The following is a 72,089-nucleotide window of genomic DNA, read 5'->3' on the forward strand; positions in this document are numbered from 1 at the left end:
AGTATGGTCAATTGAGCATCTTGGGCCTGTCTTCAGAAATATTTGTGAAGCACAACAGAGACATAAATAAATTCCAACATAACATTGGTCAAGCAATTATATCTCCTGTGTAATAATCCTAATTCTGAAATAATCATTTACATAAAATTTGATGTATTCATTATTCAGCAACCCAGTATAGAAAAATAATTATAATAGCTGACATTTCTAACATAAAAGAGTATTAATTAATCTATGATAAATATCCTGTATGTTTTTAGACATATGTTACTGTTTCTAGAAAACTCATCTCTGAATACTAGTTAATTTTTCTTTGTCTAGCTCCTAGCAGCATACTTATGTCTAATAAAGATTTAACAAATGCTTTTTGATGTCATAAAAATGTTTACATTGCAAAGCAATATAAATATCTTCACAAAATTTAATCACATGTTTAATGTGACCATATATATAAAACAAAAAGTCTCACCACAAAAATATACATGAAAATAATTTGAAATGCACACAGACACACAAGGATTTTGCCAGTGAATGATTAGAATGTGTTGAATATTTATTATTCTTATAATTGTTTTCCAAATATTTTATAATGAACAGAAATCATTTTGTTATGAAAATAAAAGTACAGTCAAATTTTTACCATGTAATAAGAGAAAACTAACCAATACCACAATTTTGCCTACAATCTTCAGAAGAATTTGTAAAAGGATTAATTTTTATCACGTACAAAGAAGAGAAAGACAAATTTTCTTAGATACCCTCAAACTCTAAGTTCAAATATAAATTTTTTGGAAAATTTGCATTTTTCTTCTAAGTGTTTTACTTGGGCTATGGTATATGACTCCCAAAAAGTCTTAAAATCACATGCCAGAAAGAGCATAATAGTTTCCATGAAACACTTAAAGTCTAGTCAAGTTTGTCTAACCTACAACCCTCAGGCTGCATGGAATGCAGACCAACACAAATTCGTAAACTTACTTAAAACTTTCTGAGAATTTTTTGAGATTTTCTTTTTGCTCATCAGCTATCATTAGTGTTAGTGTATTTTATGTGTGACCCACCACTCCCCTCAAATTTTTTTGTCTTCCATTGTGGCCCAGGGAAGCCAAAAGATTGGACACCCTTTGTCAAAAAACGCTTGGAGGGCTGGGCGTGGTGGCTCACACCTATAATCCCAGCACTTTAGGAGGCCAAGGAGGGTGGATTGCTTAAGCCCAGGAGTTTGAGATCAGCTTCCGCAACATAGGGAAACCCATCTCTACCAAAAAATATAAAAAATAGCCTTGTGTGGCAGTGCAAGTTTGTAGTCCCAGCTACTTGGGAGGGTGAGGTGGGAGGGTGAGGTGGGATGGTTGCTTGAGCCCAGGAGGCAGAGGTTTCAGTGAGCCAAGGTCATGCTACTGCACCGCAGCCTAGGTGACAGAGTGACTCTGTCTCAAAAAATAAAAAGAAAAGAAAAGCTTAGAGAGAATATTTTAAGTTTCCACTCTATACTGCCTCTGCAATTCAAAGTACAAGCTTTAGTAGTATTCTACCTTTAGTGACATGCAAGAAGGTAAAGGAAAGTATTAAATCTTAATGAAGGTAAATAACTCCCAAAACTTCCACTTATTCATTTCTTTCCTTCCATTCTTACTTCTATTCTCATATATGCTTCTACTTATGTTATACACAATTTTTTTTTAGTAAAAGGGATTGCAGTAGACACACTCTAAGGTGATCCCCAATAAGCCACATCGTTGTATAATTCTCTGTCTTTGAATATAATATAAAGATATAAAGTATAAAATATACAAAATATACTTTTAAAAAAAGGCAGAACCTACTGATTACTTCTAACTAATGGAATATGGCACAAATAAAAAGATTTGCAGATGTAATTAAGTCATTCATCAGTTGAATTTGAGTTCATCAAAAGGAAGATTGCTTTGAGTGGGCCTGAACTAATCAGGTTATCCCTTTAGAAGAGACTGCAGTCCTTTCCTGTAGTTAGATAATTGACGTATCAGAAGCTTTCTCTCTTTATTAATATATTTTAAGAAGCCAACTGCTATGAATTCTACAGCCACAGACTTATGACCTCTGTCAAAAACCTGAGGAGCTGAGAAGAAAATCCTTCCCTAGTCAAGCCTCCAGATGAGACCACAGCTCAGCCAAAACTTTGATTTCAGCCTGTGAGATCTTAAGCCAAGAACTCAGTTTAGCCATGGCCAGACCCTTAGCCTATAGAAAGGATGTGATAATAAATGAGTTAGTTTCAAATCACTAAGTTTGGTGATTTGTTACACAGCAAAGAACACTAATGCAAGGATGAATTCATTATAGGTTCTATTAAATTTTAATAATATATTAAATTATATATTAAAATTAATTATATACAAAACTTATTTTAGTTAATGTTTTGAAAGCTACACTAATACTTTTATTCCACAAATATTATAAAGGCATTTTGTATACATTCAATATATTTAATTCTTACAACAATCCTTTTGGGTATACATATTAGTACATTTTGCTCTTTGCTCCTTTATTTGAGGTAACTGACATTTACTGAGTTTAGACACATAGCTTCAGAGGTAGGGGCTGATCTAGGATTAGGACCCTACCTCTTATTTTCAAGTCTTATTTTCAAGCCTATTTCATGCATATTGTCCTCCACTGATGTTCATTCAATGACTGTTACAGGGAACACAATGCTATTGCATCTGGAGAGAAAATTAATTACACAATTAAGGAAAATCTGGTAAATGTATTTATTTTGCTTTGTCTTCTGCTTTGGATTTTAGTACCATTGTGCATTTCAAAAGGAAAATTCTAGGTTTATTTAGAATGGAAGAAAATAAACTCATAATGACAAAATGTTACTTATCTAAACATTTTGGGGACAGAATAAGACAAATATTGTTGCAGGTCCAGTTTATCAGGCAAGAATGTTTGCATTTGAGCTGGCAGTATGCCTTTCAGAGTCTGAATTGCTAAAAATAGTGCAAAACTGGGACACTGCTTAGAATACAGTGCAGAAGAAATATTCCATTAGTTATCACCAGCAAAATCACTATTTCTAATGATAAAAAAAATCAGTTGGGATGACCCAAATAAGTTATCTGAGAAAAGGTCTACGCCTTAACTGTGCTACTGTGATTAATGATTCTTGCTTTATTCTACCATAGCTCTCTCCTTAAAGAGATGAACAAGAGGTAAGTTAGAATTATGTAAGGTAAAATATAGAAAACAGTTTATTTCTCATCAGTTTTTAGAGTTTGCAAATCACTATTCAAGTCACATAACTCTTCAAAACTAAAACAGGAATATGAGGTGTGTTATGGCAGAGTAATATATCCTGAACATATTGTGATTCATCCTGTGGAAATCATCACAGAAGAAAAGGAACTGAATTGAGGTAGAGGTATTGTTACTAAATGGATTCAAGGCAATAAATACATAGATTTGATCTTGGATTTTGTTAGTCAAATGGTGCCAGGATAAAATAGTAACCAAGTTGGATTTATATGAGCTACCTTTACTACTGTCTATGAATTTAGTGATGTTGAAATAAGATTGTGTAAATTAAAACATTTTAAGCAGTATAAAGCACTATATAAGTGCAAGAAATTATTATCATCAAATTAGACCTTCAGCATACTGTTGTTTTCTTCCCCCCAGATAGATTCAGAATTATATAAATCACTTATTTCCTTTAATTGGAATTGTAACCATAATTTTTTGCTTTCAGTAGCTCTCTACAGTACATTATGGCTAAAACCCCTTCTGGAAGCTACAGTGTCACTAAAATCTGAAAATTCATAAAAGTACAATTTACATCGTAACATATAATTGCCTGTATGAGACTTAAATATATGTAGTTGTTATTTCCAATTTGAAATCATAGAAAACTAAAGTACTAAAAATTTTATGTTCTGAAAGTTCAATAAAAAAGTGACCAATCCTGTTAAAGGTGATGATTCCTGAGGAACTAAGTAGATGAAACAAGTAATGACCTAAAAACGGGCATCATAATAATATGCTCTAAAGAGAATTAGCAATAGCAAGTGATAAAAAGTTACAACTATAAAAGCCTTTTTTGCTTTTGTCATTATTCCCTGTGAGATCTACTGCTAGTCTGCTATTGCGTCCACATTACGTTCTCAAAAAGCTAAATAGAAAAATCACTATCTACCCATTATTAAAATCATTAAAACAGAACCAATGATACACCAGACAATAAAGACAATAACCAACGTACTTTTTTCCAAACACAAATCACCTTTCCTGTCCCTTGTCTTGACAATACACAGCATCAAATCCTCTCACATCCCTACTCTATATTTTAATTTACTAAAAATAAGTAGTGAGCATTTTTTACCTGACCCAAAGCAGGCTTTTCCTGACGAACTTTATCTGCCTTTTCGTTCATCTTTTGTAAACTGTGTTTTCATCCTGCTGATTTCATGAATAACTTCACATAGAACAAATTTTTACATTTTAACACGTGACCCCTGTCTTCCCTGCCTCTATTTGAAAGGCCCAGAGGATATTAACTAGAAATGAAAGGAAACCTTCGGCAATGCACATAGTGGGCATTTTAACCTGTCACAGTGTGTTAGTGTGTGTTTGTATTTTCTGGACATTTGGTCAGAATTACAGAAAATTAGCATTAACTCTGCAAGAAAACATCCAGGCCTAGCTACAGTGATTGCCTGCTGGAAGACGAAATTAGGTCATAAACTTTTCTGAAATTTGAAAATCTGATTTCCTACCAACACAAAAGTACATGTCAAACAGGACCAATAACAAAGCACAAGCAAGAATTAAATCCCCAATATATCACATTTATCATGCCTTTTCCCAACTGTCAATTTTTTAATGTAACATTTAATATGCTTTGGCCACAGGCCTCTTCAAGTAACACAACCACTGCCCATAGGCCCTTAGTTGTGTTACTTCCTAAATTTTAGCCCCTCCCCCCTTATCCAAACACCTGTGTTGTCTTCTGTTTTACCTCTGAAAATATAGAAAGCTAGCAATAAGCCAAGCATCTCTAAAACAACACTTTAAAAATAGTAGTCATTAAAAATATGTAAATTCCATCCATTTCTATTGGCTCTTGCTGATTTTAAGGTGTTTACCTCTTGCATAAATTTTAAAATCTATACTAGCCTACACCTCTTGAATGTATTTTGCCTAAGCTAAGTTAAAAGCTGTTGCTTATAAATGAGCCAACATGACCTTCTCTGTCTCTCTAGCATAATTCATGCTTCTCATTCTTCTTAGTGTAAAATATACTTTATATTAGGAAATGCAGGTAGTGGAAAAGCCTGGATCAATAGTTATGACAAAGAGGGTAATTGTTGGCTTTCTTTTTCTTTTCTTTTTCGAGACTGAGTTTTACTCTTTTTGCCCATGCTGGAGTGCATTGGTGCAATCTCGGCTCACTGTAATCTCCACCTCCCAGTTTCAAGCAATTATCCTGCCTCAGCCTTCCAAGTAGCTGCGATTACAGGCATATACCAACATTTCTGGCTAATATTTTGTATTTAGTAGAGACGGGGTTTCTCCATGTTAGGCTGGTCTTGAACTCCTGACTTCAGGTGATCCACCCGCCTCAGCTTCCCAAAGTGCTAGGATTAGAGGCATGAGCCACCATGCTTGGCCATTATTGGCTTTCTTAATCACTAGTATAAATATAGGAGCTCTTTAGAAGAGATATTTAGTTGCTCAAAATATTTGCAATCTCAAGGTTTTCCTTCTTATTTTTTTACTATACTATACTTGGTATAAGAGCTTTTTCCTCCAGTGATATATTAGGTTCACAAAATGCCTACAACAGTTCCAGGAGATGAACACAGTAAATGATTTCACCTATTCCTTATATCTCCTTGTATTAGTCTATTCTCATGCTACTAATAAAGACATACCTGAGACTGAGAATTTATAATGGAAAGAGGTTCAATTGACTCACAGTTCCACAGGGCTGGGGAGGCCTCAGGAAACTTACAATTATGGCAGAAGGGAAGCAAACACATCCTTATTCACATGGTGGCAGGAGAGAGAAATACAGTGTAGGCTGGGAGAACCCCTTATAAAACCATCAGATCTTATGAGAACTAACTCACCATCAAGAAAACAGTATGGAGGTAACTGCCCTCATGGAGGGACCCACTGGGTCCCTCCCATGACACATGGGGATTATGGAAACTACCATTCAAAATGAAATTTGGGTAGGAACACAGGCAAACCATATCATTTCATCTTGGCCCCTCCCAAATCTCATGTCCTCACACTTTAAAACACACTCATGCCTTCCCAAGTGTCCTAGAAAGTCTTAACTCATTTCAGCATTAACTCAAAAGTCCAAGTCCAAATCCAAAGTCTATACACCCATTCCAAATGGGAGAAATTGGCCACAACAAAGGGGATATAGGCTCCATCCAAGTCCAATCCAGCGGGGCAGTCAAATCTCAAAGCTCCAAAATGATCTCCTTTGACTCCATGTCTCACACTCAGGCCTCGCTATTGCAAGAGGTGGGCTCCCATGGCCTTGGACAGTTCCACCCTTGTATCTTTGCAGGGTACAGCCCCCCTCCTGGCTGCTTTCATGGCTGGCATTGAGTGTCTGTGGCTTTTCCAGGTGCATGGTGCAAGCAGTGGGTGGATCTAACATTCTGGGGTCTGGGGGATGGTGGCCCTTTTATCACAGCTACACTAGGCAGTGCCCCAGTGGGGACTCTGTGTGTGGGCTCCAACACCACATTTTCCTTCCTCACTGCCATAGCAGAGGTTTTCCATTAAGGCTCCACCCTGTAGCATACTTCTGCCTGGACATTCAGGCATTTCCCTACATTCTTTGAAATCCAGGTAGAGGTTCCCAAACTTAAATTCTTGTCTTCTGTGCACCTGCAGGACCAACACCACTCGGAAGCTGCCAAGGCTTGGGGCTTGCACCCTCTGAAGCAATAGCGTGAGCTGTACATTGGACCCTGTTAACCATGGCCGAAGTGGCTGAGACACAGGGTACCAAGTCCCAAGGCGGGACCCAGACCAGGAAACCATTTTTACCTCCTAGGCCTCCATGTCTGTGATGGGAAGGGCTGCTGTGAAGGTCTCTGACAAGTTCTGGAAACATTTTCCCCATTGTCTTTGTGATTAACATTTGCTGCCTTGTTACTTAAGCAAATTTCTGTAGCAGGCTTGAATCTCTCCCCAGAAAATGGGGGTTTCTTTTCTATAACATTGTCAGGCTGCAAATTTTCTAAACTTTTCTGCTCTGCTTCCTCTTGAACAGTTTGCCTCTTAGAAATTTCTTTCACCTGATACCCTAAATAATCTCTCACAAGTTCAAACTTCCACAGATCTCTAGATAGGGGCAAAATGCTTCCAGTCTCTTTATTAAAGCATAACAAGAGTCACCTTTGTTCCAGTTTCCAACAAATTCCTCATCTCCATCTGAGACCACCTCAGCCTGGATTTTATTGTCCATATAACTATCAGCATTTTGGTCAAAGTCATTCAACAAGACTATAGGAAGTTCCAAACTTTTCCACATCTTCCTGTCTTCTGAGCCCTCCAAGTCTCTAGGAAGTTCCAAACTTTTCAACATTTCTTTTTCTTCTTCTGAGCCCTCCAACCTCTGCCTGTTATCCAGTTCCAAAGTCGCTTCCACATTTTCAGGCATCTTTACAGCAATGCCACATTCCTGGTACCAATATACTGTATTAATCCATTCTCATGCTGCTAATAAAGACATACTTGAGACTGCATTATTTTAAAAAGAAAGAGGTTTAATTAACTTATGGTTCCACAGGGCTGGGGAGGTCTCAGGAAACTTACAATTATGGCAGAAAGGGAAGCGAACATGTCTTTCTTCTCATGGTGGCAGGAGAGAGAAATGCAGAGCAAAGTGGTCAGGTGGCAGGGAGTCCTCTTATAAAACCATCAGATCTTGTGAGAACTCACTCACTATGATGAGAACAACATGGGAGTAACCACTCCTATGATTCAATTACCTTGCACTGGGTCCCTCCCATAACACTTGGGGATTATGGGAACTACAGTTCAAGATGAGATTTAAGTGGGGGCACAGCCAAATCATAGCACTCCTTTTTCTTAATTAAATGTGAAGAGGCTTCAAAGATTATGTATATTCTTCTAGCATGTTACTGGTCAGATTACATCATATGGCCATCATTAAATCAAGTTATAGCAAAAGAAATGGAACACTTTGATTGGCTTAGAATAGCCAAGACTCATATCTTTTGGTTTGTAGTGGGTTTCCTTGGATGAGAATGGACACTTAGACAGCATTGGGGTTTGTTTTGGAGAAAGGGTTGGGGAGGATGGACATTGAGCTGACCAACAATGCCTCACTCTCCATTAATCAAAATTGTATTTCAAACAAACACACATGGCTGTATGAAAACCTCTCTACCTGAGAACTCTGAAAAGTAATAATCTGTACTACTTATATGAAGGTTAATTTATCATGCATTTGCATTGTATTTTTAGTTTTAATTTAATATGCACACACTGTCTCTCAAAATAGATATGAGCTCTCTGAAGACAAGAATGTTTTCTCTTAATAATTTTCTTTCAACCTAAGATAATATTCCATACAGAAAAATTAAAAAGCAAATGCACTAATTAATTGATTGAATTTAAGAGGTGTTTTATTTACATTTATTTCATATTTTAAAATTACATTTCTGGCCCGGCGCAGTGGCTCACACTTGTAATCCCAGCACTTTGGGAGGCCGAGGCTGGCGGATCACGAGGTCAGGAGATTGAGACCACGGTGAAACCCCATCTCTACTAAAAATACAAAAAATTAGCCGGGCATGGTGGCGGGCACCTGTAGTCCCAGCTACTCGGAGAGGCTGAGGCAGGAGAATGGCGTGAACCCGGGAGGCGGAGCTTGCAATGAGCTGAGATTGCGCCACTGCACTCCAGCCTGGGCAACAGAGCAAGACTCCATCTCAAAAAAAAAAAAAAATTACTTTTCCATATTTCACTGACATTTCAGGAACTTAAGGTTTTAGCATGAACAAAAGTAAACTGAATTGAAGAGGATAAATGGATACCTGAGAAGAAGCTATCTAAAAGTCATACTACTCTAGGAAAAAAAAAAAAAAGGTTTATTTTAAATATAGGAACATCAAAGAAATGTACAATAGGAAATATTTATTCACAGATAGTTCTGCAATATGTTACTAATTAACACAACCAGCTGCTCCAAGATTTGTCAAATCATATTATTTAATAATTATAGAAACCCACTCAAATTTTAAAACACAATTAATAGTGATGTTTTTTCTGTGATGCTTTCAGGAGAGCAACCAAAGAATTAGAACCATCTCAGCTTGTAATAATCCCTTTAGGTGATCTTCTAAATGCTGCCTTCGCAAAAATACATATATCTTTCACCTTTTTAAAAATAATTTCAGAACTAGCAAAACTTTTCTTATTCATTTTTCTCTAGTGAATATACCTGCCAAGGTAATCAGGAATAAATTGACCAACTAAATCAAAATACAAAGCTTTGGTGTGATTTTGGCTCACTGCTGCCTCTGCCTCCTGGATTCAAGCAACTCTCCTACCTCAAACTCCCAAGTAGCTGTGATTACAGGTACCCACCACCATTCCTGGATAATTATTGCTTTTTTAGTAGAGATGGTATTTTTGCCATTTTGGTCAGGCTGGTCTAGAACTCCTGACCTCAAGTGATCCATCCGCCTCAGCCTCCCAAAGTGCTGGGATCACAGATGAGAAAATTTTGTGAACTATGGGAAAATGGAGAACCAAGAGGAACATGGTTAGTTTTAGAGAAAATCTGAAATGAGCAGTGGGTAAAACAAGAACCAGATATTTACGTATTGAATATTTAATGTCCAAGAGAAACTTTCCCTGATGCATTAGGGCAATGGTTATAAAATATGTTTGGACATAACTCTTTCAAATGAAAACCTATACTGATGACACACACACAATGCTGATAAAAGAAGAAATATTAAGCTTAATGTTAGGCTATGATCCTAGAATTTGTATGTTTAATTACCCACTTGCTTCTTCTCTTCATTAAAGTACCTCCTAAGAACTTCTGAGGATCTCCTGACACATGGAATAGAGCAGTTTGCAAAGTATGTGAATTCCAGTGAAGCAGGAAGACTACTGAGATAAAATAAAATCAGTTATAAAAAAAATATAGGTAATTTTGGCAGAAACATAAATCACAAAAGACTACTAGAATTGGAAAGAAAACTAAAATATTATCAATAAAAGTTAAATGAAAATTCAATAAATATCTCCTAATTTGTGTTTCACATATCAATAAAATTATGTCACTTGTATTTAAATAATTTTCTCTGATATAAATGCATTAAAGCAAATGTCACATGGGGAAAAAAATCCCAGGGGTAAAATCCATAACGTGATTTTGCGTGCATATCAACCAAGTTTCCCTGAAATTTTTCATTATTTCTGAAGAACTAGTGCTATTCAAGTCTGAAAAGGAGCTGAGAGGACTGAGTCTCCCAAGTTAGGAAGAGTTAAGGAATTTGTTTGCACTTTTATACTGTTTTCAATGAATATAAAATAATTAAAAGGCTACTCATGTGTACTTTCTAGTGTTATATTTTTCAGGCCAGAAATAAAAATGTGAATAAAACTATTCACATGTATGTACAACAAACTTATAATTTGCAGTGTGTGATTTAGATTTGTGTTAAAGCCAGCATTGTAGAAAAAATGGGCAAAAATATATGGACCAAATTAGAAGTAAATACTGGGTACAGCAGTGTACAAAAAAATTAGAATGATGAAAGGTTTACTGAACTATTGAATAGAAAAAAAAAACAACTGAAATAAAAAGAGGATTATTCAAGGGAGAAATTAGAAAGGTATTTAAAAGAAGCTGAGAATTACCCATAAACCTAGGTTGAAAGGACAAATTAGAGCATTTATCTTAAATAGCTAATTTTCTCAGAAAGAATAAAACTTTTACTTTCTCCTGTTAAATTTGCTTCCTGGTCATGAGTCCGCACCTTGGAAAGAAATTCAACTGCCTTCAAAATAAAACTAAGCATAGAATGGTAATTCTATAGAACAAGGGAATTTAAAACTGTGTGTGAATTGGAAAGCTTATGAGGAAAAGGTACACTTATCTGCCAAAATCTCAGTGTTGTGTTAAATCCCTAACATTCAGCACTGGAGATCTCAGCGGACTGTTGTAGACTTTAATCAAAAGAACATTTTGCAGTTTGGTTTAAAAGGTCAAATTTACTAACTTATCCTTATGTGATGGTAGTTTAGTAATGGTCTAGCAACTTGGCTTGTGGTTTGTCATGACCTGGATCACTCTGTGGTAATAGGAAATTGATGTGAATACTTTTAGCCTTACTCAACCATTAAAAGAGCATTAGCCAGGCTTTTGTGTCAAACACAGTATAGCTACTCAAAGAAAGAAAGTCTAAGAAGTTGCAAACAGAAGAGATCCAAGAATATTAAAGCTTTTTTCCCCATAAACATTTGAATGTAACACAAAAATGTAAACATCAGTTTGCTTCACATAGAATGAAAAAAGTTGAGAACAAAAGGCAGAAGGGTGTTGGTGCATTTGGCTACTATGAGTGTCTGTATCCCTGTCAGTCCTGAATATTTGCTCCAATATGGAAGATAAGGAGAAGTGACCTCTCACACCTCCACTATTTGTACTTCTAAAATGAATGTTCCACAGATACTTAAGGCAGGAATGGATAGTAAATGAGTTATCCAATTATACAGGTAATTAATGAAAACGTTGGCACCAGAAAACTAGGGGAAATTATCTATTACTTTAAAGAACAATGTTCTCAAAAATTGAGGTGGGAAACGAGAAGTATTGGCTCAGATACTTCTTGATTCAATGCACATAGGAATATAGTTAACATAACATCTGAGTTCTTTATATCTGTGGGTCATCGGACAGATAGTGCTAATAAATGAGCTAGCACAAAGTTTATTAGATAATCAGGACATTGCTGAATTCAGGTTGTTTTAATTCCTTGCGGTACTATATGTGAAAGCAATGTACTGGTTTTGGTTTCATTTTCTTTTGACTTTTTAAAAATCATATTTTTTAAATTGACACAAATTATAATTGTACATATTCATGGAGTACATAGTGATATTTCCAAACGTATGATGTATAGTGATCAGATCAGAGTAATTAGCATATCAATCATCTCAAACTTATATTACTTGTTTGTGTTGGGAATGTTCATTGTCATCCTATAGCTATTGCAAACTATATATTACTGTTAACTGTAGTCATCTTATAGTGCTATAGAACACTGAAACTTATTCCTTCGGTCTAGCTTTGACTTTGCATTCTATAACAAATCTCTCATTTTGTAGGTTTTAGTAACAGTGCTTACATAATTTTATTATTTTTTATAAATATATAGAATATACAGGTGAATAAATTCTTCAGATCAATACATCATGGTAGTTTTAAAGATATGTCCACAGACTGTCAGATACTTCTTTCCTCAAGACATGGAACTTAACTCGTTTCCACTTGAGGGTAGGCTGGTTTCAGTGACTTACTCTAAAGAGAATATCGTCATATTCTAATGATGGGATCCTAAAAATACCATAGCTTCCCATGATGATTTCTCTCTCTCTTCCTTTCTCGATGTCTGGCTCTGGGGGAAGCCAGCTGCCATCGTGTGAAGATCCTCAGGCAGCTTACAGAGAGGCAAGGTAAGGAAATGGGGCTTGTCAGGATTTGTGTGGCCTTGGAAGCAGGTCTTGCCCCAGACAAGCCATGAAAAGATTGCAGTTCTGACCAACAGCTTGATTTCAAGTTCATGAGAGCCCATGAGCAAGAACTTCCCAGTTTAACTGCTCTTGAATTCCTGATCCCCAGAAACTATGAGACAATAAACGTGTGCTATTTTAAGTCACTGATTTCAAGTAATGTGCTATGCAGGAATAGGTAATTTGTGTGTATACAAAATGCAATTAGGTTAAAACTAATACTGCATATGTATGCATATTTTTATAATTTCCAAAGACTGTACCTATGTGAATAAGGAGGAAAAATATTCAAAGACACTGATAAGGCCAGGTGCGGTGGCTCACGCCTGTAATCCCAGCACTTTGAGAGGCTGAGGTGGGTGAATCATGAGGTCAGGAGATGGAGACAATCCTGGCCAACATGGTAAAACCTCGTCTCTACTAAAAATACAAAAATTAGCTGGACGTGGTGGCACGCACCTGTAATCCCAGCAACTTGGGAGGCTGAGGCAGGAGAATCGCTTGAACCCGGGAGGCAGAGCTTGCAGTGAGCTGAGATCACACCACTGCACTCCAGCCTGGTGACAGAGCAAGACTCCATCTCAAAAACAAAAACAAAACAAAGACAATGATAAAATATTCTTAATTTTCACATTAAGCAAAGGAAGAGTTTACCTGATTTTCATTTATGGAAGAACATTCCATGCTCATGGGTTGGAAGAATCAATATCGTGAAAATGGCCATACTGCCCAAGGTGATTTATAGATTCAATGCCATCCCCATCAAGCTACCAATGACTTTCTTCACAGAATTGGAAAAAACTACTTTAAAGTTCATATGGAACCAAAAAAGAGCCCGCATCGCCAAGTCAATCCTAAGCCAAAGGAACAAAGCTGGAGGCATCATGCTACCTGACTTCAAACTATACTGCAAGGCTACAGTAACCAAAACAGCATGGTACTGGTACCACAACAGAGACATAGATCAATGGAACAGAACAGAGCCCTCAGAAATAATGCCGCATATCTACAACTATCTGATCTTTGACAAACCTGACAAAAAAAAGAAATGGGGAAAGGATTCCCTATTTAATAAATGGTGCTGGGAAAACTGGCTAGCCATGTGTAGAAAGCTGAAACTGGATCCCTTCCTTACACCTTATACAAAGATTAATTCAAGATGGATTAAAGACTTAAATGTTAGACCTAAGACCATTAAAATCCTACAAGAAAACCTAGGCAATACCGTTCAGGACATAGGCGTGAGCAAGGACTTCATGTCTAAAACACCAAAAGCAATGGCAACAAAAACCAAAATTGATGAATGGGATCTAATTAAACTAAATAGCTTCTGCACAGCAAAAGAAACTACCATCAGAGTGAACAGACAACCTACAGAATGGGAGAAAACTTTTGCAACCTACTCATCTGACAAAGGGCTAATATCCAGAATCTACAATGAACTCAAACAAATTTACAAGAAAAAAACAAACAACCCCATCAAAAACGGGGCAAAGGACATGAACAGACACTTCTCAAAAGAAGACATTTATGCACCCAAAAAACATATGCAAAAATGCTCACCATCACTGGCCATCAGAGAAATGCAAATCAAAACCACAATGAGATACCATCTCACACCAGTTAGAATGGCCATCATTAAAAAGTCAGGAAACAACAGGTGCTGGAGAGGATCTGGAGAAATAGGAACACTTTTACACTGTTGGTGGGACTGTAAACTAGTTCAACCATTGTGGAAGTGAGTGTGGCGATTCCTCCGGGATCTAGAACTAGAAATACCATTTGACCCAGCCATCCCATTACTGGGTATATACCCAAAGGACTATAAATCATGCTGCTATAAAGACACATGCACATGTATGTTTATTGCGGCACTATTCACAATAGCAAAGACTTGGAACCAACCCAAATGTCCAACAACGATAGACTGGATCAAGAAAATGTGGCACATATAATACCATGGAATACTATGCAGCCATAAAAAATGATGAGTTCATGTCCTTTGTAGGGACATGGATGAAGCTGGAAACCATCATTCTCAGTAAACTATCACAAAGACAAAAAACCAAACACCGCATGTTCTCACTCATAGGTGGGAACTGAACAATGAGAACTCATGGACACAGGAAGGGGAACATCACACTTCGGGGACTGTTGTGCGGTGGAGGGAGGGGGGAGGGACAGCATTAGGAGATATACCTAATGCTAAATGACGAGTTAATGGGTGCAGCAAAACAACATGGCACATGGATACATATGTAACAAACCTGCACATTGTGCACATGTACCCTAAAACCTAAAGTATAATAATAATAAAAAAAAGAAAATTAATGAGGCTTTGGATTTTAAAGGGATATTTTAATTTGCTGGACACTGAAGGCTGACCCAGTTTTAAGTAGGAGAATGATATCAGAATGGTAGCCAGTAAAGTGAATAGTTTGCTTTAGTCTCCTTTTTTTTTTTTGCACATATTTAACTAGGCCATCAGGGTTAAAAGCAAATGTTTCAATAACAAGAGCAAAACAAAGGAAAAAAGTCGATCTAAACATATTTAAAAACGTGCTTTTATATGACTGCTCTCAATGCATATACTTCGTTTCAATTTTTTTTACCTTTACTTCACTAATTTTTTACAGAGCTATACAAGATCATGAACGACCCATACCAAGGTAAACAATTTTAATTGCATGAATATATCACTGGCAATCTAGGCACTGGCCTGCTGAGCAATCTGGGGAGAAAGAAGAAGACAGAAAGCAGAGACTGAAGAAGCTTCTCTCCTTGCTTCTGCCATTTTCTTCCTTCATTTCCTTCCAGAAGCCTGTCACATAAAGTGACCACAATTACATCTTGGAGAGGAGACCTCCATTTATCTCTGTGACACAAACAGGACACTTTTGATTGAATAGAAACAAAAGCCAAGCATGTGATTGAAGTAATCATTTCTAGTAATAGAGGCATTTGCTAGGATGAACACCATCTAAAACAACCATCTATGATATTGAGTTTCAAAACATAATATTAAGTTTTAGAAAATCCTTTTATAACCTCTCCATCTCTCTCAATCTATTAAATATCACATTCTTTAAAAAAAATAATAGCAGCTCCTCTTGTCAGGCACATGCTAGTTCTTTGGTGCAAACTGCATTATTTACTCATTACAAAAACTCCTATGAGATTGATATGGTTTGGCTCTGTGTCCCCACACAAATCTCATCTCAAATGGTAATCCCCTCTTGTGTAGGAAAGGACCCATAATCCCCATGTGTTGATGGAGGGTGGTGACTGGGTCATGGGAGTGGTTTCCCCATGCTGTTCTTGTGACAGTGAGTGCGTTCTCACAAGATCTGATGGTTTTATAAGCGTTTGACATTTCTCCTTCACTGGCTCTTGCTCTCCTGCTGCCTTGTGAAGAAGGTGCCTGCTTCCCCTTCCACCATGATTATAAGTTTCCTGAGGCATCCCCAGCCATGTGGAACTGTGAGTCAATTAAACTTCCTTTGTCTATAACTTACCCAGTCTCAGGTGGTATATATGTAGTGGTGTGAAAACACACTAATACAGAAATAGAAATTATAAAACTTTTTAAAGAAAAACCCAAAACTTAAAAAATCAGGCAAGATGAGGCCAGGCGTGGTGGCTCACGCCTGTAATCCCAACACTTTGGAAGGCCATGGCGGGCAGATCACCTGAGGTCAGGAGTTTGAGAACAGCCTGACCAACACGGAGAAACCCCTCTCTACTAAAAATACAAAATTAGCTGGGCATGGTGGCGCATGCCTATAGTCCCAGCTACTCGGGAGGCTGAGGCAGGAGAATCGCTTGAACTCAGGAGGCGGAAGTTGTGGTGAGCTGAGATTGCACCATTGCACTCCAGCCTGGGCAACAAGAGTGAAACTCCGTCACAAAAAAAAAAAAAAAAAAAAAAAAAATAGGGCAAGCAAAGGGTTTTATTTCTTGCCTGTGCATCCAGAGTCTATGTTTGTTCTAAGATTCTACACTGTCTCACACACTCAATCAAGGGAAAGCACAGAATGTGGATTACCAAATCTGGGTTCTATTTATTGTTCATCCACTAGGTACCTTGCTGTTTCAAGTAAACCACTGAACAGGTGTAGGACTCCACTAATTCCTTGAAGTGCTTGTGTTTGCTTTAATTTTTAAGAAGGACTGGTCAATTAAAATAATCAATTCCAACATTTTCCAATCGGATTTTTGTCATGTAATGGATCTAGAAAGGACCCCATGAAATAAATTGCTCATGCCTCTGTATAAAGTGCTATGTGAAAAATTTCTTGCAGAATATAGAGCCCTCCAAAAAATATGTTTTTTGTAACGTGCACAAGAAAACATGGCTACAGTTTTTAAAATAAAACCATGAAACAGTGAAAAGTTTTGAGTGCAATATTTAGAAGCCAATGTGATTTAATCACATATTCACCCCTCTTACAACTCTATAATTTCCATTAGATTTTTCTGTCGTGATTGATAATTTTATTTAATATATTTTATAAAACTGTTTTATATAGTTTATGTAAAAATGTATAATGCGTATATATCTTTATAATAATTTATTGCTTCAGCTAATATGTTTAATGTATAATACCTAAAAATCGTTTGTAAAATGAAGTGAAAATGAAAACAGGTTGTTTCTTCCCACTTCTTAACTTACGTCATCAACACAACCTCAGACCCAGTCATCTTAACTGTATTTAGCAATATTACCAAACAATAGCTCAATTAATCAGCAATACTAGGAGAATCATAATAATTCAATCAGAGTGGTTATTTTTAATTATACAAGTTAAGAAACATTTCTAAATTTTTCATTTTTGAAACACATTGTTTAGTCTAAGGCTGTGATAACACCTTTAGTAACTTGTGAAGTTAAAGCACATATACACACACATACATTCACAAAGCATATATTTATATCTGTTTACATAAGCCTTTTAAATTAAGTGGAACACAAATCCATGAAAGCAGCTACCTGGCACAGTACAATCAAAACAGCTGGCTGATTGATTAGGTTTTGCCATCTGTAATTAACTATTGTATATGTATAGCTTCAAAATTAAAATGCTCAAAGAATATAAAACAGATGCAAACTGTATGCTCTCATTTGGTAAACAACTTTAATTTCATGCCTTTTTGCTGCATTGTTTGGAAGTTCTTTAAAGAGCATGTATTATTCAAAAACTGCATTTCAGTCTGTTGCTTCAGCTATGTGGAGAATGCATGTAACAAAATATACAAACGTATGCAAGTTATTACTGTGTTCTAATTTATAGAAAATCGCTCTCTGGCATACTTTTTTCTGCCCTCTGCATGTCCTTAGATGTAGAGTATAATATATACAATTAGTATTCATCCATGAAAAATAAAATTTAAAAATAATAATAAATCAAATCTTAATATTTACTTCAAACATTTTGGTTTTATTTTTGATGGAAAAATACTAATTGTACATATTTGGAATACAATATGATGTTTTCATACATGTATATATTTTGTAATGATCAAATCATGGCAATTATCATATTTGTCACTTCAAACATTTATCATTTCTTTATAGTGAGAACATTCAAAATCCTCTCCTATAGCTATTCTGAAATAAACAATTCATGATTTTTACCTGTCACTCTTCTTTGCCATTGAACGCCAGATCTATTCCTCCTATTTAATTGTAACTTTGTACTCATTAACTATCATCTCCCCTTTGCCCTTCCACCCAGAGTCCCAGCTTCTGGTAATCACCATTCTACTCTCTACTTGTATGAGTTCAGTTTTGTTTAGATTTCACATATGAGTGAGATCACACAGTATTTGTCTTTCTGTGCCAAGCTTCTTTCATTTAACACAATGTCCTCCAGGTTTATTGTTATTGTCACAAATGACAGAATTTCTTGTTTTTGTAAGACTATATAATTATTTTATTGCGTCTATATACATTTTAAAAATATATTCATCCATGGATAGACACTTAGATTATTTCCAAATATCAGCAATTGTGAATAATGCTGCAAGGAAGATGAAAGCACAGACATCTCTTGACCATATTGATTTTAACTCCTTTGAATATATACTCAGTAGTGACTTTGCTGGAACATATGGTAATTCTATTTTTAGTTTTTTGAGGTGCCTCCCTACTGTTTTCCAAAATGGATAAAGATATACATAATTAACACATAATTGTTACAGTATTATTCTGAATCTGACTGAGTACTTACTGTTACAAGTAAGTTTTATAGTTTTTAATTTTTTTTAAATCAATAGGATTCTTTTATTTCAGCTCGAAGAACTATCTTTATCATTTCTTGTAACACAGTTCTAACGATGATAAACTAAACTCTGTTAGATTTTGTTTTTCTATAAAAATCTTTACTTTGCTTTATTTCTAAAAAAATAAAAAAATTTGTTGGATGAAGTATTCTTAGTTCAGAAGTTTCCTTCAGCACTTTGAATATATCATCCCACTCTCTCCTAGCCTGTAGGATTTCTGCTGAGAATTCTGCTGATACTTATGTTGAGACCTTCTTGTATCTGATATGGTTCTTATCTCTTGCTGCATTCAGAATTTTTTATTTGTCTTGGATTTTTTAATAGTTTGATTATTATGTCTTGGTGTACTTCTCTTTCGGGTGGATTTTATTGGAGATCACTGTGCTTCCTATACCTTAATGTTGGCACCTACTCTCAGATTAAAGAAGTGTTTGGCCATTATTCCTTCACGTGTGCTTTCTGGCCCGTTTTCTCTTTGTTCTCATTCTACAAATTCGATTATGCAAAAGTTTAGTCTGTTGATTGTGTCCCATAATTCCCATAGGCTTTCTTCATTATTTTTCTTTATTTTGTCTTTTTTCTCCAGTGACTGGATGTTCCGTCCAGCTCACTGTTTCTTCTGACTCATCAACCGAGTCTTCTCTTGAAGTTTTCTGTTGAAATTTTTAGTTCAGTCATTGTGTTTTTCGTCTCTAGAATTCCTACTTTGCTCTTTTTATTGTTTCTATTTTTTGTTGGTTTTCTATCTTTTCTTTGTTTGCCAAATTTTATTAAATTTTATATCTGCATATTCTTGTCATTCACTGAACTACTTTATGAGTATTATTCTGATTCCTTTCAGTTATTTCACAAATCTACATTTCTTTGGGGTTCATGATTGGAGTCTATTCATTTTTTATTGAAGTGTCATGATTCCCTGATTCTTTGTAATCCTTGTGTTTTTATGTTGTTGTCTGCACATTTTAGGAGATAGCTTTGTTTTCTGGTCTTTACAGGAGTTCTTTGGCAGGAACAAAGCATCACTATTTTGTTATTTTCATTTTTGAGACAGAGTCTTGCTATGACATCCAGGCTGAAGTACAGTGTCAATCACATCTCACTGCAGCCTCAAACTTCTGGGACTCAAGCAATCTACTCTCCTAAGCCTCCTGAGTAGCTGGGACTACAAGTGCACACTACCGTGTCTGGCTAATTTTTTTTCTTTTTTTTTTTTTTGTAGAGACAGAGTCTTATCTTATTGCCCAGGCTTGTCTTAAACTCATGGCTTCAAGCAATTCTCCCACCTCTGCCTCCAAAAGGGCAAGGATTATAGGCATGATCCACCACACCCAGCCCAGAGCTTCACATATTTAGTCTAGCCTGTGATTCTGGAAGGGCTAGATAGTGAAAACCCCAGGCAGGTAGAAATTGCTGTGAGTTCTCTAGTTGGCCGATCCAGTGCCTTTGCTCTGATGTCAGAATGGGCTATTGATTGGTTTTACTGACCAATGAGACCACTGTCTGGGCTTTTCTGTCAGATGAAACTACTGGCTGGATAATACAATGGCTTCTGGTCAATTCAGTCGTAAGATGTATTCCTAGCTGGAAAATTCTGCTATCTGAAATCTACAGTTAGACAGGACTGCAAGTTAGACTCTGAAGTTAGGCAGGGTCACAACCCTGGACAGGTAAGACCTGAGGCTGCAATACACTACTTATATAAAACTGAAGATTTTTCTCCCAATCTGGGTGGAGCCATGGAGTGGGCTTCCAACTGAGTTTAGTGTCTTAATGACTTCCTGAATAATGTAAGACTAGCCCTTGTTGTGTTTCTCCAAAATATAGAGAGGTGGAAATATTCCTTCCTGGTTGGAGTGATTGTGTGGGCTTTTTGGCTGTGTGGAGCTGCTACTTGTCCTCCCTGGTCAGGCCCAGTCTACCTCTTCTCTTCTCACAATAGGTGAAACTGTGTTTCCCCGACTGGGCAGAGTTGTTCATGTGGGTTCTAAGGCTGAGCCGAGAGACTACCAGTCTAACGCCTCAAGTTAAATTGTACTTCCCACTGTGCTTCTAAAGGGAACCAGCTTAACTTTGTGGTTGTGCTATGAGGTTGGCTAATATCCCTGATCGAGCAGCACAGCTGTCAGGAAAACAGAGGTACCACCAAGATCTGTGCATCAGTAATTTTCTTTGTTTCTACCTGACCCTAGGGCAGTCAAGCCATGCCATTTCCCCTAGTATTCCCCATGAGGTGAAACCAGAGTGGACTTCCTGAGTAGCATCTTAGAACATTAGGGAAACTGAATGACTGCCTCTTATTCTCTTTTTTCCTGGTAGAAACTGTGAGTGCAGGGAAACCATCTCCATCTGCTGTGCCAACTTGGGGAAAGGAAAGGGGGAAGCCCAGGTGGAGTGAGACCATTCTTCTTACCATTCTGATTCAGATTTCATTCAATTCTACATCCCTTGCTGATAGGCTGGTTTCCAGGTGTAGGGGTTTTCAAAGGATGTTCCAGTTTGTGGATAGTTGCCAGTTAAACTTTCTGTGGGCCAAGTAGAGCCTGATGCTTCCTGTTTGGCTATCTTTCTGACATCACTACTAAGATCTACTTTTTGATAGTTTAGACTGCTGAACTGTGTTCATCTTCTAAATTTTCATTTTAAATTACTTGATTGATGTTAAACTAAGAAACAATACAGAATTATAATGCATGGTCACTCTTCAAAATATAACAATGACTTTGTTAGTCTTTGCAATTGTTGAAGTGATAAAGGATTTTTTTAATAGAATGTTAGTTATGTAGAAGAGATAAAGGTTTTACTTATCCTGAAACATCTATCTTTGTATAAGTGTTTCATAAGAAGCTCTGTGGGATCAGAAGTAAACCTCAAGTAGTCCCTCCACTGAAAGCACTTTATAAGGATCATTTTGCCTCAAAGCCCTCCTACAGGCAAGAGGAGCTTACTGTGACTTCCTAGAAGAAAATGTTGTTGTGGCATGAGGCACTTCTCTGTTCACAGCACTGCTGTTCTAAAGGTATATTCTACATGTACTTTTTGGGAAGAAATTGATGGTTATTTCACTAGTGTTTATTTTTGATACAAAGGACCAAGTAAATCTCTGAAGACTAAGGTCTATTTTCTTATAAAGAAAAAAATATCAACTATTCAGACTGATGCAAAGTTACTTTCTTAGCATAAATTCTAGGGTTATAGTTAATACCTTGCCTGGAATACTTGGGCCAAAGTCCAGCCATCTTTGTCGGGCTACTTATTCTGTAAAACTACAGTTTTTTCTTCTATGTCATTCCACCATATTTTGCTGGTCATTGTGAGAATGAAATTAAAATAAGCATGAAAAGCATTTTACACAACAGGTAATACTTACTAAATGGTCAATAAATAATTAGAATTTAAATTTTTGTGCAGCTCGCTTTTATAAATAAAATCCTAACATTTTCTACTAGTAATTAAGCAAACGTCTTCACATATCAGGCCTCTGTTAATATCTCAGCTTTTACTCTCATGGCACAAAGTAACTTAAGTACTTACATTGTTATACCATCATTTTGCTATTTTTGGAATCACCTTTCTGAACTGTATATTGATAATCGCAATAAAAAAACTAGACAACACAGCACAAGGGATCTCAGACCATACATTTAAAAGAAAAAAATGTATATAATTTAACCCAACAGCTGAACATAAATTATCCTAGAACAATAAGAGCAAAAAAAAAGTTAAAGAATAGAAAGTAAAATTGTGGGCTAATCTCCATTACTTCACTAGACGACAAACAGTGCTTTCATAATCTTGATCAAAGATTTTTCTTCTCAACTTATTTTGGATGCTGTTGCTTAAATATGTATGATTTACTTAGGCTAGAAGAAAGAAATATATCAATTTGGTACCTACTAAAGCAATATTTACTTGAATTAGATTTAGCAAAGTATTTCAATGTTATAAGATGGGTAAAATGTTCAGACAGATTCTTTCTGGGGGAAAATGTATTTATAATTATTGCTTTTAGAAATTATTAAAATATAGTTAGTTGTGAAACAATGTTAGTAATGCTGGACTGTGCTTCAGATCTGATGCATATCTGAAAGACAAGGTTTAAGAGCTTTATTTTCTACATTCTTCAAATTAAAATATAGCATTTTTTCTGATGTATTAAAACACTGTAAAAATAATGGTAATATCTTTGAAAAAATTTAGCTGGGTGTTTTAATACCAACAGACTTGAATTATGAGAATTCATGGAGAAGGGATTACTAGCTCAAATGACTATAAAATACTGTCATTACTGAGTTAATTCTGACTAGAAATTCTCTCTGAATGTTTATGGCAGTCCTATTTTTGATCAATGAGTTAGAGACTTGAACCAAATTATCTGTCTTCTGTTTCTCTTTCTTCTTCTCTCTTTGTCTGGCTTTCTCTGTCTTGCAAATGGAAAACATTATTATGTATACACACAATATAATTTGAAGCTTCAAAGTTTTTATGTGATCAGAAAATCATGCCCATTTCTAGTCATATATGTGTGTAATCAATATTCACAAGAATGTCTATTGCCACACATTTTATAGTGTGTTGGATATAATATTGTCCTTATTAATATAACAGAAATGCCGATTATTCATTAAAGGAAATGTATGACACGAGAAATTTTAGACTTATACTCATATCTCTTATGTTTTTTACAAGTGAAATGTTTTTCTGACCTTGTAATGAAAAATAATGGGTTACTGAAATATAAATGATGTTCAAATTAATTTTATAAAATAGGCAATTATACAACTTCTAATATGATTCTATGATTATTTATCTTACAACACACAGTTGTGCCCTAGGTATAGGATGTATTTGGTGTTGAGGAGTTTGGACAGTACAGCAGCAGCTGCTCTAGGTAAGATAATCAGGGCAGTCCATTCTGAGAAGATTACATAGTATACACACATAGAAAGCTATAAATAATTTAAAGGCACAGTCTTATTTTTGTATGATGTGCTTGTTTGTCACAGTAGGAATAATTGTCTTCATCATTTCTTGGTCATTTTCTTGCTTAGTAATGTTGATCCTGAAGATCAACTACATTTTCAAAAATGCTTTAGCATGGAGTAAGAGAAAAATGTAGATTGTTCTCTCTCTCCCTCTCTTTCTTTCTCTCTCTCTTTTTTCTCTCTGTCTCCCTCTCTCTCTCTGTCACACACACACACACACTTTGACTCTCTATCTCTACACACACACACACACACACACACACACACATCAACATTGTGAATGCCACATAAAAAATTTCTGAGACCTTTCATTTCTATGACTTGATTTATGGACAATAATCTTGGGTCATGTAATAAAATGTAACTTAGTTTATGCATGGAGAATATAGCTTAGAAAATCACCATCTGTATACTAAAAATAAGTTGACGAATACAGATAACAGGGGATACAGTACAATACAGTTACAGAAACAGTACTCTCATAAGTGGTAAGCAAATTGGACTTCGAGTATAGATAACACATATTTGTTATTGTTTTTCAAGTTATTTATGATTTTATTTTCTCCAAATCTCTATTCTCTGATTAGTCTATTTATTTCCAGATGGCATAATTATGTTTCCAAATTTCTAAGATTCTGCCCTTATGGTTTAACTTGTTTTATTTATACCAGAACAGCTGACTTCAACAGCTGTATTTTCCTGAAATAGATTTTAGTCAATAGTTTGCCATTTCCATCAATTCAGATCATCTGATTTACTATAGTAGAATATTTCTATGGAGTATTTTAGGAGTTTTCCTTGTACTTGAAATGAAAATTTAACATTAGATTTTCAAGTTGTTTGGCCAGTATCTCCCTGAAACTTTCTAATGGACCAAAATAGTACATACTCATTTGGCATTGATATTACCAATTGAATAATATGGATCACTAATTGCTCTTATGATAGGTAATCATCCATATCTTTGCCACTTTTTATTAAATTCAGATGTCTTATGTTTCTTACATGTCAATGATAAGTTCTGTTGGAATATTTTCCCATTTATGCTATTTACGGTTTTTAATTTAAAATTTAAATTAAATTGCTTTAAATATCAAAAGATTCAATACACTTAAAATTTATAAATACACATTTAAAAAGGAAGTTAAGTTAAAATAATAAAGTACAGATGCTCCTCAACTTTTGATGGGGTTGTGACCTGATAAACCCATTCTAAGTCAAAAATAGAAGCTGCAAACGCATTTAACACCTTGATAAAACTATCATAAAGTCAGAAAAAGTTATAAAGTCAGAAACCTGTAAGCCAAACAATTGCAAGTCAAGAATTCTCTGCAATACAAATTTCACATCATTTTTTACATAATTTTTTAAATTGTTTTTTAAATATTTTGATAATGTTCAACCATAGAGGGAAGCAAGGTTAATTAATGAGTGCAGATACTGAATTCAGATGGAAGCTTAATGGTATTCAGAAGGAAATTTATGCTTTACTTGCTTTTATAAAACAAAATGAATAATAATTTCATATTTTACAAAAACAATGTTCAAGGAATGCATGATCCAACAGAAATAATGTGTAAAAAATTCATGAAGAAAAATATGAAATTGATTGAAAGATCTTTGAAAGGCCTAAGTCAAGGAATAGTTCACCATGTTTCTCTTTAGGATGATACACTGTGAAAAAGGTGCATGCCAATTATACCTACGTCAACCTATAAAGGTAATGCATTCTCTTTTTTTTTTTTTTTTTTGAGACGGAGTCTTGCTCTGTTGCCAGGCTGGAGTGGGGTGGTATGATCTTGGCTCACTGCAACCTCTGCCTCCTGGATTCAAGGGATTCTCCTGCCTCAGCCTCCGAAGTAGCTGGGACTATAGGTGCGCACCACCACGCCCAGCTAATTTTTGTATTTTTAGTAGAGATGGGCTTTCACCATGTTGGCCAGGATGGTCTTGATTTCCTGACCTCATGATCCATCTGCCTCGGCCTTCCAAAGTGCTGGGATTACAGGTGTGAGCCACCACTCCCTGCCAAGGCAATGCATTTTCAATCAAAATGCCCCTGTTTTATATTTAACCCATTTGGTATGAGTAAACAATTAATATTAGATTGTATATTAAAATGAAAAGCCAAGAACAAAGGTGTCAATTTTGAAGCAGAAAGAAATGAAAATTCCACATAATAAATATCGTGGCTTACTATAAAATTATATATTATAGCATTGGTGAAAATTGTCCCATAACACAAATGCAAAGACTGAGGCCTGTGTTTTCTTGTTGGCTCTAGTAATCAGTTCAGAAACATTCTTAGCTTCTAGAGGACTTTCTCTAGCCCTTGAGCATAGCGCCCACATCTCAGAACCAGAAACTGGCATCATGTGGTTCTCATATCACATCTCTTGGGGCTGCTTCCACAGTCACCTATCTCTCTGACCACAGCCAGGAAAGTTATTCCACTTTAAAGGACCCATGTGATTAGACTGGGCTCACAGAGATAACCCAAAATAATCTCCCATTCTCAAAGTTCATAACCTTAATCACATTTGCCAAGTCTTCCCTCCTCTTTTTGGCGTAAGATAACATATTCACAGGTTTTGAGGATTAAGACCTGGATTTCCTTAGGGCTCATATTTTTCATTCAATCCCACAAACTAATGATGAGATAGGCAAGTTGATAGACTGGATATGTGCAGATCAGATATAATATATACAAGAGCAATTTTAGCTTACTGTCTGATACTTTTTAAGACTAGAAAGATATTTATTGAAAAATATTCTGTTGTGCTCATACATGTTCTCTTGATATTGAGTCCAGTTATTTTTAGTACTTGGTGCACGGATAAAACAGTAGATACATTGACCTTGACTAGCTTCCATCTATCTAGAGTGTCGAATCTGTTATATCTGAAGCAGAAACATGTTTTCATTGACATTTTTACACATAATTTGCATCTAGAAAAAATGTAGGGACAGAGTTGCTCCGTCGTCAGATCTGCTGAAGGAAAATGTCACCCTCCCCAGTCAAAACCAACTATTCATGGATCAACTGCTTTATTTGACACAAGGAAGAAATTTTGGTGAGAGCAGGAAACATTCCTCTGCTTAAACTGAAAGACGGGGACAATATTATCTGTAGCTATCATTCATTGATTTCTAGATATTCACTCTCAGAATCACAAGTTATCTCTATTACTTGTATATCTATTTATCAAGCATAAAACATCACAATAATATTAATCTACAATGCCTAGTTTTTAAACTCATATGTGTTTTCCATTGCCCCATTGTCTAAGATAGTGGTTCTTAAATTTGAGTGTGCTTCAGAAGCACCTGAAGGACATATCAAAACACAAATTGTTGGGAGCCACCTCCAGAGTTTCTAATTTATGTGTACAATATACAGCCATACACATTTGTGCATATGTACACACAGGCATGATACCTGCTTACAAATAAAAGAGTAGAAACATAACAGTAAAAACATATAAAACAGAGCACTATTATCTTTCTCCTTCACTAAGAGATCATCAACATTAGCTGAAGATGTTTCTTTCCTTGTAATTTCTTGAAGGTAAAGATCTTTTATAGTGCTCTTAGGTTAAAAAATAATAATAAAGTCAGAAATAGGTCTCTAATCTAGCCAATGAACAATCATTTGGTATCCCTGTTCTCAGATATAAGGAGCAAACCTAGCTCAATAATCTCAACTGAAATAGTCATAAGGGTGAAGCCTGGGATCTCTGCAGAACCCAGAAGGGTAAAAGAATGGAGGGGAGGTCCAAGAATAAGGGGATTTAAGGAATCCACTAAAATGAGGCTGTGTGTAGACTTAAAGGTGACAGGAGGGCAAAGGAAAGAAATGCTTTGCCCACACTCTGGGCTCTAGATTATCAGGATCAGCCATGAATAATCATAAGTCTTCCCGCCAATGGCTTGTCTGTGCCTGTGTGCCCTGCCAGATGCCATGGCCATGATGGAAAGGCTATGCTTTTGTGCACTATCACCCAGAGTTGTTGAACTGTGATGCAATAATCAACAGCCTCACTTGTAAGCTTGCCATTAAATTGAGCAAAGAACACTACACCATTACATCCAAACTGTTAGTGGAGGGGTGCCAGGGAGTGAAAGCAGATTCAGCAAACTCAGTCATGGTGCCAAGAGTAGGCACTCAGTGAGAAAATGATGCCATGTAGACCACTGGGTAACGTGAGATTCAAGACTAAGTGGGCCAATGAGAAAGCAAGGAGCACACTCTAGAGTGTCTGTTCTTCTGGAAGTTTCCACTGAATTTTTCTTTAGAAGTTGTTAAGGCAAGAGAGGTAGCTAAAGGGCAGCTGGATAGAGTGCGATTGATTGCAGTTGTCATCCTCCTAAGTATATGTGCAACTTATTAAAGAAAGCTTCCTTGAGAGCCCTTTTTACCAAATGCCACTGCCTTACCCTTTCATACAGGTGCCACTGAGAAAAAGGGAGAAAAAGTAGCTATTCCATATGGCTGTACTCTTCAATATTATTCTGCAGCAGCGGGTTAACTCAGCAGGTCTAGCTTGCCCAAACTGCAGATTCCAAGGTCTTCAGGACCAGCCCTTGATCAGCTCCTGGGAGATAACCTCTGAACTCTTGGAGTCTTTTGGAATACAAAGAAGATTTGAGACCTTGGGAATGCCAGACAGTTTATGCTAACAATGTGATTAATGGTAGATGCTTGTTTTCTATTCCTGGAGCTTTGGGTCACACTGTACCAGTTTGAATTCTGGGGGTTCTGGGTCTGAGAAGCTCAAGTGAATCAAATGAGAGCCACATGCCTATATGATTTACCTTTAAGTCATATAGGTAAAAAATCTATAAGTCATATAAGTCAAAAACGCTGGGAACCGTGGTTCAGGTGAACTTCTCTGATTGGCACCATTTTACATGTGCTGTCACACATCGGTGCTTGGAGAATTAAGCACTATTTCAGTGCTTCCAGTGAGAGAGGACAACTAGAAGCTTGTTCCTGGTCTCTCTTGGACCACCTGCCATAAGTGTCTTTTATCTTGCTAATTTTATGCTGTATCCTTTACCTGTAATAAACTACTACCATGAGTGTGACAGCTTTGCTGATTTCAGTGAGTCGTTCTGGTGAATCTTTGAACCTGACAGTGGTCCTGGGCATCTCTGACACAATTACTCAAAAAGCTAACTGTTCCTCCATAGTGACAGAAATACGTATCATGAGCGTTTTTGGCAAAACCAATGAGATAACTCAGTGTATTCAGAATATGACAATATACTACACATGTACACGCACACACACAGACCAAATCAGGACTCTGTGCTGGAGGGCTTCAGGTAAACAAGAGATAAAATTCATACAATTCAATGTAAACTGCATACAAATTATTTTATTTACATAATTGTTTCTATATTTTTGGTATTTATGATTCATGGGCTTGTTTTTATATTTGGTTATAGGTGACTCCCACTCGAAATATTTTGTTATATGAAGAAAAGGCTAAGCATGAGGAGGTAGAGCCTATCTTTTAAAGAGTAGTAATAGATAACCTGTATGACATAGGTATTGGAATAGCAGGAGACAGGGCAAAAGGTCTCTCTTTTTTCATGAATAAAATAATAGAAGAAGATGAGGGGATTGAGGAAGACAGTAGCAAAAGAGGAAATCACCTTCATACTTCTTTGAAACTAGTGATGCTGTTCTTAAAACCTCAGCTGACCCGAATGTCACCTCTAAAATAATTAGAATGTCACCCCATTTTACGAATAATTTACTACCATTAGCCAAGAACTGTCATAATAAATACTCAGGTCTATGAGACTGTGATGGGAATGTCATCCCCAAGGTGCAGTCAGTGGCTCCGGCTGCTTGGCTCCTCGAACAAAGCTTTGGTTGATTTTTTTAATGTCCAAATCCACCCAACAAATAGTTATCAGAGTTCAATTCAAGTTCAGGGAACATTGCATTTGAGTCTTGGTTTTACTACCAGAGTTTTATTTCTTCTCAGAGGTATCGGGTGTGAATGATTAGCATAGGTTATTTTACAAACTCTATGGACATGACTGGCATCCAAGCTCAAAATCTTCATAAACTTCAATTAATTGTAAAGTCTAACTTTGTGATATTGATTAGGGTCAGTAATTGTCTGATCTTTGCTTAGCAATTATGGATAATTGCAATGGCATGCGAATTAATAGAAACATATGGCACTTAAGCGTATTTATTTATTAATTTTTACTGAGCTGATTTTTGTGCTAATTAATATGAGTGTACTCTAGAGGGCAATAAACAATAACCTCACAGGTACACATCTTGGCTTAGAAATATCTGGTTCAAGGAAGGTTTGTTTCCTGGATGGAATGCAGTAAATTTTTTAAAAATATTATATATGCTTGGTTCTGTGCCATTTTAGATTTTATGATAAATTTTAATTTTAACTTTTGTATTATTTTAGTTTTTGCATTATAGGAGTAAATGATTTAATTTCACTTTTAAGATTAAATTATTTATGCATCTATTCATTTTCTCTTATGCCTATTCCCTACTTATGTTCCCTGCTATCCTGAGTGCTTAGAATATATATATTTTTTGTTTTAAGTTCAGGGTTATATGTGCAGGTTTGTTGCATAGGTAAACTTTGCATCATGAGGGCTTTTTGTACAGATTATTTTGTCAGCCAGGTTTTAAGCCTTGTACCCAATAGAATGTATCTTTAAATTTTATTTATTCTTTTAAAATATGTAGATTGTGTGTGTGTTTGACTAACATAAATGGCATTTTGCTACAGATATTTCCTGTCATAATTTTTTACTCAGCATTGTTTAAAAACCTATTCACACTGCTTACCATACAAGTAGCTTTTTTGGCTTTTGACTCCTGAGAATATTTCACTGTTTGTATTTTATCCATCCCTCAATAATGTGCCCCTACACTGCCTTCTACTCTTTACCACCAAGTACCATTGCAATTAAAATCTCACTCTTGGCTTGTTTGGGAAATTTATAAGAATCTTTCTAGGATTTTTGAGCCATGAATGATCATACTTAAATTATCTAATACTGCCAGTAGGGTTGCACCTGTATAAATTACTTCAGGAAAGGCAAATGGTTTTCTGTTTTCAGAAAACTTGTCAGTTTCAACTTTACTAACTTTTTGCCACATCGATATGTAGAGTAGTACCTTACTAATGTTTCACTTATTCTACACACTAAAGAAGTTGACTGTCTCTTTAATTGTTAGTGATTTACTTTTGCTTTCCTACAATTTGACTTTGCCCATTTTTCTATTGTTTCTTTTGCTTGTCAATTTTAATTAGGTCTTCTTTTGTATCACAGATACTCTTTCACCATTGATTTTATGTTTTGCAAACATATTGTAATATGTTACATCTCTGTTAAATTTGCACAAGTTGGTTTTTATTGAACAGAAACTCTAGACTTAGTGAAACTTTAGTATGATTAACTCAAATTTATTATTTATTCCTGTATGATTTGTGATTTATTTTGGCATGTTTAGTGTAGTGCTTACTCATTCCTAAGACATAAAAATACTTTGCATATTTCTATATATCATGTTTTTTAATTTGCTTTTATACAAGTTATACATTAATCCTAGGTCAGACATTTTAAACAGTATAATTTTAGTTTTACTCTTTCATGTAACAAACCCATTTTCCTAACACTACATTATACATAGTTAAACTCTTCACCCTTTGACTTGTGAGACCATATATTTCCCATATAAAACACTTATAAATGTCTCCAAATTGTCTATGTCTTTGTCTGATTGTCTGTTCCTAATCCATTTATCATACTGCCCTTATCATAATGTCTTTATAACACACATGCTAAAGCCTAACAAAGAAAGGACTTCACTGTGACCCTGATTTTTTCAAAGTTAATTTAGTTCTGTGTGGTCCTTTATTTTTAATTTTAAAAGGTTTCAAGACTCTTTAAATTGTAAAGTCTGATAATATGATGACTACTACTCCAAAACTCATTTTGGGTTTTTAAAAAATTATCATTGTATTTAATTTCATAGGTAAAATCTTCCATGCTATTATTGACATTTTGATTGTTTAAGGATTTAGATTATTACAAATAATGTTACTGTGAACATTTTTTCCTGGTACATATATTTATGATTTTTTTAAACAGATACACCAATGCCTAAGATTTGGTCTTTGTATCCATATATGCTCAATTTTAGTGTTTAATGTTTAGTATTTAGTATTTATTATCAATTTTAGTAAAATTGTATTTGATGTGATCTAGTAGAATATGCAATTTTAGTAAAATTGTATCTGATGTGATCTAATAGAATATAATAGTTGTACCAAATATTATACTCAGTAGTAATGTATGAATATCCCCTTTGCTACAAATTTTGCCACTTTCATATTGTCAAACATTTAAACATTTTGCCAACATACTGTGTTTGAAATGTTGTTCTACCCTGGAGTTTTAACTTGCATTTTCTAGGTTACTATTAGTATTGAGCATCCGACTAGGTTCCTTGAGGCCCCCAAGAAGGGCTGCCAGATTTATCTGACTGGCTGCCTTTCTGTGGGACTCTAACTTACATAAGAGAAAAATAAACCACATAATATTGGAATTTCTTTGTATGCACAATTAAGTCTAAACTCTCACTAATACAGATAACTTGGAGGGTGCCTGATATTTTCTGTTTGGGTCAAACCTCATTTTTACAATAGACAAATTGTAAATAGTTTAGATTTAACAGAAAATTTGCTGAGATAGTACAGAAAATCTCCATACACTCTGCACCCACCTTCCCTTATTATTATCTTATATTTGCATGACCCATTATTGCAATGAATGAAAGAATACTGATACCTATCTTAGTTCGTTTGGGTTTCCATAACAAAATACCATAGACTGGATAATTCATAAACAACAGAAATTTATTATTCACAGTTCTGGAAACTGCAAAGTCCAAGATCAAGGCGCCAGCAGATTTGGTGTTTGGGGAGGGCCCTTCCTCGTAGATGGTGCCTTCTTGCTGCATTTTCATATAACAGAAGAGGAAGGTATGTTTCTGGGGCCTCGTTTCTAGGGGCATTTATTGCATTCGTGAGGCTTGAGCCCTATGACCTAACCACCTCCCCTAATACCATTACTTTGTTGGTTAGGTTTCAATTTGTGCATTGTTGGGGGACACAAACATTCAGACCATACCAATACCTTTCATTTTATTAAAGTCCATAGAATATTCAGACCCTCTTGGTTTTAATCTAATATCCCTTTCCTGTCCCAGGATGCAATCACATTAGTTGCCATGCCTTTTAGGTTCCTCTTGGCAATGACAGTCATTAAGACTTACCTTGTTTTTGATGATCTTGACATTTTGAGAAGTACTACTGTAGGATGCGCTTTATAGGAATTTGTTTGATGTTTTCCTCAGGAGTATATTGGGATATGGGACTGATAAGTTGGATTCCATTCAAATTAAAAATATTTGCTCTGTGAAAGACACTGTCTAGAGAATAAGAAGACAAGCCACAAATGGAGAAAGAATATTTGGAAAGAAATCTTTAATAAAATACTGTTGTTTTTAATATTCAAACAACTCTTAAAACTCAACAATAAGAAAATGAACAAACAAGATGTGGCTGTAGTCCCAGCTACTCAGTAAGTTGAGGTAGGAGTATTGCTTAACCCCAGGAATTCAAGACCAGCCTGGGCGACTCTACCTCCAAAAATTAAATAAATAAATAAAATAAGGTAAATAAAACAAGAAAATAAAAACTTCTTTAAAAATGGGCAAAATATCTGAACAGACACTTCACCAAAGAAGGTATGCATATGGTAAATAAGCATATACAAAGATGATCAACATCATATGTCATTTAGGAATTGCAAATTGAAACAATAAGATACCACTAGCTATTTAATAGAATGACTAAAGTCTCAAACACTGGCAACATCAAATTCTGATGAGGATTTTGAGGCAGTAAGATTTTGGTAAAAATGCAAAATGACACTGCCACTTTGGAAAACATTCTAGCAGTTTCTTACAAAACCAAACATTCTCTAACTAAATGACCCACAAATTAATCTTCTTGCCATTTACCTAAGTTCATTGAAAACTTATGTCCACACACAAAAAAATGCACATGGATGTTTACAACAGTTTTCTTCATAATTGACAAAACCATGATGCCCTTCACTACTTGAATTGATAAGTAAACTGTGGTACATTCTGAAAATGGAATATTATTCACTACTAAAAAGAACTGAGCTACCAAGCAATGAAAACATACGGAGAAAACTGAAATGCATACTACTAGGTGAAATAAGCCAACCTAAAATAAAATACATACTATATGATTCCAAGTATATGACATCCTAGAGAAGTCAAAACAATGAATAAAAGAAAATGATTAGTGATTGCTGGGGTAATGAGGGAGAGGATGATGAATAGGTGAAGCACAGGGTATTTTTAGGACAAGGAAACGCTTCCATGTGATACAATCATCAAAAAGTGGGCAAAGGACATGAACAGACACTTCTCAAAAGACATTTATGCAGCCAAAAAACATATGCAAAAATGCTCATCATCACTGGCCATCAGAGAAATGCAAATCAAAACCACAATGAGATACCATCTCACACCAGTTAGAATGGCCATCATTAAAAAGTCAGGAAACAACAGGTGCTGGAGAGGATGTGGAGAAATAGGAACACTTTTACACTGTTGGTGGGACTGTAAACTAGTTCAACCATTGTGGAAGTCAGTGTGGCGATTCCTCTGGGATCTAGAACTAGAAATACCATTTGACCCAGCCATCCCATTACTGGGTATATACCCAAAGGACTATAAATCATGCTGCTATAAAGACACATGCACACGTATGTTTACTGTGGCACTATTCACAATAGCAAAGACTTGGAACCAACCCAAATGTCCAACAACGATAGACTGGATTAAGAAAATGTGGCACATATACACCATGGAATACTATGCAGCCATAAAAAATGACGAATTCATGTCCTTTGTAGGGACATGGATGAAACTGGAAACTATCATTCTCAGTAAACTATCGCAAGGACAAAAAACCAAACACCACATGTTCTCACTCATAGGTGGGAATTGAACAATGAGAACACATGGACACAGGAAGGGGAACATCACACTCCGGGGACTGTTGTGGGGTGGGGGGAGGGGGGAGGGACAGCATTAGGAGATATACCTAATGCTAAATGACGAGTTGATGGGTGCAGCACACCAACATGGCACATGGATACATATGTAACAAACCTGCACATTGTGCACATGTACCCTAAAACTTAAAAGTATAATAATAATAAATAAATAAATATATATATAAAAATAAATCTCTCATATAAATTCCTGAACCCAAAAAAAAAAAGAGCTACTAGAACTAATAAATGAGTTCAGCAAGGTTGCGGAATAAAAGAGCAATAGACAAAATCAATTGCATTTTGAACACTAGTAATGAGCAATTAAAAATTGAGATGAAAATGTTTACTACGGGATCAAAATATGAAATACTTAAGGATAAATCTGACAAACACGTGAAAGACCTGTACTTTGATGAGAGAAATTAAAGGAGCTCCATCTAAATGAAAAGCATCCAATGAGCATTAATCAGAGAAGTAATACTGTTAAAATGGCAATAAACCTCAAATTTATCTACAGGTTGATACAATTCCTATCAAAATCCCACTTAGCATGTTTTCAGAAACTTGTAATATGATCATAAAATCCATATGGAAATGCAAAAGACCTAGGACATTCAAAACAATCTTGAAAATGATTGTAGTTGAAGAACTAACAATACTTGATTTCAAGTTTTGGCATAAAAATACATAAATAGGTCCATGGAACAAAATAGACTTTAGATAGAAGCTAGAGTTGACCTATATAAACAACAGATTTTTGACAAAGGGCCAAAAGCAATTCAAAGGAGAAAGTATAGGCTTTTCATAAATTATGTTGGAGCAATTGTATATCCATATGTTGTTTTCCATTTTTGTTTTTTTAAGAATATTTTTTATACTTCATAACCATATTAGAATATTAACCCAACCTTGATCATAGGCACAAATGTGAAACATAAAACTATAAAACTCCTAGAAGAAAACATAAGATAAAACCATCATCACTTCAAATGAAACAATTTCTTAGATACAACACCAAAACCAAAATCTATCAAAGAAAAAAAAGATACACTTCTTTCATCAAAATGAAAGCTTCTAGTCTTTGACATATATTGCTAAGACCAAATACAAAATATGTACTGTATGAAATAAACATTTACAAATCATATACATCATAAAATACTAGAATCCAAAATATAAAATAACTTTCAAGGCCCATAATTTAGAAACCAGCAATCCAATTTACAAAACGAGCAGGTGATTAGAACAGATAATTCATCAAGAATGACATAGATAATAAGCATGTGAAATAGGCACATGAAAAGATGCTCAGTATGATTAGTCATTCATAAAATGCAAGTTAAAAGCACATCTCAATGCTACTGCATACATATTAGAATGGCTAAAAGCAAAAAGACTGACCATACCAAATTTTGGTAAGCATATGGACGAACAGGAATTCTCATACACTAATGATGGGAATGTAAAATGATATAACCATTTTGGACCACAGGTTGGCAGCTTCCTAAAAATTTAAACATACATGGACTATACTGAGTGGATACATGATTACGTATTTAAGAGAAATGAAATTTATGTCTCTACAATGACTTGTACATGAATGTTCATAATAGCTTTATTTGTTATTACTCAAAACTAGAAATAACTCAAATGTCCATTAATTAGTAAATAGATGAGCACACTGTGGTATGTCCATACAATGGAAGGCACTCTTCACCAGCTCCAGCCCCAGTAAGGAACTCTCAATCTCATTATATCTCAGCTTGCACATTACTTCCTATGAAAGCTATTTTTTTCTTCTAAATAGGATAGATGCCCTCTTATCAACTATATTTCTACCGCATGAGGAATATCCACTATGATCCTTACATTAAATTACAAATATGTATATAGCCCTCCCTCTAAATAGGGACAGAAAATGTTATTTATATTTACATTCCAAAATTTGGAAGTATTGATATTATAAAGAATTATTTGGAAATGAATATATTACTATGGTTAAGCTGGTCATTATATTCTTACAGATCTATCCTAAAATTAGAACAAGCTGAATAAGCTGGAAATCAGATTTTTAGAACTTATTATAGATCTGAGGATACAAAAGAGGTTTAAATCATCTAAATTCAATAAAGAAAATGACAAGCATTCCTAGGAAGAAAAGACTTGTGGCTACTTACAACCTTGTCTAAATGTCTTGGTTCTGCACTAATTCTAATGTGATTCGTGTACCCAGATAGGAACAGCACTTTTCATATCTATTTTCAAATCCTTTACTGATTACACCTGTTTTAACTATTCCTATTACTTCTATAATATCAGTAAGATAAAAAAAGATAAGCATAAACTCAATCACAAAATAAAAGCCTCTGAATACAACCACTCTAAATTCTAAATTTGTGTGGTAAGATTTAGAGTTGACCTTGCCAATGAGATGAAATTTAAACTTTGTTTTCAATGAAAGCATCAGATAGGTAACATTACTCTTAAGAAGGCTTGTAATTCTCTTTTTGAAATGCAAATCTAAAACTTAGGCATTTCACAGAGATATAATATGGGATGTATATAACAGGAAGATACATGTTTCATATATCCTGCAATAAAATGGGAATCAGTGAATGAGCCACCTTAATCTCTTGCCTATTTTAAAAGCTGAGCGCACACTTTCCAGTAAAGAAAATCAATACAAAGGGAGACAAAAAATTTAAGAAAGAGAACTACAAGTCTGAATTAGAAACACATGTGATTAATACCTCAACTCTGCTACGCTATTAGGCAGTTTTAAATACTTAAAAGTTTAGCAGGAGGCTGAAAGGATTATAGTATGTTTGCAGATACAACAATACATGCGTTATGTTAAGAAAGCAGACTAATCAATAAATCACTCTTCAATGTACTATGACTCATCAATTCTTGAATGTATTTTACAATTATTAGACGTATATGAGGTTTCCTTCAAGGATGTTGCCTGGAAATAAAAGAGATGTGGAACTTTGAAAAGAATTACTTGACAGATACCTTGTATATATACATTAAGATAATCATTTTGGAAGACCTAAAGATAAATGCTAGGAAACTAGCTTTCAACTTACATACATCATTTGATCGCATTGCACCAGATTACTCTTAGAAGGAGACGGTCTGCTCAACCCGATAAACACACTCTGACTGGGAAACTGTAAGATAGAAACAAACTTAGCATACCAGATGATGGGTCCAATGTTTGTCTGAAAGAACCAATTTACTCTGTCATATCTTTCTACATAAAATGAGAGTAACAGAAGCACTTTTTAAATAGTTATATGAGGCTTACATTACGTATTATTTGTAAAATAGCATAGTGATAGTATACATTAGATACTCTTTTTATATATAAATAAAATTAATAAACCAATGATGGTGAATCCAGAATTGAAGGTACAGTTTAAAATATATACCAAAACAATATTAAAAATGATAACTGAAAGTAGTAAAAGACTGTTGGATAGTTTTGTTTCTGATAATCTAATGATTAATAATTACAATTTGAAAATTAAGAAAATAGATTTTTAACAAGTACCAAAATCTATTTCCCTTGAGATTAATTATTTCTGGGAAGCTATTGATGAGAGTCCCTTGGGCAAGTCATATATTTTCTGGCTTCACGATTAAATGAGGGCCTTAAAATGAAGAAAATCTTAAATCTTTTCCAAATCTTGACTGCTATGATTTTGATTTTAACATGTAATAAATATTTGATTTACGGGCTTAGTTTTAAGGTATTAGAATATATTTCCTAAAAAAAACTTTGTAATTTATAATATTCATTTATCAATAATATTTTGATAAAAATGATTTTCCAATACAGCTAGTGGTCATTGATAAAACAGAGAAATCATTGAGAAAGTTTGGTAATTATAATAATTAAACAATAAGAATTGCTAACATTTACTCATCATGCTTTGTTTATCAGCCACAGTGCTATGGGTTTTATTTAAATGGCTTTATTTAATGTCTCCTAAATCACATCAGGTAAGTAGTTTTCCTCATTTGACCAGAGGTTGAGAGAATTAGGTAATACAGCACAAAGGCTGGAAATGCAGTCATCCAAGTTTAGATATTAAAAAGAAGAAATACAAAGATGAGGAATTGATGTTTATGGAGAAAGATTACTACCTTGAAAATGAAAGTAAACTTAAGGCCAGTAAGTGTTTCTAGAATATGGAGTTTGACTTGTCTAGCATAGTGGTGGTTGAAGTCAGAGGTTTGGGTTGTCTAATGAGGGTCCTTGTCTTCCTTCAGTTGTATTAAACAGAGCATAAGCAGATGGTAAATGTTCAACTTGATTAAATTGACCAGATGGAATTGGATAACAAACTCGAAATAGTTTGAGAAAAAAGGTAATGTAGATTTGAGGACATAGACCAACATGTTACCAGAGATCACCAAGGCAGACATAACTAAACAAAAGAGGGAAAAGATCTATAAGAACAGCAGTGATTTCTCTTATTGGAGGATTAGATAATTAAAGAACGTCAGCTACAATTTAATTGAATTAAAGATGTATAAAAATGATAAAACATAAGTGTATATATATATCTATATATATATATATCTCATGATAGTTTGCCATAATTTAAAGAAATGGGTTTGTATTCCCAGCTAAATTTTTAAGAGAAGCATAATTCCCTTTAAAAAACCTGAAAAATAATATCTATGAAGTCATATGTATTATTTGAATTTTTACAAAACTGAGGAATATAACACTGGAGGTATTCTACTTTAATTACCATAAAAATTAGTTAAAACTATGAAAAAAATCAGAGTATAGCTGACAATTTGAAAAGACCTTAAGATAAAGTCTTTAATAAAATCATGACAAATCTAAAATCTTATAAAAATGTCAGAAATTATTACAAAGAACTTCTAATTTTTACAAGTATTACCAGAAGTGACAAATGAGAAAGATCACTATAAAATTTTCTGTTTGTCATTTTGTTTTGAAATTTCTGGCTAAAGCCAAACCATGTGAAAATTAGAAAGAGGTAAAAAGAATTATTGGAAAGGTTTAGATAAATTTATCATGTCTTGTGACTTATATATGGTTACATAAGACAATATGACATAACAAGAAAATCTAAGAAAACAAATTAAATATATCTATTAGATAAATTTTCTTCTAATTAAAAGTAGAGGATGATGATACTATTGTTTTTAAGGCATCTGGTAGCATTTACCACTCCAAATTCATAAATATTAATACCATGTAGATATCATGAATTTGTCTTCCAGTATTTAAATAAGATTGTTTTTGGTATTTTTAAAAGGATAATCCTTTTGTGTAGAACATCATGAACACTTCAGGCTGTTTACCAGTTCTGCTGTGCTCAAAATTAAGTGCACGTGCCAACCTCAATCACTGAGACTTTCAGGAAAGCTGCTTCCTATTTCCAAACCTGTGCAGAGTGGAGAAGGGGAGGGCAGGAAAAGAGATCTACCGTGCTCTTTTGATCAACAGTGATCCGGAGGGAGCATACGTCTTTATGATAGATTTTTTTTTAATATATAATATTCATCTTGTATCCGCAAAAAGTTTTAAGTGGCTCCAATAAATGCTTTCTAAAGTACATGCATTCTTTTTTGTTTGTTTGTTTTGAGAAGGAGTCTCGCTCTGTCGCCCAGGCTGGAGTGGAGTGCAGTGGCGCGAATTCGGCTCGCTGCAACCTCCGCCTCCCGGGTTCAAGCAATTCTCAGCCTCAGCCTCCTGAATGGCTGGGATTTCAAGCGCCCGCCACCACGCCCGGCTAATTTTTGTATTTTTAGTGGAGACGGGGTTTCACCATCTTGGCCAGGCTGGTCTTGGGGCGGGCTCACGCCTGTAATCCCAGCACTTTGGGAGGCCGAGGCAAGTGGATCACGAGGTCAGGAGTTTAAAGTACATGCATTCTAAAGCTATTTTCTATCTTAGAAAGGTGAGCCATTATGTAAAAGTACCTCAATATAAGCAGGGCTAATATTAGAGAACTAAGAAGAAAGTTTCTGTCCTAATCTCCATTCATTTATAAATCGATTTTAATATTATAACTATGTATTAATAGAAGTAGGTTCTAATTCACTTATCATTTGTAATCAGAAAAAGATAAGTAGCCTAAAATATGAAAATAGTTTAATAAAATACATTAAAATGATTAAATAAAATTCAGTCAGGAATATAAATTGGGTAGTTACTTTGTAATAGGCAATGTGAAAAACTGCTGAAAACGACAACTACATTGTGCTAATATATATCATCACAAATAATTACATATATAAGATATATGGTATATATATTGCTTATCTAATTTCATCTCTGTGACATCCCTAAATTTAGACATTTTCTCTGTTTACAAATGGGAAATTTGAAGCCCTAAGAAACAAATAGCTATTTCAAAATCACATTAGTATTCTGCAGAAATGATGTTTTTATATATAGGTCTAAGTCCAATACTGGGAAATTAATTATTTTAATTAGCCATGTAGATAAGTTCAATCAATAAAATTAATCAGTTATTTTAGTTAAGTATCCAAAATAGTTTAAATATTTAGAACATAATATTAAAAAGTATGTAGAATTATCTTAAATGCATATATGAGATTGTATGTGTGTCCATATCTATAAAAGATTTATGTAAACAAGAAAATATGTGAATATGAAAAAATGTTCACTCTGCTTTTTTCTAAAACTAAAGGGTGACTCTACGTTATTACAATATTGCTTCTGTATTTGTCATATTTCTTAAAATCAATTGTGCTCAATGATACTTACAAACTTCCTGGAAAATATAATCTAGTAACAAAATTTTATTTGTTAATGTAATGGTCATGAATGAAGAATGAATAGATTTTTTTCAGAAAAAGTACAATCAGTGTTATAGGTAATTTATTAAGAATATGAAAAATATAATATTTGATGCAAAAGTATAAAATGTCTAGACTTTTAATTTTTTAAATGTCACAAAAATAATTCAATAATAACTCAATGGGATGAATGGCAAAAAATGCTTTAGTCTCTGTTTAAATGAAGTAAAGACACTGGTTACCTGCTTTGGTGTGGCATAAAAATATTATTTTAACCAGTAGACTTTCAAGAAAGTTTGTATTTGTTTAGAAAAATAACCAAATAGGCTTTTTAGAGGATAGAAGTTTTCATGTCAACGCCGTGGATGGAAGAAGATACTCATGTCCTAAGTTAATTCCTCAGCAGAATAATAAGAACTCATCTGACAAAGGGCTAATATCCAGAATCTACAATGAACTCAAACAAATTTACAAGAAAAAAACAAACAACCCCATCAAAAAGTGGGCAAAGGACATGAACAGACACTTCTAAAAAGAAGACATTTATGCAGCCAGAAAACACATGAAGAAATGCTCATCATCACTGGCCACCAGAGAAATGCAAATCAAAACCACAGTGAGATACCATCTCACACCAGTTAGAATGGCCATCATTAAAAAATCAGGAAACAACAGGTGCTGGAGAGGATGTGGAGAAATAGGAACACTTTTACACTGTTGGTGGGACTGTAAACTAGTTCAACCATTGTGGAAGTCAGTGTGGCGATTCCTCAGGGATCTAGAACTAGAAATACCATTTGACCCAGCCATCCCATTACTGGGTATATACCCAAAGGAGTATAAATCATGCTGCTATAAAGACACATGCACACGTATGTTTATTGCGGCACTATTCACAATAGCAAAGACTTGGAACCAGCCCAAACGTCCAACAACAATAGACTAGATTAAGAAAATGTGGCACATATACACCATGGAATACTATGCAGCCATAAAAAATGATGAGTTCGTGTCCTTTGTAGGGACATGGATGAAACTGGAAAACATCATTCTCAGTAAACTATCACAAGGACAAAAAACCAAACACCACATGTTCTCACTCAGAGGTGGGAATTGAACAATGAGAACTCATGGACACAGGAAGGGGAACATCACATTCCGGGTACTGTTGTGGGGTGGGGGGTGGGGGGGGCGGGGACAGCATTAGGAGATATACCTAACGCTAAATGACGAGCTAATGGGTGCAGGAAATCAACATGGCACATGGATACATATGTAACAAACCTGCACATTGTGCACATGTACCCTAAAACCTAAAGTATAATAAAAAAAAAAAAAAAAGAAATGCAAAGGAAGTTAGAGAAGGGGCAGTAGAGAGAGAAGAGAAAAGTGAACCCACTTGTTGAGTGGACTAAAGCTCAAGTTATTGGAAGGGAGTGAAGGAAGGAAAATGAGTCTTAAAAACATTTTTTATTTATCATTATTACAGATAAATATTTATTTACCTACCTATTTATTTCAAATCATGTTTCAAAGTAATTGTTTGCCAAACATGATGATGCATAAAAGTGAAATTTTAAAGATCCACACTGTCATGTTTGTAATTTGTGATGGGGGTAGGGGAGAAGGCTTGACAGTAAGAAGTAGAAAAATAGATGAAAATATATACTCAGGATGAGAAAGGCAATATAAAATAAGCAATAAAGGTAACCATGAGTTGAGCAGCTGAAATGCAGAACCTTCAGAGGAGTGAACAGAGCTAGCCTGTCTGAGTTGGTAATATTTGCAGTGAAGGCTAAATGATGGGAAGTAAAGCTCTCTAGGAGAAGAGGACCTCAGGCCCTTGTTTGGAAAGGTCTAAGGTCTGTGTTTGGAAAAATTTTGGCAAACTTTAGCAACTGTGTCACTGTTTGTGGGGAGATTTATAAAGATATAGCTAGAGAGAGAGTTAACAGCATTTCCAGTGATAAGTTTGGATTTTATTTCAAGTACTAATGGAAGAAAATGATAATTTTAATCAAGAGTGGCTTAACTATTAGTTAATGCTCTCAAATCTCCAAAAAACAGATAAAAAACAAAGAAACACAAAATACAGAAAAACTTTATTATATAAAATGTAAGTTTAGTGTGAGAGTTATTTGGTAGAGTGGGAAGAAAATTGCTTGTCATTAAGAAGGGGTTGTGCAGCCCATTTAGCTCCACTGCAATCTCAAAAGAAAAAAAAAATTGTAAGGCAAAGAAAAAGGAAAAAAAAATAGATACTAAAAATTTTACCCAGAACTGTTATGAAGGTGTGTGGTCATATTTTCTACATATTGACAGATGGTATATGTAATACAACACATATATTGATTTTCTTTCCAGAGGGTCATGAAGTATGGTGAAGATACACATAAGCAATTAAAACATTGCCTTAAATTTCTTATATTTCAAATATGAATTTTAAGAAGAGACAAAATGTCTAATTAACTAATACCCTGCACCTGAGATCTTTAGGCCTAAATTGGGCTGAAAAACAAATAGCTGACACCTTTTTCTGAAATAAATACTATTGATAATGTTTCAAAGATGTGGGCATGGCCATTGACACTAAGTCTATTTCTAGGAGGGTATCAGGATACATTTGGCTCAAGTAAGGAAATATCAACTGAGTGTCTTACTGAGGGAGGTGGTACTGTAGGTGGTTTTATGAGTCAAAATTATCACACAGACCCAATCCTTGGCTCTTTTCATTTCTCCATCTGCATTCTCGTCATGCTACTTCTTCCTTTATAATCATAAGATAGCTGCCAAAACTGCAGTGATTATATCTCCCCACATTTATTAAGAAGGGAAGAAGAAAGCCAAGAAGATTCCCTTTCACTTCTCTCTGTTATTGTCAAGAAACTAAATATTGCTCCATGACATTGCAGATGACATCTTTTCTCTCTAGTTGAGTAGAACAGAGTAGCCCAAGTTCTACTATGCCTGTCAGAGGAAAAAATGGAAACAGATTGTTGCAATTACATAAATTCTTACTCTGGGACCACTTTTACATCTAAGAAAAATCAGGAATCCGTTGGTGAATAAATGAGAATGACAGGAAAGTGACAAACAGTGTCTGCCACAATAAGGAAAATATATATGCTAAGAAGGAAATTGTTACAGTGTTTAGAAAAAGATAAAATCTAATTACCCAAGGAAGGAATGGGAGTGTATTTTCAATAAAGAGGATAATTTAATTGAACACAATGTGAGGAAAAGCACAATTATTGCTCTGTTCAGGGGAAGGAGCAATAAGGAGATTAAGAACATCCAAAGAAAATAAATCACTGTGAAATTCTTTGGGCAAATCACTGTAATATTTGATGTGTTCATAAAATATCACCTATTTTATGATTAGATATTATCTATGGACACACATTTATGAAGGACAAATGAAAATATCAAGAAAAATAACAGCAAGACATCTGAAAAACAACATAATTAAATATAGATGACAAGAGTAGAATGGCTAAAATCCAAAGCACTAATAATACCAAATGCTGCATCAGCATCTCTCATTCATTACTGCTGAGAACGCAAAACAGAACAGCTAATTTGGAAGATATTTTCAGTTTCTTACAAAACCAAATATACTCTTACCATATGACTCAGCAATTTTATCTTGATCTTATTGATATCTACCCAAATCTGCTAAAAATGTATGTCCACACAAATACCTGCACATTGATGTTTAGTTTTCTTCAAAATTGCCAAAACCTGGAAGCAACCAAGATGTCTTTCAATAGGTTAATGAATAATGAATGAAACAATGGTCCATGAATACAATGATTTAATTATTATTCACTGCAAAGAAAAATGAGCTCTCATGCCAAGAAAAGATAAGGGAAAACCTTAAATGCATGTTACTAAATGAACAAAGCAAATCTGAATAGAATCTCTATATGATTCCAACTCTGGCATTCTGGAAAAGGCATAACTATGGAAACAGTAAAAAGATCAGTGGTTAACAGGGGGTAAGGGAGGAGGGAAGAATAAATAGGTGGGGAACAGATCATTTTTAGGGCAGTGAAGGTATTCTGTAAGGTATTACAACAGTAGATACATATCCTTATACATTTCTCAAAAGCCATAAAACATGCAACACCGAGAGTGACTCTAATGTAAATGATGGACTTTTAGTGATAATGATGTCTCAATGCTAGTTCATTATTTGTAAAAAGTGAACCACTATCACCTGCCTAAGTTCTCAGGCCAGTAGCAGCTCTGCACTTCCCTGGGATGAGACTCCCAGAAGGAGAGGCAGGTGGCCATTTTTGCTGCTTCACAGCTCTCACTACTGTTGCCATCAGGGTAAGAGGGTGTGCGGTGATTAGGGACTAATCCAGAGCCCCAGCACAGTGCAGCTGTTTGCCATGTGGGCCCACACCCCCGCTACTCCACTCTAGGCACGGCCTCCAGACCCAGCACTCCAGCCACTTCCTGCCTTGGCTCTCGGGCCAGCAGCAGCCCTGCATTTCCCTAGGATGGAGCTCCCAAAGGAAGTAGGCAGGCCACTATTTCTGTTGCTTTGCAGCCCTTGCTCCTGTTGCCCTCAGATATGGGAGGGAGCACAGTGATTGGCTACTGATGAAGATCCTGGGCACAGTGCAACAGCCTTATGGAAAAGTGGCCAGACTGTTTGCCACACAGGTCCCCACCTCCACTACTCTTCACTGGGCAGTGTTTCTCCACCTTGACCCCCAGTACAACTACATTTCCCCCATCTGGACACTTCAATCAGTGGCAACTCTGCATTTTTCTGAGGAGGGAATCCTAGAAACAGCCTACAGCCCCTCTCCCATTGCAACCGCAGTGGTAATGACCTTACTGCCCTCAGTCAGGGAAGTGAACGAAGGGCCTGATCACTACACTGAACCACCAGGACACCACAGCCACTATACAGAAAGGAGTCCAGTCTCTCTTCCCTGTGAGCCCCCACCCTCACTCTTCACCAGTCAGGGCCCCCAGCTTGGGAACACAGAGCAGCTGTCTTCTACCCACAGCGAAGCATTTCCACTGCCAGTGGCTCTGTGTTTTCCTGAGAATGGCTCCCAGAAGGAGAAAAAGGCTCTCTGTCCTTGCAGCAGTTCTGTCCCTGCTGCCCTCAGACTGGAGAAGAAACGAAGAGCCTGTGGGCTTTACTCATTTCCAACACAACACAGTCACCATCTGGAAAGTTGCCCACCCTCTCCTAACTGTGAGCCCTCAACCACCAGCTTTTCATCAAGTGGGGCCAACAGCTGGGCCAGCAGTGCAGCAGCCCCAGACCCTTGTTGACCATTTCCAGTAGCAGTGGCTCTGTGTTTTTCCGAGGTGGAGATCCCAGAGGCAACTGAAAGTCTGTCTACTACTGCCACTGCTCATCACCAGGTAAAGTGCCCTGGTTTTGGTCCAGAACACAGCTGCCCCACCACAGGCTAATCACACTATTGGAAAGCCACTTTGCATCTCTCTCTGGGGTGGAGCCCCAAGAGACAAGTAAAAGGTCCTCTGCCTCAGGCACTGTCATGGTCCCTCCTCCTACTGCCTCCTAGCTGGGAAGGGAACATAAAGCCTGAGCTTGCCCCAGTGCTGCAGTGTGAGGCCCAGGAATGCCAAGCTGAGAACTGTAGCCAGCACTCAAGTGGGACAGAAGCACACACTTTCAGAGCATTGAGCGGTAGCATGGCAGCAATCATGAGGAAATACAGAGGAGTCACATGGCTGAGCAAAAGCCTATCTACACATTCTTTGCTTACATGCCATCTGTTGGATCAAAGCCCAAACTTCAATACCAAAAATACTAACATACCCTCCTGTGAAACCATGGATGAGAATTCAGCTACAGATGAAGACTTGCACAAAGCCTTGGCCTTCTGGAAAAATATAGAAAAGAAGTCAACTGATGGTACTCAAATTACACCACAGTTAAAGGAGCACCAACCCATACAGATGAAAAAGAACCAGCACAAGAACTCTGGTAACTCAAAAAGCCAGAGTTTCTTCTTACCTCCAAATGACCAGACTACTTCACCAGCAAGAGTTCTTAACCAGAATGAAGTAGCTAAAATGATAGAAATCGAATTCAGAATATGGATAGGAATGAAGATCATCTAGATTCAGGGGTAAAATGAAACCCAATTCAAGGAAATTAAGGTTTACAACAAAACAATATGGGAGCTAGTAAACAAGATGACCATTATAAAAAGAACCAAACTGATCTGAAAGAGCTGAAAAACCCACTACACGATTTTCATAATGCAATCACAAATATTAACAGCAGAATAGACCAAGCTGAGGAAAGAATCTCAGAATTTGAAGACTGGCCATCTAAACTAACTCAGTCAGACAAAAATTTTTAAAAAAAGAATAGAACATAACCTCCAAGAAACATGGAATTATGTACAGAGACCATGTCTACAACTCACTGGCATCCCTGGAAGACAGGGAGAGAAAGAAAGCAATTTGGAAAACACATTTTAGGATATGGTTCATGAAAGTTTCCCTAACCTCACTAGAGAGGCCAACATTCAAGTTCAGGAAAAGCAGAGAATCCCTATGAGATACTACACAAGAAGACCATCCCCAAGATACATACTCATCAGATTCTCCAAGCTTGAAGTGAAAGAAAAAAATGTTAAAGACAGCTAGAGAGAAAGGGCATGTAAGAAATATTTCAGCAGAAACCCTACAAGGCAGAAGAGATTGAAGGCCTATATTCAGCATTCTTAAAGAAAAGAACCTCCAAGCAAGAATTTCATATCCAGCTAAACTAAGCTTCATAAGCAAAGGAGAAATAAGATTATTTTAGAAAAGCAAATGTTAGAGGAATTTGTTACTACCAGACCTGTCATAAGAGAGGCCCTGAAAGAAGTGCTAAATATGGAAAGACTATAACCAACCACTACAAAAACAAACTTAAGTACATAGATCATTGATACTATAAAACAACCACACAAACACATCTGCATAATAACCAGCTGATAATATAATGACAGGATCAAATCTGCACATATCAACATTAGCCTTGACTGTAAACAAAATTAATGCCCCAATTAAAAGGCAAACAGTGGCAGGCTGGATAAAGAAGCAAGACCTGATGGTATGCTGTCTTCAGGAGACCCATCTCACGTGCAATGACACCCATAGACTCAAAGTAAAGGAATAGATAAAAATCTACCAACCAAATGGGAAATATAAAAAAGCAGTGGTTACTATTCTAATTTCAGACACAACAAACTTTAAATGAACAAAGATTAAAAAAAAAGTTTGGGAGGCCGAGGCAGGCAGATCATGAGGTCAGGAGATCGAGACCACGGTGAAACCCTGTCTCTACTAAAAATACAATAAAATTAGCTGGGCATGGTGGCGGGCGCCTGTAGTCCCAGCTACTCGGAGAGGCTGAGGCAGGAGAATGGCGTGAACCCGGGAGGCAGAGCTTGCAGTGAGCTGAGATCGTGCCACTGCACTCCAGCCTGGGTGACAGAGCAAGACTCCGTCTCAAAAAAAAAAAAAAAAAACTTCAGCATTATATAATGGTAGAGTTCAACTCAACAAGAAGACAACAAACAAGAATATATACATACACACAACACAGGAGCATTCAATTCATAAAACAAGCTCTTAGAGACCTATGAAGAGGCTTAGATTTCCACACAATAATAGTAGGAAACTTCAACACCCCACTGACAGTATTAGACAGACCACTGAGGCAGAAAACTAAACAAAGACATTCAGAATCCGAACTTGACATTTGACCAAATGGACCTAGTAGACATCTACACAACTCTCCACCCCAAAACAACAAAATATACATTCTTCCCATCTGCACATGACACATACTCTAAAATTGATCACATAAGCATACATAAAACAATACTCAGCAAAAGCAAAATAACTGTCAGAGTTTTGTTTACCAAACACACTCTCAGAGCACAGCATAATAAAAATACTAATCAATACTAAGAAAACCACACAAAACCATACCATTACATAGAAATTAACCAACCTGCTCCTGAATGACCTTTTGGTAAGCAATAAAATTAAGGCAGAAATCAAGAAATGTATTGAAATTAATGAGAACAAAGACAGCATACTAGAATCTCTGGGACACAGCAAAAACAGTGTTAAGAGGAAAATTTATAGTGCTAAACACCCACATTGAAAAGTAAGATAGATCTCAAATCAGCAATCTAGCCTCATACTGAGAGGTACTGGAGATACAAGGACAAATCAACCCCAAAGCTAGGAGAAGACAAGGAAAACAAAAACAAAAACAAAAAACAAAATCAGAGCTGAATTGGAGGAAATTGAGACATGAAAAACCACACAAAAGATTAACAAATCCAGGAGCTGGTTCTTTGAAAGAATCAATAAGATAGACAACTAGATAGGCTAATAAAGAAAAAAAGAGAGAATATTCAAATAAACACAATCAGAAATGACAAAGGGGATATTAACACTGACCATACAGAAATACAAAAAGCCCTCAGAGATTACTAGGAACACTTCAGTGCATACAAGTTAGAAAACCTAGAAGAAATGGATAAATTCCTGGAAACATACGACCACCAAGATTAAACATGAATAAATTAAATCCCTGAACAAATTATTAATGAGTCCTGAAATTGAATCAGTAGTAGTAAGCCTCACAACCAGAAAAAGCCCAGGACCAGATAGCTGAATTCTACCAGATGTATAAAGAAGAGCTGGTACCATTCTGAAAGTATCTCGAAAAAACTAAAGAATATGAATTCCTCCTTAGTTCATTCTATGAGATCACCATTATACTGATACCAAAACCTGGGAAAGACATGGCAGAAAAAGAAAATGTCAGACCAATATCCTTGATGAACATAGATGCAAAATCCTCAATAGAATACTAATAAGCTGAATCTACCTGCACATCAAAAATATAATCCCTTATGATCAAGTATGCTTTATCCTTGGGATGCAAAGTTGATTCAACATATACAAATCAATAAATGTAAAAAAAAAAAGAATCAATAAATGTGATTCTTCACATAAACAGAACTAAAAACAAGAGCCATATAATTATTTCAATAGATGAAGAAAAGACTTTTGATAAAATTCAACATCCCTTCATGTTAAAAACCCTCAACGAAATAGGCATGGAAGAAACATATTTCAAAATAATAGGAACCATCTATGACAAGCCCATAGCCATCATATTAATAGGCAAAAGCAAGAAGCATTCTCTTTAAAAACGAGATCAAGACAAGGATGCCACCTCTCACCATTCCTATTCACCATAGTACTAGAAGTTCTTGAAAGATCTATCTGGCAAGGGAAAGAAATGAAAGGCATCCAAATAGGAAGAGAGGAAGTCAAAGTATCTCTGTTTTCAGACAATATGATTCTATACCTAGAAAAACCCATAGTCTGCCCAAAAGTTCCTTAAGCAGATAAACAACTTCAGCAAAGTTTCAGGACACAAAATCAATGTACGAAAATTAGTAACACCTTTATACACCAACAACATACAAGCTGACAGCCAAATCAAGAATGCAGTGCCATTCACAATAGCCATAATAAGAATAAAATATCCAGGAATACAACTAACCCAACGAGGTGAAAGTCCTCTACATTGAGAATTATGAAACACTATTCAAAGAAATCAGAGATGACACAAACAAATGGTAAACCATTTCATGCTCAATAATAGGAAGAATCAATATGGTTAAAATGGCCATGATGCCCAAAGCAATGTACAAATTCAGTGCCACTCTTACCAAACTACCAATGACATTCTTCATAGAATTAGAAAACAAACTATTTTAAACTTCACTTGGAACCAAAAAAGAGCATAAATAGCCAAGAGAATTCTAAGCAAAACCAACAAAGCTATGTTACAAGGTTATAGTAACCAAAACAGCATGGTAGTGGTAAAAAAAAAAAAAAAAAAAAAAAAGACACATAGATCACTAGAATAGAATACAGAGCCCAAAAATAATTCTGTACACCTACAATCATCTAATATTCAATGAAGTCAAGAAAAACAAGCCATGAGGAAAGGATTCTCTATTTAATAAATGGTGCTGGAATAACTGACTAGCCATATGCAGAAGACTGCAACTGGACTATATACCTCCTTATACCATATTAAAAAAGTCAACTCAAGATGGATTAAAGACTAATGTAAAACCTAAAACTACAAAAACCCTGGAGATTTCTTCTTGGCCTTTTGGCTAACATTAAGTGTAAAAACCCTGAAAAATAACCTAAGAAATATAATCCTGGACATAGGACCTAACAAAGATTTCATGACAAAGATGCCCAAAGTAATTGCAACAAAAACAAAATTGACAAATAGGGCCTAATTAAACTAAAAAGCTTCTGCACAACAAAAGAAACTATCAACAGAGTCAACAGACAACCTACAGAACGGGATAAAATAGAATGGGATCCTATAGAATCGGAGGAATATTAAGCCAAGCTTGGACAGTATATAAGAACTAAGGTCATACCAGAGGAACTGTGATCAAATGATGTCACTACTGCTATCTTGGCACTCTGGTAGCTGAAATTGTCACAGACATAAATTGCAAATTATCCAACTTTATGTGCTTCTATCACTTAATCTAGATTTAAAATGTTGGACAAAAATCCAAATTAAAATAATTAAATAAAGACATTTTGATTCCCAGATTAGTATATGAGGAAAACAGAGGTAACTCTACAAAAGAAAGAATGGAGGGAGTGGCACATCGTAACAAATTAGAAGACAGAGGGCAAACCAACAGCCTCATTCAATAGCTTATTTCTCACAAGGTTAAAGTTTTCTTAAGTTTTAACATATCACAATGAGCAACTTTAATAAAATTACATTTTAAAAAGAACAAGTATTGTCCATAATTCATTATCATTTGACAATCAACAATATAGATAAACAAGTTTATTCCAAATTGAAAAGATTATATTAAGCTAGAAGTATAATTATCTGCATGGCCTGTTTTACTAGATTCAATGCATTTTTAAGAATTCTAGGGCAATTTGGAGTTGCCTCAGAAGCCTCAAGGGATGGCTTGGGAGGCAGAGGGAGCAGAGCTCCGGAGAATTCTGTTTTAATTACAGCAGTTTTTAAAACATTTGCTACATTGGAGGTTTGCATAAAAGTATTATTTTGAAAGGGTTTTGAGCTCCCCAAATTTGAAAACCAGTAAATTATAAAATGACAGCTTCTACCCACACTATAAAGGAACAATTCTGTATATAAATGAATTTGGTTGTTTAAAGAAAATGATTTATTCGTTTCACAAGTGAACTACGTTTTATCAAGTGTTTACTACAAAGCAGATACTTTTCTAGAATTTTCAATAAGCTATTGAATTTACATAAGTTTTATAGAAGGATAGGGATGTAGTGTTTGGTAGCACAATTAGGGAAATATAGTTAACAGTAATGTATTTTATATTTCAAAATAGCTAGAAAAGATTTCAAATGCCCCATCATAAATAAATGACCAATGTTTGAGATAATGAATCTTCCAAATACCCAGATTTGATCATTATACTTTATAGGCTTGTATCAAAATATCATACGTACATTATAAATATTTACAACTACTGTGTTCCTAAAAATTAACAATAAAATTAAAAGTTACATATCTTTACAGTTTTGCCATTGGATGTAAACAAAAAAAAAAGTTAGACATATGTACAATCATTTCAAAACACAGTTAGTTTTATGTACTTAGAATCTCTTGGCACGTTTTGGTGTTGCCAATTAATTTTCACTCAGTCAAACATTCTGGTCTACCCTACTCCATATAAGCCTTGTTACAGTTGGGTTGAAACACCAGGAGGTTTAATGGGTTAATGAGACTAATGTGATATCCCTCTACTGTATTTACACAAGTGGAATCTCTTCATTATATTAATAGAATCCTGTAGCAAGCCTATGCTGTCTTCAAATGCACTTGCATAGACCGTACAATACCTAAGGTGAATCCTAATGCAAACGATGAACTTTGGGTGATTATCATATGTCAATGTAGGTTTATCAGTTGCAACATGTGTACCACTCTGTTGCAGAATGTTGATAATGGGGGAGGGTATACATGTGTAACAACAGAGAAGAGATAAGAAATCTCTGTGCCTCTCTCTTATTTTTGCTGTGAATCTAAAACTGCTCTAAAAACATCCAGTACTAAAATTAAAAAGTGCACTTGAATATACTTGAATGCCACATAGTATCTGAAAATATTGTAAATCTAAAATGCTCCAGCCAAGAGGAAAATAAACTTTTACAGTAATCCTCTTATTGGCAAAAATTATAACTTCCTTTTAAACAGCTGTTAATCACCCACACTTAATCTCCAGTTTCTAACCACAAAAGGAAACTAGAAGGTATATATAGTATAAAGAATATCTTCCTATATATAGAGAGAAAACTTTAAAATATGTATTCGTATACGCTTTTCATATAATAACATTTGCCTTGTCTCTTACTTCTAGTTTGTTAGAATTGACAGAGCTATTAAATGAATTTGTATCTTTTGACTATTGCCTTTCTTCTTTTCTTCATCTTCCACATTGGAGCACAGGTATGATGCCTAGAGATGTAAAAGCCATTTTGCAAGAATGAGAATGAGTACTACATGCTAAGGAAGGTGGATTGGAAAGCTGAGAACAGTTAAGGTAACTGAGGACATAATGGAACTGCCATGGACCTATACATGGACCTATACATGTCAATTTATAACATAAATTGACAAATAAAAAGAATCTATTTAAAAACCATTTAAATAGCTACACCCTTATAGGCTTTTCCATTTACAAATTACATGTTTATGTAAGAATTGTAGACAAAGATTTGTTCATATTAATTAATTAGAAGTCATATATGAGGCTGGGTGCGATGGCTCACGCCTGTAATCCCAGTACTTTGGGAGGCTGAGGTGGGTGGATCATTTGGGGTCAGGAGTTTGAGACCAGCCTGGCCAACATGGTGAAACCCCGTCTCTACTAGAAATACAAAAATTAGCCAGGCCTGGTGGTGAGCGCCTGTAGTCCCAGCTACTCAGGAGACTGAGGTAGGAGAATTTCTTGAACCTGGGAGGCAGAGGTTGCAGTGAGCCAAGGTCACACCGCTGCACTCCATCTTGGGAGACAGAGTGAGACTTAGTTTCAAGAAAAAAAAGAAGTCATCATATGAAACAAGTTCATAAACCACAGTTTAATGCACAGTTTAAATACTAAATAAGATGCCTGGCCACACTTGCCTTTCTTCCCAAAGTGAACTTTGGTTTATTTGACACAATTTAGTAGACATTTTCTTTAATGCCTCTTTTATAACCACTGAAAAGGAAAATTTTGACATAATATTTGAAATTGTTCAGGGGCTTATGACTGTATTTTTTCTCTTTATCAGATTGTTTCTCTAATGTATTCATAATTTTTAATTTCACAATATATTTGGTCAAATTTAGACACATGCAAACACATATATACATTGTATTTATACATATTCTCATTTTTCTTTTTATGTATGAATATCAATTCCTCAACATAATGTTAAGATATTTCCAACATTGATATGGTAAATATTGCTCAATGCATTCACAATTCAGTAAAAATTTATATAAATCTTAGAAGCATATTAAATCTTTTGTATTCACTCTTAATTCAAGAAGTCACTACAGGAGATAACATTTTCATGTAAAATAAAAATTTACACAAAATTGTACATAAGAATTAAATTTCAAAAGGAATTTGATAATGCTTATACTGTTGTGCTCATTTTTTCCTATTTTAGCATAAATTACCACAAGTTTTCTAAGGTAAAAACACAGACAGTCAAAGGGAGATATAGTAGTGAAATAATACTTACAGTTAATCAAATAGTTTCTAGTATATTAACAAATATTGATGGATTGATTATATTGAAATGTTTCCAAAAATAAGGCACTTATAAAGGTAGCATTCAATGTACAGATTAAACAAACTTCAGAAAGCATTCAATTTAAACCTACGTGATCTGCGTATTATTTTGATTGAATATACTGTGTGAAAAGTAAAAAACACGCATACAAAGAAAAATGAACAAATTATCATGATATGCTAACAGTAATCACAGAGATATAGTAGCAGAGGACACAGTAAAAGATTGAAGTGATGCTGAGTTTTCACTGATGTATGTTCTGTCACAGAAAGTTTAGGCCACTAGTAACAGAGTATATAATAAAAGATTAAAGAGATACTGAGTTTTCACTGATGTATTTTCTGTCATAGGAAGTTTAGGCTACTGTTTTCCCAACACCTCAAGTGGGAAAATAAATACCTTCTAGGCAAATAGAAAGTTTGTGTAGGCCAAGGTAATTTAGTATCTGTTCTGGTAGATGACATATGGAATTTTTTATCCTCCCTGAGACCACCTGAAGAGCTGTCCTTGTGTGCCTAAGTGGTTATTAAAATACCTCTTTGTAAGTGTTTACCTGAAGGCTATAGGAAAAGTGAGATGTCTTCTCAATTCTGGAGGAATTCAATTTAATAAAGTTGATTTTAAGCTCTATTACATCTCAACTCTATTTTCTCCATGGTTATTTCAGATGGAAGGAAGGGATGTCTCTGTTGGAAAACAGATCTGTGGTGTCAAAAGACAGTATTTGGATTTTTTTTCTTTATTATTATTATTATACTTTAAGTTTTAGGGTACATGTGCACAATGTGCAGGTTTGTTACATATGTATCCATGTGCCATGTTGGTGTGCTGCACCCATTAACTCGTCATATAACAGTGAAAATAATTCATAGGTAATCAGTAAAGCCATTCTAAAAAATAAAAATAAAAATATAAAGACTCCTTAGGAAGGGAAAATAAAATAAGAATGCACCTGGATTCTTGGTACTATTTCAACAGAAGTAATTTCGATCTCTTGAAAATACTAGGCATTTTCCTGACTCTTCTCTGCATGGAGCAGTTTTCAGTTAGAAATTCAAGGGAAATTTCCCTTACCTCCTTCGGACTTACTCTAATCACATGCTCTCAATAAGCCTATCTTAGGCCACCCCACCCTCCATGCCAGGACTCCTAATCCTTCTCATCCTGTTCTATTTTTTCTTTTTTTCTTTAACATTTCTTTTCTTCTTACAAACTGGACATTTTACTTAAACTTTTTATTGTCAGACCCCTTCTTGTAGCACGAAAGTTGTGCAAGGGCAGATGCTCAGGCAATATCTGTGGAGATGATGGGTGGATAAATAATTAATAATCTGTAAATATTTATTTGCTTCTAATATGTGCCATGTCCTTTCAGACACTATAGATATTCTCTGTGTTTATACAAAAATCTTCTAATGTGAAATATAGCTATTAAATAAATGCTTAAAAATGTGATCAATAAATATGAAACATTATGGGAAATTATAGAAGATAATGATATCAAATCCAGGGCTTCAGAGAAGTTCCACCAAGAAATTGAGCTAAAATTTTGTTCTGACAAATGAGTAAAAACATTTCTAAGAAGTATGAGCAAAAAGCTTTTTGTTTGCAAACACTGTTTGAGTCAACTTGTTTGTTGACCTAATAACAGTTTTCAGACTATACTTAATCTTTGTTATCAGAAATTTGGCCTCATTCTTTCTCATGTGACCCATATCCTCCAAAATAAAAATAGAATCACTTTATTGATCGGCATAGGTAGTCAAGACACCCTTACAAATGATTGACTATTAAAATATTTATATTTATATGACAAATACTTGTTTTATATTCAAGCAAAGGGGAAATGCAATGAGGATTGTTACATCTCTTACTTTTATACACTAAATTTATGAACAACTACTGATTAAACCACAGCTAGTAAAACACAGTGTAAACTCTGACTAAAAATATCTCTAACTTACCAGAAAAGGTTTGGCCCCTTTCCTCATGGTGATGAGGTATAAATATTCCATGGAGCACTAACTAGAGAGGAAGGGGTCCACAAGAAAGATATATTGGCTATTTGGATTCTCATCAGACAACTTGTCCCTCTCTACATCCCTTTTATCTTCCTGGCAGAATGAGGTGAAGACTAGAAAAGGGAAAATTGTCTTTGTCAAAGAGGTAAGAATCATCAAACGTCTTGGGTTGTGTGTGAATATAATCAGCAGCAGGTGAAACAGAGATGGTCTGTGAATTCTTATGGTCAGTTCACAAAGGCGCTATCTCATCTCAGACAACACCCTCGCTCACAGGGTAATTTGTTCTTGGCAAATATCATAACAGCCTCTTTAAGAATATCTACAGGATGGATCTGCTTTTACAATTGTGCAGCTAAGGCACTGGTAGGAATTGTTTGCTGTTTGCTATGAAAAAGATCTGATGTAGATGTTAATATTTGATAACATTAAAAGATGAGAGAACAAGCTCTACAATCCTGGTATTTCTGAGATTTTGGTCAGCTGTAAGCCAAAAGTGTACATATTCATTTTTCTTATTTGTCTAGTGCTTTTATGGCAAGACAAAATGAGTCAGCAGGTTGAGTCTGTGCACGTTTCCGAAGAATGAACAGAGGAAGGGTGAGACCAGCATTTGGGTGTGTGGAGTATCCTTCCAGGACACCTACTGAATATTCTTTTGACTATTACAGGGAGGAGATTTTTTATTTATCAAGTATTTGATCACTTATTCTCAAGATTTATGTATAACAAAGGACACAATTGAATACGAGCGCTACGATTAATGCTATTAGTCTCATAATATTTCAATATATATTCTTTTAGATTTAGGTTTTTTACCTCTTTGTACAATTAATATTTGGAGAGATTCTTTATATATATATATATTTGGAGATGGTGTCTCGCTCTTGTTGCCCAGGCTGGAGTGCAATGGCGCAATCTCTGCTCACTGCAACCTCCACCTTCCAGGTTCAAGCAATTCTCCCGCCTCAGCCTTCTGAGTAGCTGGAATTACAGGTGCGTGCCACCATGCGTGGCTAATTTTTTGTATTTTTAGTAGAGACGGGGTTTTGCCATGTTGGCCAGGCTGGTCTCGAACTGCTGACCTCAGGTAATCCACCCGCCTTGGCCTCTCAAAGTGCTTGGATTACAGGCGTGAGCCACTAGTTGGAGAGATTCTTATATGCATGAAACATATTTATTACCGGGTAGAAATTTTCGTATTCTCCATAAAAACCCTCTATGTTTTATTTCCTTAAGAATAATGCATATTTGTTGTTATGCTCAAGCCAGGTGTTACTGTTACTTAGCTAGTCTATTTTTTTAACTGGTTTACGTCTGACTGTAGTCTTTGTCATTCCCACCAGCTGTACACTCAAACAGCTGTGCCTCCCCCTCTTTCACTCAGAGCAATTTCCAGGGACTTGTATTTAAAGGAGAGTGAAATGTTGTCTCTAATTATAACGGCAATCTGTTCCGCAGCAGTTTTCACACTCTACTTACATTCCCTACTGTGTTTTTCCAATAGTTTTACCCTTTCTTCCGTTTCTCTAATTTTTGCTCTAAACCCATCAAACTGCTGATTAGTTGAATTACTTTTCAAGTTCATTAATTCTAGCACACTTTTTTGAAACCTTTATGGTTGTTTTCATTGATATTTATCAAGTTTGAGTTATTTCTCAACTTGTAATCCATGCAAATATATTCATTCATAAATAAAAAAATTCCCACTCTATCCCTCCCATTGTAGTTACTATGCATAAAGTAAAAATGCGTACTGTGATTTTTATTAGGTATAATAATTTAATTCCCTCAAGAAGAGTTGCATTACCAGCTTAGTTATAATTCTTATCCAGCCTATATTTGTTAAAAGAAATAAGTCCCTATGTTAGACCCTAATGTAAATATAGTTATAGTCTTCTTTAAATTAGTAAGCAAGAACTTTTCTAGCTTGTGCATGTGTCTGTGTGTGTGTATGTATGTATATGCACATATATATCAGAAGATTTTACACCAACCTCTAACCTCAACATGTCTTTGGGTACAAATAAATAGATGGTTTTAAGGATGGATATTTCTTGTCATAGTGCTTGTCTCCTGACAGTTACTCAGTGATGCAAAGCTAAAAAGACCACTGTGCTCATGGTGGAAAATAATTCCCACGACCTGACAGGGAAGAATGTACTCATTCCACGCCCCGGGCAGAAGTCTGCTGAGACAAACAGAAGAAAGATAGTCAGTGAGCAAATTCATCAAGACCAGTATCATGTATTTCTCCCCCTGGCCTGATGGCTGATTTGCACTCCTCCTGTAAGCAACAAAACTGCAAAACCAGTGCTACAAAACAGAAGCACCTGTAAGTCCGTGGGAGCACATCTTTGCTCAACAAGAGATCCTGACAACTAACAGCTAACAACCATCTGCCTGAGATACAGTTCGAGTTTTTAAGATGCATCAGTTCTCCTTTCCAGCCTGAAGCCTCATCATCAAACAATGCTTCCAATACTTAGCAGCTTGAATTATAGAATTATGGACTATTAGAGCTTGCTTCGTGGGCAATTATGTGAAGCAACCCTCAAACTTTCCAGAGGATAATGAGCGTAGGCTAATTTGATGGCATTTCAAGGTCATGCATCTATTTGAAAAAGAGATCAGAATAAAATCCAGATTTCAAACTCCTGGTCTAGTGTTCTTTTTATGCTGCCCTCCTTAAATAGTTATTTCTTAAAGTTAAATTAAAAGTAATCAAGTCAGAGGAAGCCTCTGAATTAACATGCCATTTTGAAGACTATGATTTTAAAGATAAGCCTTCTTACACTTAATCACTAAGCAATTAGCCCTTGTTTTAACTTTATAACAGATAGCCCATGTTTTTTTTGTTTTTTTTGTTTTTTTTTTGCCAGATCCCCCTGGTGAATGAGTGGAGGAATTGTTGAGTTGGCAGCCCAAGTTTATGAAAACAATCTGCAGCACTGGAACAGTGAAGCTAACTGGCACATATGGTCAGTGAAAACATGGCCATGGCCTCATTAGCACCATGTGTTAAAAAATGGAGCTAAGCAGTCAAGTGTGAAGGTGAAGTAGGCATGGAGAAGGTCTGTGCACCCTAAAATGGACATGCTTGGTTTCACTGTGGAGTTTTTCCTGGTTGTAATTAAAGCCTGATCCCTTCCAGCTGTAGTGGCACAGATTGTTTTAAGATAAACTCAATCTATAATTAAAAATCTCATTAATCATTTCCCAAATTATTTGTTGTAATATAAAATGGAGATGGAAACCATTCCTGCTGTGAAAAATGGTAACAATATTAATAATTGTGGCTGTAACAGATGTTAATGGCAAAGGGACCTCTCTGTTACTGCTCACAGTTTTCCATTTTCACACCTCCATCACTAAGCAAGCAACTGAATATCCAAGTAATCTTTAATCCAATGTGTTTCCTATTTTTAAATACATTCAGCATTTTTAAGCATATTCATTGTGATATAAGAATTTTAGTTGTGATTTCAGATTAAATTTATTAAATAGACTCAAAGTACCTAACTGTAACTGGACTAAGAACTTTTTAACTTTTACGGTCACTGAAAATCCATCTAGATACTTACTGTTAATATTTCTAGCTATCAGGCTTTGAGCTTTTCTCTTTCCTAGAACTCAATCTTCATATCAACTTTATGAGTTTATAGAAATAAAGGAACTTGCCCAAACTAATGGGAATAATCAATAGAACTCTAAATAGGTGACCATTTTAGTTGTGGTTCTATGGTAAAGAACTTCCCAATATTGTGTGTAACCAAATGTTGGATTCCCTGGGAGATATCCAGGTTATATTTATTGTCCCCAAGACCCTTATGGTGCATTTAGCAGTTGTTCCTGATTTTTTGTTGTTTAAAATCATTATCAATAGTTGCATTAATTTAGGATAGGTTTGGCATATCTCTAATTTTTATTTTCATCTTCTGGTATTCTCTCTATTGTATTGTGTGAGACACTCATGGGTAGAGAATTGAATTCTAACACATTTCAGTCTGAAAGCCAACCAAAAACCCAGTTTTAATTTCTGCACCTTTTCCAGAAGCAAAAGACCCAACATATTTAAGCACAGCATGCTAACTAATAAAATGAGGTGCACTCTACTATGTGGCTGTCCTTGCTGACCACTTTAAAATAACTAGTGTGCCATGACCCTTGCTGAAGCTTAGAAGATATCAAAAGCTACCATGGTTAATGAGAAATTCTGTCAATTTTTATTGGCTATGTTTTAAATATACGTATTATACAAAGACAGAGTAATCCTGCAGTAGAACACATAGTAGTCCAGATGTTTTGTTATAATGATTTTTTTTGTCATTTGTGGTTCAAAACTACAATTCTATATTTGTTATATGGTCATGCTTTTGTCTTTGTTGTTCTGTATTATTTTTTTAAAAAATTCAGCAGCAATAAGCCCAAACAAGTACATGTGCAACAGAAAAATAAGTTCTGAGTTTCTATTGTTTAGGATAGTTGATATCGAAAATGTAATCTCACAAAATGTTCATGCACATTTACCATCCACATTGGTGACACAAGGAAGCACAAGAGAACTCTGCAACTTGAATTTGTTGAACAATCAGTATAAAGCTAGTTGACATGTGAAAAAATGTGCACCCAAATATAATAATTTAGCAAGAGTAACTGCTGAAAGTGTGTTTACACACCTCCCTTTGAAAACCAAATTTGCATTCAAAGATTTCTTTCCAAAAATTTTTTCACTATATTCATCTTCAAGTTTTCTTATGCACTATGAAAAATGAAATAACTATCAATGTGTGGCTATGCTAACGGAAGTCCATAGATAATAAAATGATCTTAGTATATATCAATGCCATCAGATAACTTCAAATACAAAGTCAGTGGATTCCTGATATAGGTTAATTTTTAAAATCCAATTTGTGAAATCAAAGTGAAGTCATTAAAAATTCATTCTCAAAGGTTAAACATCAGACATTACTCTGAATGCTACTGTAAGGTTATTATTAGCTGTCATATTTTACCAGTTGAAATAAAACTTGAAGTTATCTGAGTTTACTTATACATACACATACATACAGACAGAATGTAATTAAAATACAAAATTTTAGTTATGTAGCTCTTGTACAAAGCAAAACAAAATTCTTCATATTATGTTCTTTTGCACTCTGATGCCCATTATCAGTTATATTTTAGAAATGTCTGCCCTTGGAAAAACTATTTTATAAATCAACCTAAGGAAACATGTGTGGTATTTAACATTATGTAAGGCAATACCTATATTTCAGTTGAAATTTATTCAAAGTTGAAAATTTTATTCAAAATACTCACTGAATAGGAAGCTAAAATTTAATCCTTAGTAGCTTTTAGTATGTGTAGTTATTTAAAACAAGACTTAGAGCTTCCTGTTTTCCCAGGAAGCACCCAGATGGCAGCGTGGGTCTCCCCACCCATCCCACCACTGGTAGCCAGGCAAGCCACACCTGCTAGAGTTTCTAGCCCAGTGGTACTACTGCTTACATTTGTCAAGGGGTGAAACCTCCTGTTTCCCTAAAAATACCCAGATGGTGTGGGGGCAACTCCAGCCATCCCACCTCTTGTACCCAGATGGGCCATACCTGCCATGGCTTCTACCTCAGTAGTCCTGCTTCAACCTGAGCTGTGCAGGCAGGTATAGACCTGGTTTCCCTATGAAGCACACAGACAGCAGATCGGGGCTGACCTGGCAAGGATGCCATTTGTATGCCAACTGCAGCCACTACCTGAGGAAGCCTCATTGACCAGAATACCCTACAATAGAAACAAGCATGGAGACAGTAATCAGAGGGGGCTTCTCTAAGACCCAGGAGCAGACTAGAATAGAAGTCAGTGAACCACACCCACCTTATATCACAATCAAATTCAACCTCCCAAGATTGAACCAGGAAGAAATTGAATCCCTCAACAAATCAATAATTAGTCCCAAAATCTAATCAGTAACAAAAAGGCTACAAACCAGAAAAAGCCTAGGACTAGACATATTTACAAATTCTACCAGATGCATAAAGAAGAGCTGGTACCATTCCTACTGAAACTATTCCCAAAAATTGAGTCATATGGACTCCTTTTTAACTCATTCCATGAGATCAACATCATCCTAATACCAAAACCTGGCAGAGACACACACACACACACAAAAGAATACTTCAGATGCAAGGTTGCTTCACCAAACATAAATCAGTAAATGTGATTCACCACATAAACAGAATGAAAAACAAAAACCCCAGGATCATCTCAATAGATGCAGAACAGGCTGTCATAAAATTCAACATCTCTTCATGTTAAACCTCTCAACAAAATAGGCATGGAAGAAACATACCTCAAAATATTAAGAGCCATCTATGAAAATTCCATAGCCAACAATAATGCTGAGTGGGCAAAAACTGGAAGCTTTCCCCTATAAAACTGGAACAAGACAAGGATACCCTCTCTTACCTCTCCGGTTCATCACAGTACTGAAAGTCCTAGTGAGAGCAATCAGGCAAGGGAAAAAAATAAAACATATACAAATAGAAAGAGAGGAAGTCAAACTATCCCTGTTTGCAGATGATATGATTATATACCTAGAAAACTCCACAGTCTCTCCACAAAAACTCTTTGAGCTGATAAACAACTTCAGCAAAGTTTCATAACACAAAGTCAAAGTAAAAAATTAGTAGCCCTCCTATACAACAACAGCATCCAAGCTGAGAGCCAAATCAATAATGCAATTTCATTCCCAATAGCCACAAAAAGAATAAAATACCCAGGAATACAGCTAACTAAGGAGGTGAAAGACCTTTACAATAAGAATTACAAAACACTGCTCAAAAAAATCAGAGATGACACCAACAAATGGAAAAAATGTTCCATGCTTAGAAGACGAATCAATATTGCTAAAATGGCCAAAATGCCCAAAACAATTACAGATTTAATGCTATACCTATCAAAGTACCAATGACATTCTTCACAGAATTAAGAAAAACTATTTTAAAATTTATATGGAACCAAAAAAGTGACTGAATTGCCAAGGCAATACTAAGCAAAAAGAATAGAGCTGGAGGCATCACATTACCCTGCTTCAAACTGTACTATAAGGCTACAGTAACTCAAACAGCATGGTAATGGTGCAAAAACATAGACCAATGGAACAGAATAGAAAGCCCAGAAATAATGCTGTACACCTATAACCATCTTATCTTCATAGAAAATGACAAATTTCCCATAAGCAATAGGAAAAGAACTCCCTATTCAATATATGGTGCTGGGAAAACTGACTAGCCATATGCCAAAGATTGAGCCTAAACCCCTTTCTTACACCATATAAAAAATTAACTCAAGACGTACTAAAGACTTAAATGTAAAGCCTAAAACTATAAAAACTCTGTAAGATAACCTGGGAAATACCATTCTGTACATGGGACCTGGCAAAGATTTCATGATAAAGATGCCAAAATCAATTGCAACAAAAACAAAATTGGCAATTGGGACCTAATTAAACTAAGGAGCTTCTACACAACAAAAGAAACTATCAACAGAGTAAACAGACAACCCACAGAACGAGAGAAATATTTGCAAACAATGCATCCAACAAATATCAAATATCCAAAATCTATTAAACAAATTTGCAAGCACAAAACAGACAACCCCATTAACCCTTTTCTCGTTTTACCCAAGAATACTTGTCAGTGGTGCTTGTGGCTGCAACATTTACCCTAATTATGTTAGCCACAAAATATCTCACTTTTTTTATTATTCTTGCATCACTCTAGTGTATCAGCTTTGGAAACGAAAGACATTACTGTATTTATAGTATTCTGGTTTTAGTAGTTGTATTTCCATTTACAAAATATAATAATTCTTGATCACTGAAAATGTAGCATTCCTGCGTGTGATGTTAACATTGTTCTTGAACAATTTTTGGCCTAAGATTCATTTGATAAATTCAATTTTTCCAAAATCAATGATTCTGATGATTCAGACAATTCCGTTGTTACTTCTGTTTAGAAATAATTCCAAGAACTTTTATGTTTTCTTTTCACATTGAAAATCAGTCAGATTTGCTTCAGCCTCAAAGAGCATGTTTATGTAAAATTAGATGAGTGCTGGCAGCGAGCTGTATTTTTTTTCCTAAACAGCAAAAAAGTTAAAAAAGTGGGCAAATGACAAAAACAGACACTATTTAAAAGAAGACATATACACAGTCAAAAAGCATGTGAAAAAAATGCTTAACATCTGTAATTATTAGAGAAATGCAAATCAGAATCACAATGAGATACCATCTCACACAGGTCAGAATGGCTATTATCAAAAAGTCAAAAAATAACAGATGCTGGCAAGTTTGTGGAGAAAAGGGAACACTTACACACTGCTGGTGAGGATGTAAATTAGTTCAGCTGTTGTGGAAAGCAGCTGGTGATCTCTCAAGGAACTCAAAACAGAGTTACCATTTGACCCAGCAATCCCACTGTTGGGTATATAACCAAAGGAATATAAATCATTCTGCCCTAAACACACATGCACATGTATGTTCATGGCAACACTGTTCACAATAGCAAACACATGGAATCAAGTTAAATGCCCGTCAATGGTAGACTGGATAAAAAAAAAATGTGGTAGATATATACAACAGAATGCTATACGGCCATTTTTAAAAAAGTGAGATAATGGCCTTTGCACCAATATGGATGGAGTTGGAGGCCATTATCCTAAGCAGACTAACACAAGAACAGAAGACCGGATTTCAGACATTCTCACTTTAAGTGGGAACTGAACATTGAGCTTGGACTCAAAGAAAAATCCTATAACCACTGGGGCCTATTTGAGGTTGGATGGTAGGAGCATGGCGAAGATAGAAAAACTAACTTTTGGGTACTATGCTTATTAACCAAGTGCTAAAATAAACTGTACACCAAATCTCTGTGACATGCAAATTGCCTGTGTAACAAACCTGCATGTAACCCTGAACCTAAAATAAATGTTAAAAAAATTAAAAAAAATACAATAAATTTAAAACGTAAAAACTAATTTTTTTGTTTTCCTCATATGAATATTTATCAAAGAAAGATACTCTGGAATCCACAGGTAAAAAGACAGTAGCTCTGAATATATTTGGGCTGTAATATTATCACATTTCAATAGTAAACAAGCAGGATTGATACTATTCTTTCTCTACTAGTGTATTTTTCTGAACATTCCCCAATTAAAAATCTGCTGTAAGATTGAGTCAATTGAAAGCATCAAACATTTTAATTAAGCACACAATTAGACTGTGATGAATATTATGAACATATTTATGATAAAATATAAAAATTGAATATTGAATATTGAAAACAATTTTTCTTTTAAATGCACAAATGACTTGGTATTAGTGATACATATAGTGAGAAATTGATTAAAATATATAAAGTCACAAAAATAATTGTATTTTAATGTTTAAATAAAAACAGTATTTTTAAAATTTTGCTGTAATATATTTTAAGGTGTATTTTTGAAAATAATTTTCTTTTTAAAAACATATTTTGAAAATTTTCATTTTAAAAACAAATTTATTTTGAGAACTTTTTATGTCTCAACTTATTAAACAAACTTGTTATTCAATAAAATATTTCAGAAATTATATAATTTCAATTATTTTCAGCAAAATCTTTTACTTTCAAAAGTGTCCTGGTCTAGACAATAAATTATATAGTCAACTTATTGCTAACACATAAAAATCTCTTTCATTTTAATTTAGCAAATGCTATAACAACACATAAAAATCCCATTTTTTAATTTGAAAAGATTCAGAAAAAAGAGAAATCAGAGAGAATGTGGTCTCCAAAAGACCTCAAAGAATCTTCTTAAAGATACACATGCTGGTAATTTTTGATAAAAGAAAACAGCAATTATAAGAAAGTATTATTTATCTAACACTATGGCAATTGTTACAATTTGCAGATAGTGGGGTTGTGAAGCAGGATATTCCCCTAACCCCTTTGCAGGACTTGCGACTTGTTTACTCAGCCTGCGCTCAACTCCTCATAGGAGGAAGTACATGAGTGAACAAGGCAGGAACTGGAGTACACGAGGCACTGGAAACCAGCTGTCTATTTCAGCGCCAGCAGGAGCGAACTCCACTCACTCAGACCTGCTGTGCTCCACCCCTTGTGGGAGGGAGCACACAGGTGAGTGGGTCCAGGAGCTGAGATGATTGCTTTTGGGCACTGGAAGGAGCAAACTCCCTTGCAGGCCCTGCAGCAGCGTTTGGGGGTGTCCGCAATCCCTGAAGCCCCAGAGAGCATGTTACAGTGATCTTTTAGCTCTGCCATCTGCAGATGGCTGACGTGTTAACAGATAAGTGGGCCCTCTGCCTTTCTGATGAGGCACCTGTCTTCCACCAACAAGGGCAAACAGCTAGGCAGCCTTTTGTATCCACACTCATAGTTCCTGAGCTCTTGGCCAGCATCCAGGAAAAATGAAGTCATGCAGAAAATTGAAGAATGATAAATGTGGGGGATTCTATTGCCAATGAAAGTGGGTCTGAGCAGGAAGGGCAGCTGAAAAGGGAACTGGGTGGGAAGGTAATCTTCCCCTGAAGTCCAGTTGTCTCTGGCCAGATACTTCTCTAAAGTTATGCAGTCAAGCTGTCCCTCTGAAGTCAAGCTGCATCTCTCTGATATCCAGTCATAGTCCCTCATGTCCAGCTGCTTCTCCTCTCTGTCAGCTTAGTCTGGGGTCTTTACAGGCACAGTATGGGATGGGGTGGGGCCATGGATGTTTTAGGAAAAGGCAACATTTGATAGAAAAACAGAGATATAAATTCTTACTTTGGGCTGCTGTATCAGGCTTTTCAGCTTGAGGGTGGGGTTTCACCAGGGACCTGCCCTTTTCTGCCTAGAATTTCTCTGCGTCTTGTCCCTATCTGTTGTACTAATCAGGATAATCTAACTTCTCTTACAAATATTAGGCAAATATTCCTGGCTTAACACAATAAAGTCTGTGTGTCTCTTGTGTCATGTTACAATACAGGTAAGCAGTGGCCTGTGTTTCATACTGTCAGGAAGACAAGCCAACTCCATCTTCTACATCTGCAATATTTAGGGTCTCAGAATCCTCCACTTAATTGTAGGCATTTAGATAAGAAAAAGAGCTTGAAGGAGCTTGGGGAGATTTTATAGGGGTCAAGCCAGGGAAAAGTCCATAATTTCCATTGAAAATACTGACCAGAACTGAAGGCATGGCTCTGCCTAACTACAAAGGGATTTGGAAATATAGACTAGAAGTTGTCTGTATAGTCTGTTCTCATGCTGCTAATAAAGACATACCTGAGACTGGGTAGTTTATAAAGAAACAAGGTTTAATTGACTCAAAGTTCAATATGGCTGAGGAGGCCTCACAATCATGGTGGAAGGTGAATGAAGAAGAAAGTCACATCTTACATGGTGACAGGCAAGAGGGAGAGCTTGTGCAGGAAAACTCCAATTTATAAAACCATCAGATCTTTTGAGACTTATTCACTACCATGAGAACAGTATGGGAAAAACCACCCCCATAACTGAATTATCTATACCTATTCCCACCCTTGACATGTGTGTATTATTCAAGTTGAGATTTGGGTGGGGATACAGCCAAACTATATCATTTCAACCCGACCTCCCCCCCAAATCTCACGTCCTCACATTTCAAAAACAGTCATGCCTTCTCAACAGTCCCCCCAAGTCTTAAATCATTTCAGCCTTAACTGAAAAGTTCACAGTCCAAAGTCTCATCTGAGACAAGGCAAGTCCCTTCCACCTATGAGCATGTAAAAGCAAAAGCAAGTTAGTTACTTCCTAGATACAATGGGGTTACTGGCATTTGGTAAATACATTCATTTCAAATGGGAGAAATTGGACAAAACAAAGGGGCTACAGGCCACATGTAAGTCTGAAATCCAGTGGGGCAGTCAAATCTTAAAGCTCCAAAAGGATCTCCTTTGACTCCATGTCTCACATCCGGGTCATGCTGATGCAAGAGGTGGGTTCCCATAGTCTTGGGCAGCTCTGCCCTGTGACTTTGCAGGGTACAGCCCCCTGCCCCAGCTGCTTCCATGACTGGCATTGAGTGTCTGCAGCTCTTCCAGGTGCATGGTGGAGGCTATTGGTGGATTGGATCTATCATTCTAGGGTCTGGAGGACGATAGCCCTTTTTTCACAGCTCCACTAGGCAGTGCCCTAGTGGGGACTCATGTGGGGGCTTCAACCCCACATTTCCCTTCTGCACTGCCCTAGCAGAGCTTCTCCATGAGGGCTCCACCTCTGCAGCAGACTTCTGCCTGGATATCCAGGCATTTCCATACATCTTTTGACATCTAGGCAGAGGTTCCCAAACCTCAATTCTTGACTTCTGTGAACCTTCAGGCTCAACACCACATGGAAGCTACCAAAGCTTGGGGCGTGCACCCTCTGAAACAATAGCCCAAGCTGTACATTGGCTCCATTTAGCCACAGCTGGAGCAGCTGGGATGCAGGGCATCACGTCCTAAGGCTGCACACAGCAGGGGGGCCCTGGATCCAGCCCAGAAAACCATTTTTCCCTCCTAGGCCTTTGGGCCTGTGCTGGGAGGGGCTGCCACAAAGGTCTCTGTCATTCCCTGGAGACATTTTCTCCATTGTCTCAGTGATTAGCATTTGGCTCCTCATTACTTAAGCAAATGTCTGCAGTTGGCTTGAATTTATCCCCAGAAAATGAGTTTTTCTTTTCTACTGCATCATTAGGCTGAAAATTTTTCAAACTTTTATGCTCTGCTTCCTCTTGAACTCTGCCACTTAGAAATTTTTTCCACCAGATAGGCCTAATCATCTCTCTCAAGTTCAATGTTCTATAGATTTCTATGTCAGGGGCAAAATTCCACCAGTCTCTGTATAGCAAGAGTGACCTTAACTCTTGTTCCCAGCCAGTTTCTCATCTTCATCTGAGACTACTTTAGCCTGGACTTTATTGTCCATATTACTATCAGCATGTTGGTCAAAGCCACTCAACAAGTTTCTAGGAAGTTCCAAACCTGGCATCTTCTTGTCATCTGAGCCCTCTAAGTCTCTAGGAAGTTCCAAAATTTCCCACATTTTCCTATCTTCTTCTGAGCCCTCCAAATTGTTCCAATCTCTGCCTGTTACACAGTTCCAAAGTCACTTCCACATTTTTGGGAATTTTTAGAGCAACACCTCACTCTACTGCAATTGACTGTCTGTTCTCACACTGCTGATAAAGACATACCTGAGACTGGGTAGTTTATAAAGGAAAGATAGTTGAGTCAAAGTTCCACATGGCTCAGGAAGCCTCACAATCATGGCAGAAGGTGAATGAGGAGCAAAGTAATGTCTTACATGGCAACAAGCAAGAGAGAGCGTTTGTGGAGGGGAACAAGCTTAAATATAAAACTCTCAGATCCCATGAGACTTATTTGCTACCACAAGAAGAGTATGGGGGAAACCACCACCATGATTCAATTATTTCTAGCTGGCCCCATTCTTGACACACGGGGATGATTACAATTCAAGTTGAGATTTGACAGTATCATTGTCAAAGCAGACAATTCACAGGTATTTGTAAACAATTAGATTTCTGCCACAATCACCCACAGAGAGTATTTACTCATTGAATAGTAAGTCATATGTCCATTTACAGCTTATTTAAAACAGTGTTCATTACAAGAATACAACATCAAATGCCTCCATGGAGAAGCTAATAAAGAAAATGGGTAGAGCAGCCAAGTATAGGGAGTGATGGAGACTGAGGCAATAAACAAGCACATGTCCCAGCAAAACAACAGCAGATTTTACCAGATCACCCGGAGACAAACCTAGAGTAACTGGCCCACAGAAATTAAAGAGATGTTGGTAGTGAAGACTTTTATGAGAGAATCTCTGATGTTAAGCTTTCTTTTCAAATTCAAAATTTCTTTTAAAAAGGTTTTGCAGACAAATTCAACACTCATGGATCTTTTGTACATGTTGGTTGGGATGGGGCAGTGGGAAAGGAGTGAAAGCATCTAATTGTCCACATTTAAAACATAAAAGAAATAAGGAAAGGGGACTATTGAGGCAATAGAGTTGATAGTCACAGACATAAAATCTGTGCTTATCTAGAAATATGCTTTGAAGTTAAAAGA

The 72,089-nt window shown here is 35.8% G+C and overlaps 1 long non-coding RNA gene across 1 annotated transcript; it reads left to right on the plus strand.

Moving 5' to 3' along the window:
- The first annotated feature begins 20,608 nt into the window (after nucleotides 1-20,608).
- LOC116466470 (uncharacterized) lies at nucleotides 20,609-60,603 on the plus strand. The gene is made up of 6 exons (XR_004247563.1): nucleotides 20,609-20,738; nucleotides 23,904-23,959; nucleotides 39,502-39,586; nucleotides 54,587-54,685; nucleotides 58,050-58,094; nucleotides 60,016-60,603. It is a non-coding gene; the product is annotated as an uncharacterized LOC116466470 (long non-coding RNA).
- The last annotated feature ends 11,486 nt before the right edge of the window (nucleotides 60,604-72,089 follow it).

This window comes from Hylobates moloch, unplaced genomic scaffold (assembly GCF_009828535.3).
Source record: "Hylobates moloch isolate HMO894 unplaced genomic scaffold, HMol_V3 SCAFFOLD_4, whole genome shotgun sequence".
NCBI classification, from domain to species: Eukaryota; Metazoa; Chordata; class Mammalia; order Primates; family Hylobatidae; genus Hylobates; species Hylobates moloch.